Raw genomic sequence first — 72089 nt, 5'->3', positions numbered from 1 at the left:
ATATGTTTGTACATATTTATTACTCTATTTATTTATGTATTTATTTTACTTGTACATAGCTATTCTATTTATTTTATTTTGTTAGTATGTTTGGTTTTGTTCTCTGTCTCCCCCTTTTAGACTGTGAGCCCACTGTTGGGTAGGGACTGTCTCTATATGTTGCCAATTTGTACTTCCCAAGCGCTTAGTACAGTGCTCTGCACATAGTAAGCGCTCAATAAATACGATTGATGATGATGATGATGATGATGATTCTCTCCCTCTTAGGGTCACACGTGGAGAGTTTGCAGTACTCTACCAGTCTCGACTATGGTGGGGAGAGTCGAACAGAGGCATATCCATTCTATTCCTACCTTGGGCAGAGGCTAGCGAGTGGAAGGCAATCTGCTAGAAGTCAAAACTCACCTGTGCTGGGCAGCAGCAACACGAGAAAGAGTCGAGGGTGGAGACTCAGGTTTACTGCGTAGAACGATGCAATGGTAAGCCACTTGCATATTTTTTACCAAGAAAAGTCTATGGATACACCACCAGAAAGATTGAAGATGGAGGCAGGGCGATATGGGAGAGAAGTGTCCATGTTGTTGCTATGGGTAAGAGACGACTCGACAGCATAAGACAAGTTGATTCTCTCTCTCGGTCACTGGGCTGTAATAAATGTGGCTACCATAAGTTGTTGGAGCTGCTTTCTTTAGGAATGGATTCCCCAGAGATTAGGAGTAAAGATCGTCGGGGGCTATGCTTATGTCAAAATATCAATGAAAAATTCATCGAGAATTAACTCTCTCCTTGACCCCCTCCAATCTGGCTTCTGTCCCCTACACTCCACTGAAGCTGACCTCTCAAAGGTCACCAATGACCTCCTTCTTGCCAAATCCAAAGGCTACTACTCTATCCTCATTCTCCTCTACATTTCTTTGAGCTGCCTTCGACACTGTGGACCATCCCCTTCTCCTCAACACACTATCCAACCTTGGCTTCACAGATTCTGTCCTCTCCTGGTTCTCCTCTTATCGCTCTGGCCGTTCACTCTCAGTCTCCTTTGTGGGATCCTCTTCCCCATCAGTCTTGGGTCAGTTCTTGGTCAGTCTATCTACACTCACTCCCTTGGTGAACTCATTTGCTCCCACAGCTTCAACTATCATCTCTACGCTGATGACACCCAAATCTATATCTCTGCCCCTGCTCTCTCTCCATTCCTTCAGGCTCGTGTCTCCTCCTGCTTCCAGGACATCTCCATCTGGATGTCTGCCCGCCATCTAAAACTTAGTATGTCCAAGACTGAACTCCTTATTGTCCCTCCCAAACCCTGCCCTCTCCCTGACTTTTCTGTCACTGTAGATGGCACTACCAACCTTCCCGTCTCACAAGCCCGCAACTTTGATGTCATCCTCGACTCCACTCTCTCGTTCACCCCTCACATCCAATCAGTCACCAAAACCTTCCGGTCTCACCTCCAGCATCGTCAAGATCCGCCCTTTCCTCTCCATCCAAACCGCTACCTTTCTGGTTCAGTCTCTCATCTTATCTCGACTGGATTACTGTATCAGCCTCCTCTCTGATCTCCCATCCTCCTGTCTCTCCCCACTTCAGTCTATACTTCACGCTGCTGCCCGGATCATCTTTGTGCAGAAACGTTCTGGGCATGTTACTCCCCTCCTCAAAAATCTCCAGTAGCTGCCTGTCAACCTATGCATCGAGCAAAAACTCCTCACTCTCGGCTTCAAGGCTCTCCATCACCTCGCCCCCTCCTACCTCACCTCCCTTCTCTCCTTCCAGCCCGGCCCACACCCTCCGCTCCTCTTCTGCTAACCTCCTCACTGTACCTCATTCTCGCCTGTCCCGCCGTTGACCCCTGCCCCACGTCCTCCCCCTGGCCTGGAGTACCCTCCCTCCACACATCCACCAAGATAGCTCTGTTCCTCCCTTCAAAGCCCTACTGACAGCTTACCTCCTCCAAGAGGCCTTCCCAGACTGAGCACCTTTTTCCTCTCTATATATGTTGCCAACTTGTACTTCCCAAACAGTACAGTGCTCTGCACACAGTAAGCAATCTACAAGTACGATTGAATGAATGAACAGAGCGTGATAAGGGAGAATAGAGTTAAATTGTACTATCTATGCTTATTAGTATTACCCAGTGCTCTTGAGTCATTTCTGATTCATAGCGACTTTATGGATAGATTTTCTCCAGAACGTCCTGTCTTCTGCCATAATCTGCAACCTTTCTAATTGTTCTATCCTTATCTTTGTAATGGTCTCTATCCCTCTAGCTGCTGGTCTGCCGCTTCCATGTTTTCCGTGGACTTTTTCTAACATTAATGCCCTCTTCAGAGAATTAGTTTTCCTGAATATGTGTCAAAAATATGATAATATAATTACCTATTTTATATGGATTCTATTGCTAATATTGACTTTTTTCCATATAGATACCAAGGAAAACCCAAGATGGATGAGGCATATTATGGTGCCATTGCTGAGTTCATTTTTCTGGGGTTGAGCGGTGAACCAGATTTGCAGATCGTAATTTTTATGGTCTTTCTGATGATCTACACGATCACTCTACTGGGGAATCTGAGGATTATACTATTAATCAAGATTGATGTTCAGATTCGTACCTCTATGTACTTTTTCCTCAGCAACGTAGCTTTATTAGATGCCTGCTTTTCCTTTGTCATTGCTCCCAGGACACCGATCAACTTCTTGGTGGAGAGGCAAACCATTTCCTATGCTGGCTGTGTCACTCAGATGTGCATACTTGCTGCTCTCGGGACTACAGAGTGCTTTTTCGCTGGCTGCCATGGCCTATGATCACTTTATCGCCATCTGTCACCCGCTGCATTATTCTGTCATGATGTCCCACAGGATAACGGTCCCCCTTGTAGTTTGGTCTTATATGTATGGATTCCCGAATTCCATGATCCACACAGTTTTCATGGTTTTTTTTATCCTTTTGTGGGTACCATACAATTAATCACTATTTCTGTGATGGCCCACCCCTCTCATCTATCTCCTGTTCCAACACAACTGTCAATCAGAAGTTGCTTTTTGTGCTCATTAGCTTGAACGGACTCAGCACTGCAGGGATCATTGTGGTTTCCTATGCTTACATCCTGTTCACCATCCTGAAGATACACTCTTCTGAAGGCAAACACAAAGCCTTCTCTACTTGTGCTTCACACATCATGGTGGTCGCCATATTCTATGACACCACCTACTTAATGTACTTACGGCCAATGTCCAGCTACTCCCTCGAGAGAGGTAAAAAATATCGGTGTTTTACACTTTTGTGATCGCATGCTGAATCCCCTTATCTATAGTGTGAGGAACAAGGAAATGAAAGACACCAGGAGGAAGGTAATAGAGAGAAAATCATGCTCTCAGTGCCAATGACTTTTATCAATACTCAGGAAGCATCAGAGAAAAATAGCAGCTGAATGAATCTTGTTCTTCCCTATGGCCCCTGGTATCATTTCAGTTTTATGAAATCTTTGTCACCTATCCAGTTTTAATTTGCAGAACTCTCATTGTGGAAATGTTTTTTTTTTTCTTTTTTGACGTCTTCTTGGTTACTGTACATTCTCTATAGGTCCTCATATGCTATAATGCAGATATACATTTCTATTTGCTTTATATACAAAGAGCCATTTCCCTGGAACATCCTAAACACTGTTTCTCACACTTTTCCTACTAGTATTTGCAGGTTTTGCAATGTGGCCTACGGGAAAGAGGCTGTGCCTCAGAGTTAGAGTGGGGAGGGCCTCCTCCTAGTTTCTGAGGGAATAGTGGACCTCACATCCTTGCTGACATCTTTGCCCCTGACACCTCATGAAATAAATTTCAGAATGAGGAAAAAAAACCCTCAACCCCTTACTCACTTTCTGGTCTGTCTTTTGCCTCATGTCTCCATAAATCACCTTATTGGCCATTCCTCTCTATTCATTTACTGTTTTAAAAAAAATGAAATCCTCTTTTGGAACTAATTGACATGATTTGGATGTAAAGGCATGTGGATCCTCAGCTGAGGTTCTTACCTGAAACACAAGTGGACAAGGAGACACAAATACTGTGAAAGCCTACCCAAAATTGGTATTAGCTTTTTCATCATTTTTCCATCATAAGTTATCCCACGCCTTCTAGAACCAAGGAAACGGGAGAAAGAATAGGAAAATCATACTTAGTTGGCTATTTTAAAATGTGCTTTTGTTTTAGTGCTCCTAAACTATATCTTGACCTTGGAGAAAGAGAGCAATCATTCTCTTGAAACACTCTGAGTATAAGAATAAACTGGAATTCAGGAAAGGAGTAACCTGCAAACTTTTAAAAAAAATCACAAACGAGCCCATCAGGCAAAGACAAGGCTGTGGAACTCTCTCCCCGGGAGATTCTTCTTCATTTTAACATCAGATTTCTGAGGACGAGGGCAGATCTCTGTGTTGAACTGTGAACCCCCCCAAAATCATGGTATCTTTATTTTTCGATGCTGTTTGGCTAGCATTGTTCTTAGGTTCTGCAGTAATTTGTTTTACTTCACAGGCTGGCATATTTTATACTTAAGGTGTCTTCACTAGACTCCCTAACTTACAACTGAACATAGCTCACCCACTCATTGTACAAAGACAAATCATTGAATTAATCAGTGGTACTTATTTAGTTCTTACTATATGCAGAGCACTGAACTAAACACTGGGGAAGTACCTGTCCCAAGGTGACCCTGGGGTAATGGCCATCTCAAGGTCACATTCTATCTCATGACCACCTGAGCCAGCAAGCAGAACTCGAAAGTGAGAGTGGGATACCTCCCACCCGCCCCCACAACCCAAACTGCTAGATTTGACAGCCCAAACTGGGAATACAGAAGGTGTCCCTCGCCCTCGTGCCAATCAAATTAGGTGTGGAGGAGGGGGGAGGGCAGAGATTGGATAAACTGAGGCCAAAAGCTGGAATGGCCTAGGAGCACAGGTGATAAATACCTGCAGCCTCTAACCTTCTTTGCACAGGATCAAGACTTGCCGCAGACGGCTGCAGGGTGCCTCTGTCCAGAGTGTGAGAAGCGCGCTCTGCCTGCACTGTGAGGAGCTGTGGGATGGGTGATTGTCCCGTCCCTCTGGACGCTCTTGGGGCTGGAAGCCAGGCATGTCACCATAGGTATGTAACGCACGAATGGATTCCTCCCAAGTGGAAAATCCTCTTAGATGGGAGCTAGGGTCTTCCCCATGGCTGCGTAACTCATAAATGGATTCCTCCCGAGTGGTAAGTGCACTTGGGTGAGAGCTAGTCGCCCCACCACGTGCAAACAAACTGTAAGGGAATTCCACCTGGGTGGGACCTGGGTGTTCTTCCCATTAGGGAAGCTCTAATATTACTAATTAATCACATTCCTTCCAAAAGGGAAGTTCAATTAATTGAGCCAAAACAATGAAATAATTCAATTTGCCTTGCAGAATCAATTTTGTATAAAATTCAGTCTTTCCATCCCGGGCCTCTCTTTCTTTCTCGCCCCACTGATTCCCAAATGAACCCGTTCCCGGTCGACAGTACCCACAATAGAAATGGTAGATAAGGTCCTTGCCCCCAAGGAGCTTACATTTCTAGAGGGAGCAGATTAATTACTTCAATGGCTCAGCTATGTGCCCATTATTCCCCTCTGGAATTTAGGAAGCCACATGGCTCACCTAGACAAAGGTATGGAGGAGTAGGACTAGAGAAACACTAGAGGTGAGTTATGGACAATTACATTTATACACTATGCAGCCGACTGCCCACAGTTTCCATTAGTTTTCCCAGGATTCAGTGTGCTCTTTTGTATTGACTTTGGTATTTCCAGCTTTGTAGCTTCTCGAATTGAAAAATGTAACACCTTTTTGAGGCAACTGCTCTCCCCATTACTGGGTCTGTCAAATCAATTTTAGACAGCTAGTTTGAATTCTGAAGGACAAAATATAAAATCATTATTCTACCTTAGCTGAGTATTTTTTTTTTTTGGCCTGAATTGCCCCGTGTCTTAACTTTTCTCTCTGCTTCTTCATCTAGTCACCGTGTGTAGCTCAAGGGGGTGGAGCTCCCTTAGTTCTTTTTTTTTCCATACTTTTTAAAGACACAATTCTTCAGTTAAATTTCACACCTACACATTTAAAAATAATAATAATGTCAAGTTAAGTTCTTACTATGTGCTCAGTTCTGTACTAAGAGCTGAGGCAGAAACAATAATAATAGTAATTGTGATATCCGTTAAGGGTGTAATACGTGCCAAGCATTGTTCCAAGTTCTGGGGTAGATACAAGGTAATCAGGTTGAACCCAGGCCCTGTCCCTAGTGGGACTCACATTATTAATCCCCATTTTACAGATGAGGGAACTGAAGCACAGAGAAGTGAAGTGACTTTCCCAAGGTCACATAACAGGCATGTAGCAGAGCCAGGATAAGAACCCATGTCCTTTGACGTCCAGGTCGGGGCTCATTCCACGAGGCCATGCAGCAGTATTTTAGTATTTAGAATAATAGTGCCCTGGAACAAAAGCTTTGTCTTTATTTACCCATTATCTCTCAAGGGAGCACAGTAGCCACCAAAGTTCTCACTGACAGAACTCTTTTAGATGTTAATTAATAATAAGGAACTATCATATATGAACAATGAGGGTTGGAATGGAGAATAATAATAATAATGATAATAGTATTTGTTAAGCACTTACTATGTGCCAAACACTGTTCTAAGCGCTGGGGTGAATACAAGGTAATCAGGTTGTCCCACGCGGGACTCACAGTCTAAATCCCCATTTTACAGATAAGGTAACCAAGGCACAGAGAAGTTAAGTGATTTGCCCAAGGTCTCACAGCAGACAAGTGGCAGAGGCAGAATTTCCTAAAGGAACTACTGTCATCTTTTTCTCTTCAATGCTCAAATATACTTTCAGTTAGTCAGTGAATCAGTCAATCATATCTATTGAGCACTCATTGTGAGCAAAGCACTGTACTAAGCACTTGGGAAACAATAAATGTAATAGACACATTTCCTGCCCCCAATTCAATTGTATTTATTGAGCTCTTACTGTGTGCAGAGCACTGTACTAAGCGCTGGGGAAGTACAAGTTGGCAACATATAGAGACTGTCCCTACCCAACAGTGGGCTCACAGCCCACAGTGAACCTAGAGTCTAGAGTTAGATTCATGAGCGTACACACCTAGATATCCAAAGGAGACTAGAGGCCGCTGCTCAAATTTATATGACACAGCTGCATGGTATAGTACTCTGCACACAGTAAGTGCTCAATAAATACCATTTGTTGATTGAAAATTAATAACACATTCCTCCTTTAGAATATAATTCAAGTATAACTCAAAGCAGTGGAAACAAGTCAGGCAAGTGAACTATCTGGATGCATATATCCGACATGTACACCGCACCATAATACATTCTTGAACCATTTACACTGCTTAAAGAAAACAGTATTACACTGTGCCATGAACCGAACACCAAAAAAGGGATGCGCTGTTGAAATATTGTTTTTCCTAAAATGTCCTGAGTTTTAAAAACAGTAAAAAAATCTCCAGTGGTTAAAGGTGAGGTAAAACAAGAATACTAAAACTGTCACCATGAGATGTCAATGAACTCTAGTCCTGCAACATTTGTGCATTTAAATGTTCTAGTCAATGTGCCTCGGCTAGAGCTTGATCAAATCCAAAGAAAGGATTTAGCCATGGAGAAAATCTGGCTAACTGCACATTATAGCCTGGAACATTTCCTTGGTTTGCTACCTGCATGAGGTAGCGAAGATAGAACTGATTATTTTAAGAACTGAAATTTACAGATGTGTTTCTCTGTCAGAAATGCTTCTCTATCCATTTTTCCCCTCAAGCTACTCCCAAAAACAGTGTCACTCCCATTAACAGTGTTACATTTAGCATTACATTTCTCGACTGGGTTAATACAGCACTGATAATAGTTATTAAAATTTCCTATGGTCTCCTCATAAGCTTTCCACAATAACAACCTTTCTGCAATGGCCTGAGAATGGAGAATCTAATCCTACCTCCCCCACTTACCTGCTGTATGACTTTGGGCAAGTCACTTAACTTCTTTGTGCCTCAGTTCCCGCATCTGCATAGTGGGGATTCAATACCTGTTCTCCATTCTACTTTGACAGTGGAACTTAATTATTTTGTATCTACTCCAGCGCTTGTCACATAGTATTGAGACTGTGAGCCCCATATGGGACAAGGACTGTGTCCAGTTCAATTTGCTTGTATCCACCCCAGCATTTACTACATTGCCTGACACCTAGTAAGCGCTTAACAAATACCATCATTATTATTATTAAGCAATTAACAAATACCACAATTATGATTAGGAAGGCCCTCGCCAAGAAAAGACTGAGGGAGGAGCAGTAGAGATTATAGGAGAGGCTGAGAATGACAGACTGGGGGGCCATTTGTCTAACTGATATAAATTTAAAACAAATATTTAACATCTTCAAAATTTGAAATCAAAATAAAAAGACCATTCTTAACTGATAATGATATTAATGAGAAACCTGAGCTTATTGGTCTTTGAGGAAGATTAGGAAGGCGGAAAGGCAAAGAGATTGAGGCAGTAAATGCTGGCAATCTTAAAGATCTCTCAGTAAATGCTAATGTCGCATCAGAGTGACATGGCACGCGGTTGAAAGTCACTAATTTAGAGGCAAAGAACATATTTAAAATAATTAGAAATTCATTTTTTTCTGTTTCACACAACTCTGGTTGTGATGGAGTCTTAGTCTAAGTCTAGCGCTTAGTATAGTGCTCTGCACACAGTGAGCTCTCAATAAATGCAATTGAATGAATGAATGGAGTCTACCGCAGGGGATGGTGGATGAGCCGCAGTCTTTGGACTTCAGGACTGAGAACCCATGCAGAGGAGTTGATGCTAGTGCTAGAAGCTTGCCTGGGACCATTGACACTCTACCACGTTCCCTTTGCAGCACAGATACAACAAGTAAATAGGCAGGTAGGGGTGCAGCTGACCATCCAAATCCCCTGGATTGGGACACACCCCCCCCGCCATTATCAATGGACTCACCGCTCGAAGTGACCTCTAGCTTTATCCAGGTAGCCAAACAGGGCTGTGGGACATTGTGTCCTCCTGCTTCCCACCTCCCCCGCCCCCCCCAGAAAAGCGACCTTCTTTGAGGAAATTCCACTCCCTCCTTCCCTGTGTTAGGATCAGATGTGACTGATTCTCCCAGGCCCGCTCCCCGGGTAAAAAGGTCCTTGTTCTCACTGTGTTACTTTAAGCAATGGCCTGCATTTGTACCTACTCAGCCCATTCGTGTTATTTGGGTATTTACTCCTCTCACCAGGCATTTCCTCTCCCATGTCCCCCATAGCATTTTCACGCTTCTCCAGAGCTGCCATCTGCAGGACTCCCTCCTCCACCCCTTCAGAGACAATTTATCCAAGAGTCCCTGTACTTTCCTTGTCATTAGCCTACTTGATTTGATTGATCCTTGGACAATTCAGCCTTTTACTCTGGGCATCACTGGTTTATTTTATTGTTGCCATTGCATGTTAATTGTTAACTGTTCTCTGTACTGTCATTTAGCTCACTGACCTTACCATGACCTTTCAGTTCCCCTGCTCCCATCTTTCTTTCCCAGTACTCACTTTCCCCTTCCCCTCTCCCACCCATCTCTTTCCCTCCCTTCGCTCCCCCCACCCCTCATCCCCGACCCCTCCCTAGAATCCCTCTGTACCAGCGCCATGCCTCATCCGCCTTCCCTTGTGCACTTCCACGCCAAACCCCTCCCTTCCAACTCCTTCCATCCCCTCTTCCCTGACCCCGTCCCATCCCAGATCTCTTTTCTCATTGCCACCCCTCATGCCCGTCTCCCCATGTAGGCCCCCGCCAGCTCATTCCCAACTAAACCCTCCCCACTCCCTGAACCCTTCCTTCTCCCTCCACTCCCTCCACAGCTGCTGCCAACTGTGGCCTATGGAACACCCGCTCCATTATAGGTTAGCTCCCTTTCATCCTTGACCTGTTCCTTTACCGCTCTCTCCTCCCTCTAGCCATCACTGAGACCTGGCTCACCCCATACGACAGGTCTCTTCTGCTGCTCTCTCCAGCGGAGACCTCTTCTCCCACTCCCCTAGACTCACCGGGAAAGGAGGAGGTGTCGGCTTCCTTCCCGCACTCCAGTGTGACTTTAGCACTATCCTTCCTCTCCCTTCCCTTTCCTTCCCCTCTCTCGAAACCTATATTATTCTCCTCTACCACCCCCTCCAGATTCTTTTAGCCATTGTCTACCACCCTCCTGGCCCCACTTCCAACATCTTTAACCATTCTGACCACTTTCTCACCTTCCTTCTCTCGGTTTCCATGCCTACTCTGATCCTCGGAGACTTCAACATCCACATGGATGTCCCCGCTAATTCCTCTGCCACCCGCCTTCTATTTCCCCTTGACTCTGCCAACCACCGACTCCACCCCACTCGCCCTCTCATCAACTTGGTCACAGCCTCTACATCATCATCTCTTACCGCTGCACTATCTCCACCATCACCAACTCTGAAATTCCTCTCTCTGACCATAACGTTCTCTCTTGCCTCCTCTCTCACAATCTTCCCCCCTGTAAATCTATATTACAGGCCACAGAGACCTCGGCCTTCTTGACCCCATCCATCTCTCTCAGTGCATCACACCCACCTCACCTCCCTATCCTCTCTACCCACTCTTGATTACCAGATTACTGGTCTCAACTCCACCCTCTCTACTCACCTCAACTTGCTCTCTCCCCTTTCCCTTCATCGCTCTCTCATCACTAACCCACAGTATTGTATCACTACCACTGTCTGCCTCCTCCGCTCTTATGCTCGAGCTGCTGAATGCTGCTGGCGAAAGTCTGAACACCAAGCTAACCTTGTTCACTTTAAATTTACCCTTTCATGCCTTAACTTTGCCCTCTCATCTGCCAGGCAAAACTATTTTCTTCCCTTATTGACACCCATACCCATCACCCTTATCAGCTGTTCCAGACATTTAACTCCCTCCTCGGGCCCCCTGTTCCTCCTCCTCCTCCATCCTTCACCCCCAACAATGTGGCCACTTATCTTATAGGAAAATTAACACCATCAGGTCTGAGCTCCACAAAGTCACCCCTCCCCCTTCTCCAACCCCCCCCGCTCTCAACCCTCACCTCTACATTCCTATTCTACCCAGCAGTATTTTCAGATGTGATCTCCTCCCTCTCTCAAGTGCCATCTCATCCACCTGTGCTTCAGACCTCATTCGCTTTCACCTTATATAAACTCTCACGCCTTTACTCCTCCCCTCCTTAATTTCCATCTTCAACTGCCCACTTTGCACTGGTTCCTTCCCCTCTGCCTTCAAACATGCCCACGTCTCCCCATCCTAAAAAAAACCCTCGCTTGACCCCACTGCCCCTTCCAGTTATCGCCCTATCTCCCTCCTACACTTCCTTTCCAAGCTCCTAGAGCAAGTCATCCACACTCGCTGTCTCAAATTCTTCAACTCCAACTCTTTCCTAGACCCCTTCCAATCTGGCTTCCGTCATTAATTCATTCAGTCGTATTAATTTAGCACTTACTGTGTGCAGAACACTGTACTAAGCGCTTGGAAAGAACAAGTCGGCAACATATGGAGACGGTCCCAACCCAACAACAGGCTCACAGTCTAGAAGTGGGAGACAGACAACAAAACATATAGACAGGTGTCAAAACCGTCAGAATAAATAGAATTACAGCTATACACACATCATTAACAAAATAGAGTAGTAAATATGTACAAGTAAAAACAATAGAGTAATAAACCTGTACAAATGTATACTAGTGCTGTGGGGAGGAGAAGGGGGCAGGGAAGGGGGGGGCAGGGAGGAGAAGAGATAATAGGGTGATCGGTCTGGGAAGGCCTCCTGGAGGAGGTAAGCTTTCTGTAGGGCTTTGAAGGGAGGAAGAGAGCTATTTTGGCGGATGTGTAGAGGGAAGGCATTCCAGGACAGGGGAAGGACGTGGACCAGGGGTCGACGGAGGGAGAGGCAAGAATGAGGCATAGTGAAGAGGTTAGTGACAGAGGAGCGGAGGGTGCAGGCTGGGCTTTAGAGGGAGAGAAGGGAGGTGAGGAGGAGGGGGCGAGGTGATGAAGAGCCTTGAAGCCAAGTGAAGGGTTTTTGATTGATCCTTAGTTTGACAGGCAACCACTGGAGATTTCTGAGGAGGGGAGTGACATGCACAGAGTATTTCTGTACAGAGATAATCCTGGCAGCAGAGTGAAGTATAGACTGAAGCAGGGAGAGATAGGAGGATGGGAGATCAGAGAGGGGGCTGATGCATTGGTCCAGTCGGGATAGAATGAGAGATAGAACTAGGAAGGTAGCAGTTTGGGTGGAAAGGAAAGGGCAGATCTTGGCGATGTTGTGGAGGTGAGACCGGCAGGTTTTGGTGATAGAATGGATGTGTGGGGTGAATAAGAGAGCGGGGTCGAGGATGACACCAAGGTTGCGGGCTTGTGAGACGGGAAGGATGGTAGTGCCATTTAGAGGGACGGGAAACAGAGAGAGGACAGGGTTTGGGGGGGACGAAAAGGAGTTCAGTCTTGGACATATTGAGTTTTAGATGATGGGCAGACATCCATATGGATATGTCCTGAATCAGGAGGTGATACTAGGCTGGAGGGAGGGAGAGAGAGCCAGGGCAGAGATGTAGATTTGAGTGTCATCAGCGTAGAGATGACAATTGAAGCCGCGGGAACAAACGATTTCACTAAGGGAATGAGTGTAGATAGAAAACAGAAGGGGACCAAGAACTGACCCTTGAGGAACCCCTACAGTAAGGGGCTGGGTGGGAGAGGAGGAGCCTCCAAAGGAGACTGAGAATGAATGGCTGGAGGGATGAGAGGAGAACCAGGAGAGGATGGAGTCTGTGAAAATAAGGTTGGATAGCGTGTTGAGGAGAAGGGGATGGTACACAGTGTCGAAGGCAGCAGAGAGGTCAAGGAGGATTAGGAAAGAATTGGAGCCATTAGATTTGGCAAGAAGGAGGTCATTGGTGACCTTTGAGAGGGCAGTTTCAGTGGAGTGTGGGGGACGGAAGCCAGATTGGAGGGGGTGAAGACAGAATAGGCGTTGAGAAATTCGAGGCACCGGGTGTAGAGAGGTTTTTTTAGGATGGGGAAGACGTGAGCATGTTTGAAGGCAGGGGGGAAGGAACCAGTGGAGAGCGAGCTGTTGACGATGGAAGTTAAGGAGAGGAGGAGGGAAGGGGCGAGAGTTTTCATTAGGTGAGAAGGAATGGGGGGTCTGACGCACATGTGATGGAGTAGCACTTGAGCGGAGGGAGGAGATCTCACCTGAAGATACTGCTGGGAAGAATGGGAAATTAGCAGAGAGGTTTGAGAGCTGAGGGGATGGAGGAGGCGGAGGGCTGATTTTGGGGAGCTCAGACATGATTGAGGTAATTTTACTAATGAAGTAGGAGGCCAGATCGTTGGAGGTGAGTGATGGAGGAGGGGGAGGAACAGGGAGCCTGAGGAGGGAGTTAAAAGTATGGGACAGCTGACTGACATGATGGGCATGGGTGTCAATAAGGGAGGAAAATAATTTTGCCTGACATAGGAGAGGGCAGAGGTAAGGCAGGAAAGGATAAAGTTGAAGTGAACAAGGTTGGCTTGGTGTTTAGACTTTCGCCAGCAACGTTCAGCAGCTCGAGCATAAGAACGAAGGAGGCAGACAGTGACATTCATTCATTCATTCATTCAATAGTATTTATTGAGCGCTTACTGTGTGCAGAACACTGTACTAAGCGTTTGGGAAGTACAAGTTGGCAACATATAGAGACGGTGCCTAACCAACAGAGGGCTCACAGTCTAGAAGGGGGAGACAGAGAACAAAACAAAACATATTAACAAAATAAAATAAATAGAATAAACGTACAAATAAAATAAATGAATTAGTATAGTAATAAATACATACAAATGTATATACATATATACAGGTGCTGTGGGGAGGGGAAGGAGGTAAGGCGGGAGGGATGGGGCGGGGAAGGAGGGGGAGAGGAAGGAGGGGGCTCAGTCTGGGATGTCCTCCTGGAGGAGGTGAGCTCTCAGTAGGGCATTGAAGGGAGGAGGAGAGCTAGCTTGGCGGATGTGCAGAGGGAGGGCATTCCAGGCCAGGGGGATGGCGTGGGCCGGGGATCGACGGCGGGACAGGTGGGAACGAGGCACGGTGAGTAGATTAGCGGCAGAGGAGCGGAGGGTGTGGGCTGGGCTATAGACGGAGAGAAGGGAGGTGAGGTGGGAGGGGGAGAGGTGATGGAGAGCCGTGTAGCTGAGGGTGAGGAATTTTTGCCTGATGCGTAGGTTGATTGGTAGCCACTGCAGATTTTTGAGGAGGGGAGTAACATGCCCAGAGCATTTGTGGACAAAGACAATCCGGGCAGCGGCGTGAAGTATGGACTGAACTGGGGAGAGACAGGAGGATGGGAGATCGGAGAGGAGGCTGATACAGTAATCCACACGGGATAGGATGAGAGCTTGAACGAACAGGGTAGCGGTTTGGATGGAGAGGAAAGGGCGGATCTTGGCAATGTTGTGGAGGTGAGACCAGCAGGTTTTGGTGACGGCTTGGATGTGAGGGGTGAACGAGAGAACGGAGTCGAGGATGACACCAAGTTTGCGGGCTTGTGAGACGGGAAGGATGGTAGTGCCGTCAACAGTGATGGGAAAGTCAGGGAGAGGGCAGGGTTTGGGAGGGAAGACAAGGTGTTCAGTCTTGGACATGTTGAGTTTTAGGTGGCGGGCAGACATCCAGATGGAGATGTCCTGAAGGCAGGATGAGATGCGAGCCTGGAGGGAGGGAGAGAGAGCAGGGACAGAGATATAGATTTGGGTGTCATCAGTGTAGAGATGATAGTTGAAGCTGTGGGAGCGAATGAGGTCACCAAGGGAGTGAGTGTAGATCGGGAACAGAAGGAGACCAAGAACTGAACCTTGAGGAACGCCTACAGTAAGGGGATGGGAGGGGGGAGGGGGAGCCCGCAAAAGAGACTGAGAATGAACGACCAGAGAGATAAGAGGAGAATCAGGAGAGGACGGAGTCTGTGAAGCCAAGGTTGGATAGCGTGTTGAGGAGAAGGGGGTGGTGCACAGTGTCGAAGGCAGCTGAGAGGTCGAGGAGAATTAGGATAGAGTATGAGCCGCCGGAGTTGGCAAGCAGGAGGTCATTGGTGACCTTTGAGAGGACAGTTTCCGTGGAATGTAGGGGATGGAAGCCAGATTGGAGGGGGTCGAGGACAGAGTTGGCATTGCGGAATTCGAGGCAGCGTGTGTAGACGACTCGTTAAAGGAGCTTGGAAAGGAATGGTAGGAGGGTGATAGAGCGATAACTAGAAGGTGAGGTGGGGTCAAGAGAGGGTTTTTTAAGGATGGGAGGGACGTGGGCATGTTTGAAGGCAGAGGGGAAGGTACCAGTGGAGAGTGAGCGGTTGAAGATGGAAGTTAAGGAGGGGAGAAGTGACGGAGCGAGAGATTTCATGAGATGAGAGGGAATGGGGTCAGAAGCACAGGTGGCCGGAGTAGCACTTGAGAGTAGGGAGGAGATTTCCACTGAGGAAACTGCTGGGAAGGAGAGCGTTGAGAGCCAGGGGGTTGAAGAAGGGGGGGAGTGACTTTGGGGAGCTCAGACCTGATAGATTCATTTTATTAATGAAGTAGGAGGCCAGATCGTTGGGGCGTTGAGGGAAGGAGGAGGGGAGGAACCGGGGGCATGAGAAGGGAGTTGAATGTGCGGAAGAGCTGACAGGGATTATGGGCAATGGTTGTCAATAAGGGAGGAGAAATAGTTTTGTCTGGCAGAGGAGAGGGCTGAGTTAAGGCAGGAAAGGATAAAACTGAAGTGAACGAGGTTGACATGGTGTTTAGACTTTCGCCAGCAGCGTTCAGCAGCTCGATCATAAGAGCGAAGAAGGCAGACAATGGCAATGATCCAGGGCTGTGGCTTAGTGGTACGAGAGCGGCGAAGGGAAAGGGGAGAGCGAGCGAGTCAAGCTGAGTAGAAAGGGTAGAGTTGAGAGCAGTAATCTGATCATCAAGATTGGGTAGAGAGGAAAGGGAGGCGAGGTGGGGTGTGAGACGCTGAGAAAGATGGATGGGGTCAAGATAGCAGAGATCTCTGTGAGGGAGTAATATGGATTTACAGGGGAAAGGAGTGTGAGGGAGGAGGCAGGTGAGAAGATTATGATCAGAGAGAGGGATTTCAGAGTTTGGTGAGGGTGGGGATTGTGCAGCGGTAGAGATGATGAGGTCGAGGGTGTGACCAAATTGGTGAGTGGGAGAGGCCGGGGGGTGGTTGCAGGAGCTTGGCAGCATCAAGGAGAGATAGAAACGAGCGCGGCAGAGGAGTCACCAGGGACATCCATGTGGATGTTGAAGTCTCCGAGGATCAGAGTCGGCATGGAAAAAGAGAGATGGAAGGTGATAAAGGAGTCAAAATCGTTACAATAATGTTGGAGGTGGGGTCGGGGGGCGGTAGATGACGGCTGCAAGAATCTGGAGTGAGTGGTTGAGGAGAATACTGTTGGTTTCAAAGGGGAAGGAAAGGGAAGGGTGAGGAGGGATAGTACAGAAGCGACAATAGGGTGCTAGAAGAAAGCTGACACCTCCTCCTTTCCGGTGAGTCTTGGGGAGTGAGAGAAGAAGAGGCCTCCACTAGAGAGAGCAGCAGAAGAGACCGTGTCATCTGAGGTGAGCCATGTTTCAGTAAGGGCAAGGAGGAGAGAGCGGGAAAGGAACAGATCAAGGATGAAAGGGAGCTTACCCATAATGGAGCAGGTGTTGTATAGGCCACACTTGGCATCAGCTGTGGAGGAAAGGAAGGGACAGGGAAGGGTTTGAAGGGAGTGGAGGGTTTGGCTTGGAATGAGTTGGCGGGGTCCCGGCCGGGGAGAGGGGGAAGATGGGTGGCGATGAGAAAGGAGACCTGGGATGGGGTGGGGGTGAGGAGGAGGCGAGGGAGGGGGTTGGAAGGGAGGGGTTGAGGGTTGGCGCTGGTACAGAGGGATTCTGGAAAGGGGGTGGGAGGAGGAGGCTCCTACTCTATCCTAATCCTTCTCGACTTCTCAGCTACCTTTTACACTGTGGACCACCCCCATCTCCTCAAAACGCTATCCAACCTTGGCTTCACAGACTCTGTCCTTTCCTGGTTTTCCTCATCTCTCTGGTGTTCATTCTCAGTCTCTTTTGCGGGCTCCCCCTCCCCCTCCCATCCCCTTACTGTAGGGGTTCCTCAAGGTTCAGTTCTAGGTCCCCTTTTGTTCTCTATCTACAGTCACTCCCTTGGTGAACTCATTTGCTCTCATGGCTTCAACTATCATCTCTAGGCTGATGACACCTAAATCTATATCTCTGCCCCTGCTCTCTCTCGCTCCCTCAGGGCTCGCATCTCCTCCTGCCTTTAGGACATCACCATCTGGATGTCTGTCTGCATCTAAAACACAATATGTCCAAGACTGAACACCTTATCTTCCCTCCCAACCCCTTCCCCTCTCCCTGAATTTCCCATCACTGTTGACGGCACTACCATCCTTCCCGTCTCACAAGCCTGCAACCTTGGTGTCATCCTCGACTCTGCTCTTTCCTTCACCCCTCACATCCAATCCGTCCACCAAAAACCTGCTGGTCTCACCTCCACAAACATCGCGAAGATCCGCCCTTTCCTCTCCATCCAAACTGCTACCTTGCTGTTTCAATCTCTCATCATATCCCGACTGGATTACTGCATCAGCCCTCCTCTCTGATCTCCCATCCTCCTGTCCACTCCCCTACTGCAGTCTATACTTCACGCTGCTGCCGGATCATCTTTGTGCAGAAACGCTCTGGGCATGTTACTCCCCTCCTCAAAATCTCCAGTGGTTGCCAGTCAACCTACGCCATCAAGCAAAACTCCTCTCACTCTCAGCTTCAAGGCTCTCCATCAACTTGCCCCCTCCTACCTCACCTCCCTTCTTTCCTTCTACGGCCCAGCCCACACCTTCCGCTCCTCTGACGCTAACCTCCTCATTGTGCCTCGTTCTCTTCTGTCCCTCCGTCGACCCCTGGCCCGCGTCCTCCCCCTGGCCTGGAATGCCCTCCCTCCGCACACCATCCAAGCTAGCACTCTTCTTCCCTTCAAAGCCCTACTGAGAGCTCACCTCCGCCAGGAGGCCTTCCCAGACTGAGCCCCCCAGTCCTCTCCCCCTCCACATCCCCCCAGCCCTTCCTTTTCCCCTCTCCACAGCACCTGTATATTTGTTTGTACAGATTTATTACTCTATTGATTTTATTTGTACATATTTACTATTCTCTTTATTTTATTTCGTTAATATGTTTTGTCTGGTTGTCTATCTCCCCCTTCTAGACTTTGAGCCCGCTGTTGGGTAGGGACCGTCTCTATATGTTGCCAACCTGTACTTAACAAGCGCTTAGTACAGTGCTCTGAACACAGTAAGCGCTCAATAAATACAATTGACTGAATGAGGGTTGGGGAGGGGAAAGGGCGGGAAAGAGCTGGGTGGGAGAGGGGAAGGGGAATGTGAGGACTGGGAAGTGCAGATGGGATCGGGGGATTAATAGTTAATGGTTAGGTCAGCAAGTTAAATGACAGCACAGCGAGCAACTAACAATCAACAAGCAGTAACAATAATAAATAAGCAGATAATGACATCACAGAGAGCAGTTAACAATCAACATGCGATGGCAATAATTCCACTCCACCTAAACTGCCCTCTCAAAGGTCACCAATGACCTCCTTCTTACCCAATCCAATGGCTCCTACTTTATCCTAATCCTCCTAGACCTCTCAGCAGCCTTGACACTGTGGCCCATCCCCTTCTCAATATGTTATCCAACCTTGGCTTCCACGGACTCCGTCCTCTCCTGGTTCTCCTCATATCTGTTGGCTGTATATTCACAGTCTCCTTCGTGGGCTCCTCCTCCCCCTCCCATCCCCTAACTGCAGAGGTTCCTCAATGGTCAGTCTTGGTCCTCTTCTGTTCTCCATTTATATTCACACCTTTGGTGAACTCATTCGCTCCCATGGCTTCAGCTATCATCTCTACGCATATGACATCCAAAATCTACAACTCCTCCCCTGTTCTCTCTCCCTCCCTCCAGTCCTTGTATCTCCTCCTGCCTTCAGGACATCTCCACCTGGATGTCTGCCCGCCCACCTAAACCTCAACATGTCCAAGACTGAGCTCCTTTTTTTCTCTCCCAAACCCTGTCCATTCCCTGAATTTCCCGTCCCTATGTATGGCACTACCATCCTTCCTGTCTCACAAACCTGCAACCTTGGTTTCATTCTTGACTCGACTCTCTCATTCACCCCACACATCAAATCTGTCACCAAAACATGCCGGTCTCACCTTCACAACATCGCCAAAATCCACCCTTTCCTCTCCATCCAAACCGCTATCTTGCTATCTTGGGTCAATCTCTCATTCTATCCTGACTGGATTACTGCATCAGCTTCTTTTCTGGTATCCCATCCTCCTGTCTCTCCCCACTTCAGTCTATACTTCACTCTGCGGTCCGGATTGTCTTTGTACAGAAACGCTCTGGGCATGTCACTCCCCTCCTCAAAAATCTCCAGTGGTTGCCTATCAACTTTCACGTGAAGTGAAAACTCCTCACTATCAGCTTCAGTGCTCTCCATCACCTCACTCCCTCATACTTCACCTCCTTTCTTTCCTTTTACTGCCCAGCCCACACACTCCACTACTCTGCTGCTAATCTCCTCACTGTGCCTCGTTCTCACCTGTTCCACCATCGACCTCTGGCCCCTGTCATCCCTCCGGCCTGGAATGCCCTCCCTCCACACAACCGCCTAACTAGCTCACTTCCTCCCTTCAAATCCCTACCGAGAGCTCACCTCCTCCAGGAGGCCCCCCTTTTTCCTCTTCTCCTCCTCCCCTCCCCATCACTCCTACAGCTTCCCTCTGCCCTACTCCATCCCCTTCCATACAGCACTTGTGTAAATTTGTGCATATTTATTACTGTATTTATTTTAATAATGATGTATATTTATCTATACTTTTATTTATCTATTTTGATGACTATCCTGACTGACTACTTCTTCTATTATGTTGTCTGTCTCTCCCTTCTTGACTGTGAGCCTGTTGTTGGGTAGGGATTGTCTCTATCTGTTGCCGAATTGTAATTTGCAAGCACTTAGTACATTGCTCTGCATGAATGCAGCTCTAAGTTTTCTCTCTGTACAACCTGCCTTCTGTGAAAGCATTTTCAGATTGCATCCATATATAAGGGGACAGCCTGCTTGACAACCTTGATAGTAAGTGAGGGTTTCTGTTGAGTTCTGACTAGGACTGACAATTTTTTTCTTTGTGAAAGAGTTCTGGGTCTAAATCTGACTGAGTGATCTGATGGTCGGTAGGTTTAGGATTTCACAATATTGCTCATCTCAGAGAACAGAGAAGGGAGTTGTGAACAGTTATTGGGAGGAAGCAGATATGCAAATATTTAAATAACTTTCTCTCTCTCCCTATCTTTCCCTAGTCAAGATGGTTCCTCTCTTGAAGTTGACTATTGATATCTATTCCTGATGTTTGGAACACCTAGAATGTGTTTCAAATATCTAGCCTGTCTATTCATATTAATGTCTGTCTCTCCCTCAAGACTGTAAACTCAATGTGGGCAGGGAAAGTGCCTGCTAATTCTGTTTTATTGTGCTCTCCCAAGTACTTAGTACAGTGCTCTGCACACAGTAAGTGCTCAAAAAATATGATTGATTGATTAATAGTGTGTGTCCCACCTTTGCTATCAACAGAGAAATGGAAACTCCACTAGATACAACCTATCAGGTCCCCTTATAGCTGAATATATTCTATCTCCAAGGTGTGATCTGTGAATCAACCTGAAAGAGCACATGATAATGTTATATTGTAAATTGTATATCTGTATTAATGTCTGTTTCCCCCTCTAGGTTATAAGCTCATTGTGGGCAGGGAACATATTTACCAATTCTATTGTATTCTACTCTCCCAAGTGCTTAGTACAGTGCTCAGCACACAGTTAGGGTTCAATAAGTACCACTGATTGACTAATTGATTTGAACTTCCCAATCGTTATGCTTTCGTATTTTGTCAGTTTTGAAATAATTTGGGGAAAGAAATCTCAAAAGTCATGAGACCCAGTAAGAACATTCCCGAATTGGATTCCAGAACAGACCTGGAAATTCAATGAAAAGCAAATTATTTTACCTCCCCCTGTCCTACCCAATCCCACTAGGAAGGTGGATAACCCAGGGAATTAACTGTCTTCATTCATTCATTCAGTCAGTCATATTTAGTGAGTGCTTACCATGTGCACAGCACTGTACTAAGCACTTGGGAAGTACAAGTTGGCAACATATAGGAGACCGGCCCCTACTCAACAATGGATCACAGTCTAGAAGGGGGAAACAGACCAACAAAACAAAACATGCAGGACAGGTCGTCAGAACAAAATTGAATTAAACTAAATGCACATCATTAATAAAATACATAGAATAGTAAACGTACAAGAAATATAAATAGAGTAATTAATCTGTACAAACATATATATAGGGGCTGTGGGGAGGGGGAAGGGAGGCAGGGCAGGCGGAGGGATGGGGTGAGAGGAGAGGAAAAAAGGGGGCCTCGGTCTGAGAAGGCATCTTCAATGCCTATTTAAGTGCCCTAGAATCCATTTCATAGTCAACTCATGGAGAATGAGTGTATTATCTTCATTTACTATTCATTGTTTGGGCCTCCAGCTGAAGACCCTTATGTAGTTACAAAGATAGCAGACTCGGAAGGTAACCTACTGCAGTTTACCCCGATTACTATTTATTATTAGGCCAGTCTATCATAGTCAACCCTATGCAGCTCTACTGTGAAACCATAGTTTGCATGGTTTGCCTGCCCTAGTTGCTGTCTCTGGAGTGTCATTCATTCATTCATATTTACTGAGCGCTTTCTGTGTGCATAGCACTGTACTAAGTGCTTGGAAAGTACAATTTGACAACAGAGACAATCCCTACCCAACAACGGGCTCACAGTCTAGAAGGGGGGAGACAGACAACAAAGCCAAACAAAGCAAGTAGACAGGCATCTATAGCATCAATATAAATAATTAGAATTATAGATATATACAAGCCATTAATAAAATATGTAGAATAATAAATATGTATATAGATACACAAGTGCTGTGGGGCAGTGAGGGGGGTAGAGCAGAGAGAGAGAGTCAGGGCGATGGGAAGGGGAGGAGGAACAGAGGAAAAGGGGAAAAGGGGAAAGAGGAAAAGTGTCATACCTTGGCATATTCCAGGGCAGTGGGATATTAGATAGCACTACCAGTCAATCAGTCTGGGGCTTATATTACCCAGAAGCAATTTTAACTGGGGGGAATTGTTAACTGAGAAGAATAATGAGGATCTGTCAAGATGGTGCTAGCTGAGCCAGTCAATACCACACCAATCTGACAGAAATAGACTTTACTAGGGATTCCTAAAACCCTCCCAGGATCGCACCTGGAGAGTTTCCAGTTCTACCAGTTTCTGCTACGGGAGCGAGAGTCAAGCAAAGGCATGTCGATTCCATTCCTAGCTTGGCCAATGGCTAGTGAGTGGAAGACAATCTGCTACAAATCAAACTCACCTGTGCTGGGCAGCAGCGACATGGGGGAGAGTCGAGGGTTGAGACAGGTTTACTGAACAGTAGAAAGCAATGGTAAAGCACCTTTGTATTTTTACCAAGAAAACTCTAAGGATACACTACCAGAACAAATGTAGATGGAGACGGCATGTTCTGGGAGAGGCATGTTCATAGTGTCACTATGGGTCAGAGACTACTAGTCAGCATAAAACAAGGCAAGAGATCCCTCAATGGTCTGTTCCTAGAATGATGTGTTTCCCCTTGCTACCTTCTATAGCCCTCCAATCTCCACAAACCTTTGTAGCTAATTGAGTATTTAGATAATAATAATAATAATAATAGTATTTGTTAGTGCTTGCTATGTGCCAAGGCACTATATTAAGCACGGCGGTGCGGTACAAGGAAATCGGGTTGAACATTAGTCTCAGTCCCCACGGGGGCCTCATATTCTCAATCCTCATTTAACAGATGATGTCACCTGAGGCCCAAGAGACAGTAGAGATGGACTTGATCCAAGAGTCATAGAGCAGACAGGTGGTGGAACTGGGATTATCAACCCAATGATCTTTCTACTCTTGACTCCCAGGCCCGTGACCCTATCCACTATGCCATGTTGCATTTTAGTGATAATTAAAACTGTGTGTTTTTTTTTTAAGTCACGTAACATGACATAGTGGATAGAGCACAGGCCCTGGGAATCAGGAGGATCAGAACTCTAATTCTGGCTTTGCTGCTTGTCTGCTATGTGGCCTTATGGCAAGTCACCTAACTTCTCTTATGCCTTAGTTTTCTCATTAGTAAAATGGATATTGTAAAGCCTCAAATAGGACATGGACTGTGTTCCAACCTGATTAGCTTGTATCTACCCCTGACTGTATCTACCCTGTACCATAGAAAAGTGACTTACTGTGTGCCCAAGTACTATAAGAGAAACAGCGTGGCTCAGTGGAAAGAGCACAAGCCTTGGGAGTCAGAGGTCATGGGCTCACATCCCGCCTCCGTCGCTTGTCAACTTTATGACTTTGGGCAAGTCACTTAACTTCTCTATGCTTCAGTTCACCTCATCTGTAAAAAATGGAGATTAAGTTTGTGAACCCCCCACCTTGTATCATCCCCAGCGCTTAGAACAGTGTTTTGCACATAGTAAGCACTTAACAAATACCACAATTATTATTATTATATTATTATTATAGTATTATTATAGGTCCTGGGGTAGATACAAGATAATCAGGTCAGATAGAGTCCCTGTTCCACATTGGGCTCACAGTCTAAGTAAGAGAGAGAATGGTTATTGAATCCCCATTTTACAGATGAGAAAACTGAGGCACAGAGAAGTTAAGTGACTTGCCCAAGGTCACATACTTGGCAAGTGATGAGGTCTTAGCACTTCTTCTTGTCTTAAGCTGTTGAGTAATGTCTGACCCGTAGCGATGCCATATACACATATGTCCCAGAACATCCCACTTCTACCTGTAATCATTCTGGTAGTGTATACATAGAATTTTCTCGGTAAAAATAAAGAAGTGATTTACCCTTGCCTCCTTCCATGTAGTAAACGAGTCTTCACACTCAACTCTTTCCCATGCTGCTGATACACAGCACGGGTGAGTTTTGACTTGTAGTAGATTTCCTTCCACTCACTAGCCACTGCCCAAGCTAGGAATGGAATGGGTATGCCTCTGCCTCACTTTCCCTCCTGTAGTAATGACTGGTAGGTACTGGAAACTCTCCAGGTGTGACCCTGAGATGGGTAGCCACTGCTTAGAAACACGCTAAAGGGAGTTCATATATCAGAATATGGCAGACTCAGCAGGTTCCCCCTGGAGTGAAGGTGCTACAACCTCCTACAACCTTGTATCAGATTGGAAATTACAGGAAATAACACATTTTATTGCCAAAAAAGTGAGAGGGGGGTGGGACAGACAGCTCTGGAGTGCTCTGTACCTAACCCCCTATCCATACTCTCTTGGCTAAAGATGCTGACATTGAGAGGCATGTTGGGTATTTGAATAGTGGAGGTAGAATGGTGGGAAATGAAATTAGCACAATATCCAGGATTCAGGGCAGTAGAACTTTCAGCCAGGCATGGGTACATAGAAATGTACTCTGTACAGTAATCACACGCTCAAAGTCACATTTCATCTAAAATATACACTTGCAAGCTAAAGTATGACTGAGGAAACTCTGCACAGAGTTACTGTTGTTCATTTTCTCATCATCTCTTGGAGGTAAGAAGGAATTAAGTACTCTTCAACTATCAGTAAACCTTCATCCAATGGAGGGGAGGCAATAATGTAAACAATAAAGAATTGCAGATAAAGCTGAAAATGAAGACCTCATCTGGAACTGTGGGGAAAGAATGCTTCTTTGGCCCATCAGGATGATGTGAGAAAGCAGTGGGAATGACTCACCTTCTTTTCTCCTCTCTAAACGTTTGATGGGGAATCACAAAAAACTGTTCCATGCATACCTGGATGAGAGTACTTAATGGAAAATGTGGGGGGAAACGCAGAACCCTGCACTAAGTAAAACAAATGGTGAAACACTCTGTGTCTGATTCATTCATTCCGTAGTATTTACTGAGAACTTACTGCCTGCAAAGTTACTGTACCAAGTACTTGGGAGAGTACAATATAGCAACAGACACATTCCTGCCCACAACGAACTCATAGGCTGATGTTACACACCTACACACAATCATTTCTTTGTGCAGTTTCCAGGCAAAAGCATGTTGTCAGAAGAATAAACTGTTGTGCTCTCTTCAAAACAGAAGGTATACACTTGTGCAGTGGAAAAACTGATTGTAGAGTAAATTTCCATATTTTTTTTTTCTGAAAATAGACTGTAAACTTGTTGTGGGCAGAGAATGTGTCTGATCATTGTTGTACTGTACTCTCTCAAACGCTTAGTACAGTGCTCTGCAAACAGTAAGTGCTCAATAAGTACCATTGCATTAATTAATGAATTTGCACATCAACAATTTCAATCAATTCTCACAATATCTCTGGGAGTTAGGAAGAGGCAGAGATTACTATCCCCAGTCCAGGAAGATGAAATTGATTTTGAGAAGTTGTAATGCCTTAGGTCAATCAGTAGGCCAATAGTGGAGTTGAGACCAGAATTTGGGCCTCATGACTCCCAGAATCATACCCTTTCCACAATATTCCTCAGAGAAAATTCCTAAGAGAAAATTCTGACAGATAGTAGGGTTACAGCGGATGAGTGCCGAGAAATCTGCACAGATAATGCACAAATTAATACTCTAAATTGACAAATGAGTTGAAAGTACTTGATCTTAGTTGAGTGATGATCCTGCCTGTTTATCAAATTGAAATTGGAAATCATTCTGTCTGCCTCCTTTATCAATGAGCTACTCTAACATCTTCCCTCTAGAACTCTTCATGGTTTTGCCCTGTCACTTACTGAGTTGTTTTTCTCCTAGGTTTCTCTGGTGTGTGGATATACTGCCTCAAATGACTCACCCTTTTTTCTCCTCTCTGAACGTTCGATGGGGAATCCAAAAAAATGTGTCCCACATTGTACCCGGATGTGAACATCATAAGGAATATATAAATGCCAGACCAAAATTGCACCCCCGTGACTGAGTTCATCTTCCTGGGGATTGTGGATTCCAAGGAGCCTAGCTCATTCTTTTCATCCTGTTTTTGGCTGTCTATGTGCTCATCGTGCTAGGGAACTTGGAGATGATGTTGCTGATCTGGGTGGATTCATGACTCCATATCCCTATGTATTTTTTTCTCATCAGCTTGTTCTTTGCTGATATTTTCTATTCATCCATGACCACCCCCAAGATGCTGGTGGATTTATTATCTGAGATGAAAACCATCTCTATGTGGGGTGCTTTCTGCAGATGTATGTTTTCATTGCCTTGGCCACAACCGAATGTATCCTTTTTGGGTTGATGGCCTATGACTGTTACGGTGCAATCCACAACCCTCTGCTCTATGCAGTTATCATGTCCAGGACAATCTGCCTTAAAATGATCATTGTGGGAAATGTTGCAGGCTTCTTGAATTCAGTGATTCATACAAGTTATGTAAATAGCCTGTCTTTCTGTGACTATAATGTCATCCAACATTTTTTCTGCGATAACCCTCCACTCCTCAAACTCTCCTGCTCAGACACCCACGTGAATGAAAAAAAAATCACTTTCACGTGTGCAGGATTAAATATGTTAGGCATGTTATTGATCATTATAACTTATACATATATCATTTCCTCCATCTGCACATGCACCCTCCTGAGGGCAGGCACAAAGCCTTCTCTACCTGTGCTTTCCAACTGACAGCTGTCATTAATAATAATAATTAATAATGGTATTTGTTAGGCACTTACTATGTGCAAAGTACTGTTCTAAGCACTTGGGGGGAGATACAAGGTGATTCAGCTTGTCCCACGTGGGACTCACAATCTTCATCACCATTTTACAGATGGGTAACTGAGGCCCAGAGAAGTGAAGTGACTTGCCTCAAAGTCACACAGTGTGGCTAGAGAAACGGTGTGGCTAGAGAAGCAGCATGGCTCAGTGGAAAGAGCACTGGGCTTGGGAGGTCAGAGGTAATGGATTCAAATCCCGGCTCCACACACTTGTCAGCAGTGGACTTTGGGCAAGTCACGTCGCTTCTCTAGACCTCAGTTACCCTCATCATGTACAAAATGGGATTGACTGTGAGCACCCCCATGGGACACCTGATCACTTTGTAGCCTCTCCAGCGCTTTAAACAGTGCTTTGCACATAGTAAGGGCTTAACAAAAGCTTATTATATTATTACTATAATTGTGGTAGTCGGGATTAGAACCCATGACCTCTGACTCCCAAGCCGGGCTCTGTCCACTGAGCCACGCTGCTTCTCTAGCCACTCTGTTTCTCTATATTATAGTCTATGGGACGTTAATCTTTACATATCTACAATCTAGTTCTTGTGGTGTCAGTCTTCTACACGGTGGTGATCCCCATGTTAAATCCCCTGAGTTACAGCTTGAGAAACAAGGAGGTGAAGGAAGCTCTAAAGGACCTGAGTTTGAGAAACAGAATTCCTGTAATTATTTAGGTGGTTTGGGTAATTTAGTTAGGAAGGCTAGTGATCTGAGTTTGGGATCATAGGCTTGCCTTCAACCTTATGAAATAAATGTTAACAACCCAGAAAATAGAGAGAACTGGCCTTAGGTGAGTGCTATTAGTGAATTACTGCAGTCTTCAGAATACTTCTTTATTATTATTATTGTTATTATTATTATTATTATTATTATTATTATTATTATTATTATGTTTCACAACTTCTCTGGGCCTCAGTTATTTCATCTGTAAAATGGGGAGTAAGTTTGTGATCTCCATGTGGGACAGGGACTGTGTCCAACCAGATCAGCTTGTATTTACTTCAGTGCTTAGTACAATGCCTGCAACAGAATAAGTGTTTCATAAATACTATTAAGGAAGCAAACAAAAAAACAGCACCACAAAGGGTACCTTACTGTTTACCAAGGAGGGATAGAAACCATCCAGAATCTTCCTAGACTGACTATAGAAGAATATATTAAACCATGTAGCTCCCAAATCACCATGTATTGTCAGAATAAAATGTAGAAAAGCAGATGGCATGTTCAGTTGAACTGACAACACGAGCACACAAGCAACACAAAAACATCTATGTTGTAGTTACAAACTTTACAAACTACTCGATACTAACCTGACAGTTGTAGTATTAATTAAGTTGGATGGACAACAGAAGTTAATCAAAATCCAAGTGCTGTTCCTCAGCAGTGTAGTAGAGCAGGATTTCGAGGTACCCTTTATGATCCTTTCCTAATCATCAGAGGGAGTAAAGCAATCTGTTTCATTCTGCTATGCTTGAGGATGAGATAAGAACTGAATGTTTTTCAGATAGTCTTCTGTTTCACTGGGAAACGTCCAATTCAGCAGATTTTAAACATGGTCAAAATTATCTGAGATAATCCTCCAGGAACTTTTAAAACTTGAGGAAAGTGTGGAAGAACATATGCAGGTGATTGTGAACTGTTTCACAGAGATAGTATGGAACTGTGGACTGACATTAACTCTGAGGGACCATGAAACAGTGCTAAAAGTGGTAAACACCCCCACACTGCAGAGGACAACATTACATCTGCATCATTTGGAATAGACTATTTTCACTCACCTTTTTAGCCCACATCCATATATATGCTTGGACAGTTGTATAAAGGTAATCCATATCCCTACATTCCATTAACATGGGACTATTTCCAGACAATAATAATTTCATGAGGACCAAATGTATGCAGCAATGAGACAAGGAAAATTTTAACTGTCCAGGGCAAATTTCTTTTCTGTAAGGATCTTTAGTTGTACATCATGTCATGAATAAAATCAGTATATCTATTACTACAATACTAAATATTAGAAAAGGTTCGGGTTAGAGTGTCAAGAGACCTAGATACTAGTCCCAATAATTCAACTGGTAACAATAATAATGATAAAAATAATAATTGTTTCATTTGTTAAACACTTTATGCCAAACACTGTATTAAGCACTGGGGTAGACACAATATAATCAGATCATACATGGGGCTCACAGTCTGAGTGGGAGGGAGAAATGGCATTGAATTTCTGTTTTGCAGATGAGGGAACTGAGAGACAGAAAAGTGAAGTGACTTCCCCAAGATCACACAGCAGGTACATGGCAGAACTGGGATTAGAAACCAGATCCTCTCACTCTAGACTGTAAGCCCATTGCAGACAGGGATTGTCTCTCTATTACTGAATTGTAATTTCCAAGTGCTCAGTAAAGTGTTCTGCACACAATAAGTGCTCAATAAATAAAATTGAATTAATTAATTAATTAATGAAAAACATTTTCATTCTCTGGATGAGCGACACAATTTCTTTGTGCGCAGTTTTATGCCTGCAGAAGTCGTCCTGCTGGTCAAAATGGGGTTTGAGTGCTCCCAACCATCTGTAAGCCCATGGTCTGCAACATAGTGAGGTGCTCAGACTTTCAGCCAGCACCCTTGCTGTGAGCAAAGTGTGACCACTTCCCGAGTGAGAAGCTATTCATTTTGCTACTTCATTAGATAACACCATGGTGCAGTGGATAGAGCATGGGCCTGGGAGTAAGAAGGTCGTGTATTCTAATCTTGGCACTGCTACTTGTCTGCTGTGTGACCTTGGGAAAGCCACTTTACTTCTCTGTGCCTCAGTGACCTCATCTGTAAAATAGGGATTGAGATTGTGAGCCCCATGTGGGACAGGGACAATGTCCAACCTGATTTGTTTGTATCTGCTCCAGTGCTTCGTCCAGTGTCTTGCATACAGTAAGCACTTAACAAATACCACAGTTATTATTTAGTTCATGACCAGACTTAGGCCCAGAAGTCAACGGTTTGGGAGCTTTCTTTTAAGGAAGAAAATGTTTCATCCATTGTTCATGCTTTTCAGAGACACCACTTTCCTTTTATTCCTCCTCTTCCCCTAGTTCATACCTTGTTCCTATTCTACCTTGTCTATCATGTTGTTACTGCTTTTTTAATGGTATTTTTAAGCACTTATAATGTGCCAGACACTGTATTAAGTTCTGGGATAGATACAACCTAATCAGGTTGGTCACTGTCCCTGTCACACATAGGGCTTAATCCCCATTTTACAGATAAAGTAACTGAGGGCCAAAGAAGTTAAATGACTTGTCCAAGGTCACCCAGGAAACATGTGGCAGAGTCAGAATTAGAACCCAGGTCCTTCTGACTCCCAGGCCCATGTTCTGTCTGATATAATTTCTTACCCTGCCCCTCAAGCAATTGCCTTTGTCTCTTCTACTCTGCATATGTGGCTAAGTCTTCAAAACTTATCTTTTTAAAAGATATGTTATTGTTGTTGTTGATGATGATGAATGCCTTTGCAGCTACAATGTATTATTTTTGTTTTCTGTGATAGACAATATGCTCTTGAGAGGCAGGATTTGTATTATTTTTGATTAAATTTGTTTAATACATAGATGAGTTGTTCCAAAAATGACAATTCTGAGCCATGTACAGTAATAAGTGAAGTAAAGTAATTATCCAGATACTACAAGAAAGAAAATACATTTTCTTCAGTTCGAGAATTTCTTGTGAAATATGTTTTTGTTTGTCCTGAATTACCAGAATCATCACTTCCTGTAATGTTTAATTTATCTAGTTATCTAGTATAGACTGGGAATTAGATTCAGGTACTATACTTGGTGTTTTCATTTAGACAGTGTTTACTTATTTTGTTATGTCAGTAAACTTCTTGAATGCTTTGAACATTCCCAAGTGATTCCCTTGTGAACTCAGTAGTATGAAGTAGATTGTGAAATTAACTGGGGCCCTAATCCATAAACCCCACTTACAAAGACCAGTACCTTGTTTTCCTGCTTCTTTCAGCGTCCAGCTGAGTTCTGCTGCAGTGACCAGGTAGCTGAAAGAACAGTCTCGCGCTGCTTCTTTACCTCAGCGTGACAAAGCTGAGTAGCGGTCAGGCATGCATGTCTCAGTGAGCAACACTAGTGTTCTCATTCATTTCTAAATAAGACTGTACTTTTGAAGCTCACTGTAGATCAGACCTGACAGTCAATCAATCAAGCAATCATATTTATTGAGCGCTTACTGTGTGCAGAGCACTGTACTAAGCGCTTGGGAAGTACAAGTTGGCAACATATAGAGACAGTCCCTACCCAACAGTGGGCTCACAGTCATGAAGACAGTATTTTTTCCTTTTTACTTGATCAAGTCCAGTACTTCCCCAACTTGTTCCTGCCTCATTCCATCTTGATCCTGTCTCTTAAAATTGTTTTAGCCAAGTTTTCCAAACCCAGAAAAGGACTGTCAGTGAGACCAGGGAAACCCTCCAAACAAATTGTTCCTCAGTACAAAGCCTAAGCTACACTGATTCACCACCATCCCCACTCAGCCTACCTGGCAAGTGGGGAGGGAAATTGCTAGGTGCCAGAGCCCAACTGTGGTGGGGGGTGTCAAGGGAAACTCAGAAAAACAGCAGTGTTACCTAGTGAAAAGAGCATAGGCCTGGTAGTCTGAGGATCTGGGTTCTAATTCCAGATCTGGCATTTGTCCACTTTGTGGCCTTGGGCAAGTTGCTTAAATTCTCTGTGGCTCAGTTTCTTCAATGGTAAACTGGGGATTAAATCCTATGCCCTCTTATTTAGACTGTGAGCTCTTTGTGGGGCACAGACTGTGCCCAACCTGATAAAACCTGAATTTACCCCAGCACCTAGATCTGTGCTTGACACATAGTAAGCACTAAAGAATACCATAAAAACAAAAACAAAAAACCTAGGATGAATTTTATGGTGGTTGTGATGGGTATTTACTTGAGGGTCCCAATAAAGTCTCTCCACCAAATTACTTCACCTTATATATTTGCTGTCTTCATTTGCTACTCCCCAGCTGTCTCTCTTCATTCCTCCATTGCTAATCTTCTAACTGTACAATGCTTTCAATTCTCCTACCTCTTCCCTTATGCTCATACCATTTTCTTGTCCTTCCTATTTCCCCAAATCTGACAGACTAATAATTTCCCCCTATTCCAAACCTTCCACCTCTTCCAACATTCTTTCCCCAATTAATTTCCAGCATCCTAAACCATGTAAACCTGCCAGCCATCTCTAGCACTTCAGTACCAATTTATGTTATCCTCAGGACTTCTGTACATGCATTTATTCAATTATACATTCAATTGTTTATTTTGATCTGCTGTTTCTAAGCACTCATGCCAATCTACTCCACTAGAAAGTGTAAGCTTCTTATTAGTTCATTCAGTTGTATTTATTGAGCACTTACCGTTTGCAGAGCACTGTGGCAAATACTTGGGAGAGGTAAACATAATAACAAATAGATACATTCCCTATCCACGAGGAGCTTACGATCCTTATGGGGAGGCAATGTGTCTGTTGTTCTTTACTTCCTAAGTGCTTAATATAATGCAGGACATGCAGTGATGTGCTATTACTAATATCAATCAATGGTGTTTATCAAGCACTTACCATGTGCAGAGCACTGTACTTGGGACCTGGGAGAGTACAGTATAATAGAATTGGTAGACACATTCCCCATCCACAACAAGCTGGGTAGGGACCGTCTCTATATGTTGATGACTTGTACTTTCCCAGCGCTTAGTACAGTGCTCTGCACAAAGTAAGTGCTCAATAAATATGATTGAATGAATGATTGAATAGAGGGAAACATTGGAGGCTGGGGAAGAGGACACTTTTCTCCAGCTCTTTCAGATAAAACAACTACCACCGCCCACTACCTCCAGCCAATATCCTTTTATCTTGATTACAGTGAACTATTTAGGAGGAGGTGGTTGCTTTTTAAATAAACGTAGCATTACTATACTTACTACACTTACCACAACGTTTTATTACCACTACTCGTGGCTTAGTGGAAACACCCCGGGATTGGGAGTCAGAGGCAATTGGGTTCTAATCCTCGCTCTACCACTTGTCTGCTGTGTGACCTTGGACAAGTCACTTAACTTCTCTGTGCCTCAGTTACCTCATCGGGAAAATGGGAATTAAGACTATGAGCCTCCCATGGGACAACCTGATCACCTTGTATTTATCCCAGCGCTTATAACAGTGCTCAGCACATAGTAAGCACTTAACAAATACTATCATTATTATTATGACTATTATTACTACTAGTGCTTGTAGAAGGAAAAGAATCCAAGATGATAGGCAACGATATTACCTGAATGCTAAAATGAAAAATGGTATTTATCATCAGACTCTATTCCCCAAATTCCTGCTCCAGTGCTTCCTGTCAGCCACTTTAATCACTGTCCAAAGGGAAACCTCAGTGGGAAAAAGCTCATTCAACCCCCTGTACAGCCCTGCACTGACTGAGTTGCTTTCTAATAATAATAATAATAATAATAACAATATCAATAATAACAATGGTATTTGTTAAGCACATACTATGTGCCAAGCACTGTTCTAAGCACTGGGGTAGATACAAGGTATTCAGGTTGTCCCACGTGGGATTCACAGTCTTAATCCCCATTTTACAGATGAGGTAACTGTGGCACAGATAAATTAAGTGATTTGCCCAAAGTCACACAGCTGACAAGCAGCAGAGCTGGGATTAGAACCCATGACCTCTGGTTCCCAAGCCTGTGCTCTTTCCACTAAGCCATGCCACTCCAACTATATAAATTTCAAAACACAAATAAGAAATCAGCCATCATTCAGTAGTATTAATTACAACTCCTCTCCTCTCCTGAGGATGAAATGCTTCAGAAATCAGGTCTCATATGTCCTCAAACACAAGATGAAAACCTCCTCACCCTTCACAATAGCAGTTTTGGAAACTAAGGACAAAATGCCGCCCCTCCATCTCTATGTAAGTACTAGGATTTAAGATGTCGAGAGAACATTGAACACAGTCAAAATGCACTTGGGAAGATTGTGGGTGATAGTTTTCCTTTTTTTTTCTTCAATAACCTAGCAGAGTCAAGAACTAAGAACAAATAAATTGAATCCCCAAGTCTATGACTACATACACTATGCTTGTCTTCTGTCGTTTTTCATTGTATACATGATTGTAATTTTAATGATGATGCCTTCCTTGTTTAGAAAGAACTGGTGATACTAGACTGGAAAACTCTCAAATCAAACTGGTTTGATTGATTCAATAGTAGTTTGTTGGTCTTAATTATCTGGGTAACAACCATAACACTTCCCTTCACTTGGTTGAGGAACACACTGCCTGAGAGAAAGAATGTGTTCCTAAAAATGTACTGAATTTCATTGAATGTTGATGCTTCAGGATGGAACAAGTATTTTCTAGCCAAACATACAAACTAATTCCGACCTTTATACCATTATTATTACTGTTTTAAATAGTATTTGTTAAGCACTTAGTATGGGCTAAGTATGGGCTAAGTTCTATGGGCTTAGTACCACTGGTACTTAGCACCAGGGTGGGTACAATAATCAGGCTGGACACAGTCCCTGTTCCACATAGAACTCGCAGTCTTCATACCCATTTTACAGGATGAGATAGACTGAGGCACAAAAAAGTGAAATGGACTTGCCCAAGGTCACACAGCAGACAACTGGCAGGGTAGAGATTAGAATACAGATCCTTCTGACTCTAAGGTCAGGCTCTATAGTATAAATGATTCCTTATTACATTTTTGCTTTACCAGCAAACTGAGTAGGATTATTTATTTATTCCTTCCACGTAAAGCTACAGCAGTTCTATTAATGCCATCTTCTCCATCAACATCTTTCTCTTCTCCCCAGTGTCACCCACCCACTCATACAGAGAACCCATTCATATATCTAGAAATCACCTGCACCTCTGGGATGCACACACATATACACAAAGTGAAGAAGTGTGGCTCAGTAGAAAGAACCCAGCTTGGAAAGTTAGAGGATGTGAATTCCAATCAGGCTCCACCACTTCTCTGCTGTGTGACCTTGGGCAAGTCACTTCACTTCTCTGGGTCTCAGTTGCCTCATCTGTAAAATGGGTATTAAGAATGTGGAGCCCCACGTGGGACAACCCCGAATACCTTGTAACTACCACAACACTTAGAACATGCTTGGCATGTAGGTAAGCACTTAACAAATACCATAATAATAATTATCACACAAATGCAACCATGTACACACGTTAAAAACATGAAAAGTAAGTGAACTGATACTCAGCTATGACCTTAGGAGACCAGAACACTCTAAATTACACACCTTGGATGGGAAGATAGGGCCAAGTCTGTTTCCCAGTGTTGAATCCTGATTCATTCATGCACCTCCTAAATTAGAATGGATTATATGATCTGTTAAGCTGAATTATTCTCAGGAGTTTCCAGTAGATGATTTGATTCAATTTGACCACTGGAGAATCTGTGATGCTCTTTTCCTCCTAAACTCAAAAGAGAATTTTTTTTTTCTCCCAAAACAGAGTCTTAATGGTTCTGGATTTTTCAACAGTTTGCATTACAGCATCATGCATTAGTGTTGATAACAGGAGTTTACTGTAAATGTGAAACATTTGTTTATATTAATTGTCTCTCTCTCCTCTTAGGATTGTAAGCTCACTGTAGGCAGGAGGCCTACATGTCTAGCCAACTCTGTTACATTGTACTCTCTGTGTAGTACAGTGCTCTGCACATAGTAAGCACTCAATAAATTCAGTGATGATGACGATCAGCTGAACTACATAATTTCACCCCTCTCCATTCTGTAGGTCATTCTGTTGTCCAAAAGATAATTTTCAAAATGCCATTCTGCTTTTATCTTCACTGTTAAAACCTCTAGTAGTTACCCACTCTTCTCTGCTGCACCCAGAGAGTCCTAAATCATTGGTTTTAAGCCACTAAATTGATTCTCTCTTCCTACTTATCCACTCTCTTCTCCACTACACCCTAGCTCACACTCTTAACCTCCTCTCAAGCTAACCAACTCACATCCAGCCAAGCTGCGAGTATTCCATGGAGCAAAAGAAAGTATACACAGTGGATTATATCCAAAATATAACTGGGTTGACCCGCTTGATTTCAGCCTGAGGAACAAGGATGGTCTTGTCTTTCATATTGCCAATCCTTTCCCCATGCATTTCCCTCTGCTGAAACTCCTCTCACTTCAAATCAGAATGATCATCTTCCTCATTATTCTCAGGTTCAAAACCCTCTTATAATCAAGTCTTCGCCAAAGAGAGCTTCTCTGTTAATTGCTATTCTCCTTGGGTTAAATCACTCCATCTGCCATCTCAGCAGTTCTGCACTACCTAAGCATTTCTAATTTCATAATGACCTAGAGCAATTATGTATCAATCTTCGAGTGTATCAATCTATTTTTTAAACCTCAACTCATGTACAAACCCAATTGATCACATTAGAAAAAGTATGATATTTGTTAAGTGCTTACTATATGTCAAGTACTGTACTAAGCCCTGGGTTGAATCAAGATAATGTGTTGGACATAGGATAGGTAACTGAAGCACAGAGAAGTGAATGAGTGGACCCAAGGACACACAGCAGCTGTGGTTTTAGAACCCATGACTTCTGACTCCCAGGCCCAGGCTCTATCCACTAGGCCATGCTGCTCCTGGGCCTCTTATAATAATAAATAATAATAATAAATAGTATTGTTAAGCATTTATTATGTGCCAGGCACTGTTCTGTGGGGGACGCAGCATGGTCTTAGTGGGCAAGAGCACAGGGCCTGGGGAGTTTGGAGGTCATGGGTTGAATTCCGATTACACTGCTTACTTCTCCAGGAGGCCTTCCAGACTGAGCCCCCTTTGTCCTCTCCTCCTCCCCATCCCCCCAGACTCTACTTCCTTCCCACCTCACAGCACCTGTATCTATGTTTGTACAGATTTATACTCTATTTTACTTGTTCATATTTACTATTCTATTTAATTTTTAGCTGATGTGCATCTAGCTTTGTTTCTATTAATTCTAATGACTGATACCTGTCCACATGTTGTGTTTGTTGTCTGTCTCCCTTTCTAGGAGTGTGAGCCCATTGTTGGGGTAGGGACCGTCCTCCTATATGTTGCCAACTTGTACTTCCCAAGCACTTAGTACGGTGCTCTGCACACAGTAAGCGCTAAATAAATACGATTGAACGAATGAATGAATGTGCCACGTAGGGCTCACAGACTCAATCCCCATTTTACATATGAGGTAAGTGAGGAACAGGGAAGTTAAGTGACTTGCCGAACACCACACAACAGATGAGTGGCGGAGCCAGGATTAGAATCCAGATCTTCCAACTAGATCACACTGCTTCTCTACAGGTCGCATTGCTTCTATCCTCCTTCTCTGAAAAAAGCATTTCAGTCTTTATGCAGAGCACTGTCTACTATCATATATTATTCATTCAATTGTAGTTACTGTGCACTTACTATGTGGCACGGCACTGTACTAAGCGCTTGGGAAGTACAAATCGGCAACATATAGAGACAGTCCCTACCAAATGACGGGCTCACAGTCTAGAAAGTATATATTATCATCAATCAATCATCAATACGTATTTATTGGAGTGCTAACTGTGTGCAGAAACACTGTACTAAGAGCTTGGAAGTACAAGTTGGCTACATATAGAGACGGCCCCAACCCAACAGCGGGCTCAGGGCAGTCTAGACGGGGGTGACAGAGAACAAAACCAAACATATTAACAAAATTAAATAAATGGAATAGATATGTACAAGTAAAATAGAATAAATTGTGTAATAAATATGTACAAACATATAACATATATACAGGTGCTGTGGAGGAAGAGAAGGAGGTAAGGCGGGGGGATGGAGAGGGGGAGGAAGCGGAGAGGAAGGAGGGTGGCTCAGTATGGGAAGGGCCTCCTGGAGGAGATGAACTCTCAGTAGGTCTTTGGAAGGGAGGAAGAGGGCTAGGCTTAGCAGATGTGTGGAGGGAGGGCATTCCCGGCCAGGGGCAGGATGTGGTCGAGGGTCGACGGCGCGACAAGTGAGAACGGAGGGGACACAGTGAGGAGGTTAGCGGCAGAGGAGTGGAGGGTGTGGCTGAATGGTAGAAGGCAAGAAGGTAGGTGAAGTAGGAGGGGGCGAGTTGGAATGAGAGCCTTGAAGCCGAGAGTGAGGAGTTTTTTGCCTGATGCGTAGATTTTTTGGTAGCCACTGGAGATTTTGAGAGAGGGGAGTAACATGCCCAGAGCGTTTCTGGACAAAGACAATCGGGCAGCGGCGTGAAGTATGGATTGAAGTGGGGAGAGACAAGAGGATGGGAGATCGGAGACGAGGCTGATACAGTATATTAGTGATTATAGTGGTTCATTTTAATACACACGAGGGACATACAGACGTTTACATTGCCAATGCTCTTCCCTAAAGGTTAGGGGCTGGGACAGCCCCAAAGTTAAAAAAAGAAGAAGAGGAATCTGGCACCATTGCAACATAGAAGTCTGAGCCCAGGGGACCCGAAAGGCAAGTTAATGATCAATCTGTTGGTCACCTGAGTTTTGAGACTGTGCTAGGACCCAAAGGATTGTCCCCAAGTGATCTTCAATCCAATATAAAAACATCTTTATTATCCATATAAACTCCTTTAATGCTGAATCCTCCCCACAACAGGGAGTTTAATCATTCTGGACTTTGCAAGATTAAAGGCAGCGACTATTTCTTTGCCCATTCTAACACAATCATATGATACATGTAGTCTATCAGGTTGAAAGATTTGAGAGAAGAATATTCTGCTCTCTCTTACTGGCTAGGTCTCCTGCAGGCAAGTGAAGGAGTAGAGTTGAACTGCTATCTAGTGAATCTGATTAGAAATGATGGCAAAATTCCTCTATTATGAAAGTGACCATATTAATTGATTTTTACTTGTAGAGTAGAATTGGAAGACCAAAAGTAAAAGCTACTAAACACATGAGGACTTTTGAGTGAAATTAGTATGTGGTTATTTTAGCATTCATCTGGCTATTTGGACTTTCAAATGCAAGGTTATACCATCTAAAAAGTAAGAGCAATGTACATCTTAAGGTGGTTTCTCAGTGAATATGGGAAAGCAATGTCATATCCTTCCTGCTTGGAGCACAGTGGAAAAGAGACGTTTCTAATTTTGTCCCCTTTCCTTACAACCCAGTTTCTGGCTGAATCTCAGCAGTGGAAGCCCGGTGAGTGAGCAGGTATCCCCAGGACACAGTTCCTTACCTGGATTTTGCAGCTCCTTGGAGCCATTTTGAACATCACCAATTCCACAGTGCACAATGGAGAAGCATGATCTAAAGTATCTGATGTTTTTTAAATGGAGGCAGATGGAAGAGTCTGATTTACACGTAAAATAGTTGAGATCACAGCCAGTTATTCAATAATAAAGTTAGTCATCTTACCAGCCAGTTACTAGGAGGATATTATTATTATTATTATTATTATTATTATTAATTATTATTATTATAGTAATGGTATTAGGTGCTTACTATGTACCTGGCATTCTACTAAGCACTGGAAAGTATAGCAATCCCTGTCCCCACAGTGGGGGCTCACAGTCTTAATTCTCATTTTACAGATGTGAAAACTGAGGAGAAGATGAAGTGACTTATCCAGGTTACATAGTATACAAGTGGCAAAGCCAGGATTAGAAGCCGGGTCTCTTTGAGACTCCCAGGCCCATGCTCAAGTCTACTAGGTCTTTGCTGCTTCCCTACATACTGAGGCACTTCCTCAATGGAAAGAGCTGCGTTTCTCTGCCTGCAGGGGGAAGAACTCCAAATTCTTCAACTATAATTTATTCATTTTAGTCTACTCAAATTGCCAGAAGTTTCTCCTCGAGGCTTTACAAGCCTAGAGCTTCTTGTGGGTCCCTTACAACTAAGATATTTTTAGGGTGGTAAAACTTTGTTTCCTTTTGCTTTCTTCCATCAATACATAGCTATCTATATTAATGAGCCCCTGAAGCTTATCTAACAAAATTAAGAATACTAATAATAATAACAATGATAATAATGATGACTAATAATTTCTGCCCTCTGTACATGAGATGAACTGGGCTGACTAAAAGGAATGTCATAAGGACTTAGAGAAAGGAGTAATTCATATCCATCCCTCTTATGTTCAGCATAAGAAATCAAGGGGTGGCTGGGAGTCAGGAGACCTGGGTTTCTAATCATAGCTCTCACCCCTTACCTGCTGTGTGATCTTGGGAAAGGTCACTTAACTTCTCTGTGGCCTTAGTTCCCTTACCTGCAAAGGTGTGGATTCATATCTATTCTCTCTCTTTGTGAGCCCACTGTGGACCTGATTATCTTGCATCCACTGCAGTGCTCAGTACAATGTTTGTCACATAGTAAGTGCTTAACAAATACTATTATTATTACTATCCTTGTGTACACAGTTAACGCACACCATTTAACACCATGGCTGGCATGTATTTGGGGCAAGTGGGGCAGACACACACTCCTGGAGATTCTCCCAAATAACTGATTCCTATTGCTCTTTCCCCCAGTTGATCTTTCTTCCATCTACCCGAGCGATCAACCAATCTATCACCAAAACCTGCCGGTCTCACCTCCCGCAACATCGACAAGATCCGCCCTTTCCACTTCCATCCAAATTGTTACCATGCTGGTTCAAACTCTCTATTCCTATTCCTACTGGATTACTGCATCATCCTCGTCTCCAATCTCCCATCCTCTTGTCTCTCCCCACTTCAATCCATACTTCATGCCGCCGCCCGGATTGTCTTTGTCCAGAAACGCTCTGAGCATGTTACTCCCCTCCTCAAAAATCTCCAGTGGCTACCATTCAGTCTATGCATCAGGCAAAAACTCCTTACTCTCAGCTTCAAGGCTCTCCATCAACTCGCCCCCTCCTACTTCACCTACCTTCTTGCCTTCTACCACCCAGCCCACACCCTCCACTCCTCTGCCGCTAACCTCCTCACTGTGTCTCGTTCTCACCTGTCGCGCCGTCGACCCCCGACCCACATCCTCCCTCTGGCCTGGACTGCCCTCCCTCCGCACATCTGTCAAGCTAGCTCTCTTCCTCCCTTCAAAGCCCTACTGAGAGTTCATCCCCTCCAGGAAGCCTTCCCAGACTGAGCCCCCTCCTTCCTTTCCCCCCTCCTCCCCATCCCCATCTCCCACCCTACCTCCTTCCCCCTCCCCACAGCACCTGTATATATGTTTGTACAGATTTATTACTCTATTTATTTTATTTTGTTAATATGTGCTGTTTTATTCGTCTGTCTCCCCCTTTCTAGACTGTGAGCCTGTTATTGGGTAAGGGGGGCCGTCCTCTATATGTTACCAAACTTGTACTTCCCAAGCGCTTAGTACAGTGCTCTACACACAGTAAGCACTCATTAAATACGATTGAATTAATGAATGAATGGATGAAATGAATCAACACTAGCAAAGATCAGAGTAGGCAGCAGGATATGTGGCTTCTCTCCTTGAAATGCTGCCTCTTTCTGATCGAGAATTAATTGGGAGGAGATTGGGCATAAGAGTAGTTGTTTTGTCCTCCATAGTTCCTAAACTACTCCACAATTCATTTATTCATTCATTCAATCAATTGTATTTATTGAGCGCTTACTGTGTGTAGAGCACTGTACTAAGTGCTTGGGAAGTACAAGTTGGCAACATATAGAGATGGGTCTCTACCCAACAGGGGGCTCACAGTCTAGAAGGGGGATACAGAGAAGAAAACAAAACATATTAACAGAATAAAACAAATAGAATAAATATGTACAAGTAAAATGAATAAATAAATAAATAAATAAATAAATAAATAAATAAATAAATAGCGTAATAATGGAGAGTAGAACTCAGTTATTATAGAAAAATAGAATTTGCTTTCATGGCCACAAAACTAACTTTTTTTCTGATTCTGGTTTCTTTCAAACTCCACATCCTGAGGTTGCATAGCTGCATGGTTATGAGTCATCTCAATGATTTTACCCTTTGGTTTCCAAACTAGGAAAGAGGTGTTTTGAGTAAGCTTGTGATCCATAGCAACAATAGTAGCAGCTGGAAAACAAAACAAGAAAATACATTTTGGAAGGAAATTAGGTAAGTTCTCTGGGCTGGAGTATATCAGGTGGAGGCTTGGGGCTAAGTACTCTCTTAGTGAATATCTGTCCCTCTACTTCACTGGGATGTAACTGAATAAAGGCATTGTCACAAAGAGGAAGATTGATATCTTTTATTAATCCAGCCTTTCAAATAGCAAATGTAGGATTAATTTGGATATGGAAGTTAATGCACTTATGTACCTTAGCATTTTCCTAATCCAAAATTTACTCTCATATCCTGTTCTCCCCCTCTAGTTTGTAAAGCCTTTGTGGGCACGAGTAATAATATAAATATAAATAATAATGGTATTTGTTAAGCACTTACTATATGCCAGGCACTGTACTAAGCGCTGGGGTGGATATACACAAGTTGGCTTGGACATAGTTCCTTTGTCGGGCTCACAATCTTCATCCCCATTTTACAGATGAGGTAATTGAAGCCAGAGAAATGAAGTAATTTTCCCAAAGGCCACATAGCAGACAAGTGGCAGAGCCAGGATTAGCACTGATGTCCTTCCACACACCCAGGCTCATGCTCTATCCACTACCCCACATTTCTCCTCTATCATGTTTACCAACTATTCTACCAAACTATTGCATTGTATTGTACTTCTTCCAAGTACAACTGTACAGTGTTTACCATTGATTTATTCATTGATGGGCCAGCAAAGTGTCTTTTGCTCCTATTGTACTCTCCAAAGTGCTTAGTTCAGTACATGGCAGTCAGGAGGCACACAAAAAATACCATAACTACTACAATCCCTATCACTGGAGCACAAGAAACCTGCGTTCAAATCTCAGCTTGTTACCTTTTCTATGACCCAGTCACTTACCATCTTTGGGCCTCAGTTTCCTCATATGTAAAATGGGGATTAGGCTGAAGCCCAGGTGGGCAGCATCTATGTTCCATTTAATTATTTTCTATCTACCTCAGTACTTACACAGTGCTTAACACATAATAAGTGTTTCACAAATACCCTACGTATGCTCTCTTTCATAGGTTATCTTTCATGGTTGATTATTGTTGACATACATTTTGTTCTCTATTTTAAGGAGAATCCATTTGAAAACCTGAATACATGGCTGGAAGCAAACCACACATTAGTGATTGAGTTCTTGCTTTTGGGTCTGACAGATCGTCCAGAATTGCAGATGCCTCTCTTTGTCCTGTTCTCGGTCATTTATCTAGTCACTATGGTAGGAAATGTGTGCATTATCCTATTAATCCAGATCGATGCCACCCCTTCACATCCCTATGTACTACTTTCTATGTAACCTCGCTCTCTGTGATATCTGCTACTCGGACTGACCTGGCCCCTAAAATGCTGGTAAATTTCCTTTGGAAATGTATGTCCAGCTCATTCATTGGCTGTGTCTTTCAGAGTTTCTTTTTTTGCCATTTTTATTACTACTAAGGGCTTCCTCCTGGCTGTCACGGCGTATGACTGCTACACAGCGATTTTCAACCCTCTACTGTATATATCTATCATGACCCCAAAGATCTGCCCTTCAGCTAGTGCTTGTGTTTTATCTGAGAGTTTTACCAATTCGCTGACACAGACAATTGGATTATTGAGGTTGAACTTTTGGGGACCAAATGTCATAAATCATTTCTTCTGTGATATACCCCCTCTCCTGAAACTCGCATGTTCTGAAATCCCACACCAATGAGACTGCTGCTTTTGACCTTCTCTTGAGTGATATAACGATCACCTTAAATTATCATCGTGATCTCTTACCATCCAAATTGTCACCTCCATCCTCAGGATTGGCTTAGTCAAAGGGGAGATACAAAACTCCTTCTCCACTTGCCCCCTCCCACCTGAACCAGCTGTGATCTTGTTCTATGGCTCCTGTCGTTCAGCCTAACATTCAGCCCAGTTCCCCAGAATTCCCTGGAGCAAGTATAAAGTATCTGCAGTGGTTTTACCACGCTGGTCATCCCCATGCTAAAAACCCCCCTGATTTACAGCCATGAGGAACAAGGATGTGAAGGGAAGCTTTGAAAAGGTTCAATAAAGTGGAAAAATATTTCCACCACTATTTTCATCAAAAACCTCCTTTAAGCAACGCCATTAGTCCCTGTCCCACCCAGACACTCACAGTCTAAATAGGAGGGAGAACAGGTATTGGATCACCAATTATATAGATGAGGAAAACTGAGGGCCACAGATTAGTTGGAGTGTCTTACCCAGTTTAACCAGCAGGCTAAGTGGCTAGAAACTGGGATGAAAGCTTTGTCCTCTTACTCCCTGGCCTGTGTTCTTTTTTACTAGACCACACTGATTTGCTAGTGAACAATAAATGGACCCAACAGTAAATCAATAAATGAATAAGAATAAAAACACAGATGTTTATAGTAGGAAGGCAAAAAGAAGAGCTCTAGGGTAAAATAATTTTCTGTGAAAACAAGGCTATTAAGTGTAAATTAATGGTGAAACATCTCCAACATATTAAATCCAACATTTTTCAGATAATTTCCTGCAAAAACTCAAATTGTAAGGTCCTCCTCCAGATTGTAAGCTCCTTGTTGGCAGGGGAATATGCATACTCCCCTCTGTTGCATTGTACATTTCCAAGAACTTCATAGAATGCTGTGCACACACTAAGTGTTCAATACATAACAATGATAGATTGGTCTGCATAACAAAATACTATCAGAACGTTTCTTCTTATTGATGGGCTCTGCTCTCTATTACATTATTTGGGGATTTTAGGAATAGGGTTAGTGCTCTAGAACCAAGATCCTGCTATTTCCTGTTAGCTTATGCTCTTGCTGTCACTTCATCTCAAATTATTCTGAGAACACTTGTCCAGCTTTGTGCCAAAAAGCAATTGAGTGGCCACCCTCTACATGGTGTAACCCTAACTTCCCGGAGTACCTAAAGTACACAGAGTGTACTAAAAGCAGATTTACGTCAGGGCTGATGGCCCTTCTCAGAGCAGGCCAGAGGAATTTGCACTTTATAAGGCCACTGATGGAGCTAGGGGTTGGAGGGCTTTATGATGGATGATCTGTTGGGAAGGAGCTCCTTATTGCCCAGGGAACACATTTAAAACCTTGCACCAAATCAAATGTTTGGTATAACTATCATAACTTCCCTATCCACTACTTTGTCCTTCCCTCCCCTTGTTTTTCCTCATTCCCTACCCTTCACTTCTTTGCCTCTCCATTTCTCTCTCCCTACCATCCATCCCTTCAGCTCTGTTCCTCCTTCTTGCACCAGGTCTGGTGTAGCCGGCTATGGGAGAAGCTTCAGGTTTTTTTGAAATTAGTCAAGAAGCAATACAGAAAGCAGCAGGCAAGGAATAGAATCATACAGAAGTAAGTTAGTTTGTTCCTTCGATTGGAAGTTGACAGAGAGCAGAGATAATGTGTTTTATTTCCTTTGTGTAGTTGTATGCTCAATAAATACCTTTTGATACTTTTCAGTCTGATACCAGACTTCATTTGCACTTCTGTTTTAGGGCATACAATGGTTTAGGCTGTTCGAATTCATTTTTAAAGCAGCATGAATACAAGGAGTAGGGGAGATCCCTATTGGGATCCAACAGCTTTGGAGCTGAAGGAGCAGGCCTGGGAGTCAGGGAACTGAGTTCTAATCGCGGCTCCCCACTTACCTGTTGTGCAATGTTAGGCAAGTCACTTAACTTCTCTGAACCTCAGTTTCCTCATCTATAAAAAGGAGATTAAATACCTGTTCCTCTCCTACTTGAGCTGTATACCCTAGGAGACCCAGGAACTATGATCTGATTGTATCACATCCACTTCAGAGCTTAGTACAGTGTTTGACACAGAGTAAAACTTAACAAGTACCCCAATTATAATCATTAGTATTATTACTATTATTATTTTTCCTACATAAAAGTGTCTTGGGTGGTTGTGCAAGTCGGGGGTCGGATGGAGAGGATGAGTTTGGGATGCTGAGGGGGGATCCAGATAACCCCAAAACCCAGAACTCTGAGTGTAATTACACACGTCCAAGGGGGCTGGCTAGCATGCTATAGCCTGGCAGGAAAGAGGCCACATAGGTAAATTTTAAGGGTCCTAGAACAGCTGAATCTGCTCTTTTGGGAGATAACACTCAAACTCTGATTCACCCTAGGACTTAAACCTGTGGTGAGCCCTTTGTTAGACTCTGTATCCCAGCAGAGGCCCTGTGGCCCAAGGCTCCATGTGGCTGTGTTGACTTAGTCTCCTTTGCAGCACACAAACACACAGGAGAAACCAAAGTGATTTTTAAAAAGGAATTCTATTCAGACTGATAGAATAATAATAATAATAATGGCATTTATAAGCACTTACTATGTGCACAGCACTGTTTCTAAGCACTGGGGAGGTTACAAGGTGATCAGGTTGTCCCACGGGGGGGCTCACATGTCTTAATCCCCAATTTGACAGATGAAGGTAACTGAGGCCCAGGAGAAGTGAAGTGACTTGCCCAAAGTCACACAGCTGACAGTTGGCGGAGCTGGGATATGAACCCATGACCTCTAGACTACCCAAAGCCAAGGATCTTTCCCCGCTAGGCCACGCTGGCTTCTCTAATCACCCACGCTGTATGGGTGATTCTGGAAGTGGGAGGGGTCTCAACGTCTTTTGGCACCTTAAAAAATGGAACCAAAACTTACTTTAAAAATTCTATCAAGATATGGTTGAAGAGGAGTAGAAAAGGCCCACAGTCAGGAGGTAAGGGCAGCAATAGTCAATCGAAGGCAATATTCATTCATTTATTCAACTGTATTTATTGAGCGCTTACTGTGTGCAAGCACTGTACTAAGCGTTTAGGAAGTTCAAGTTGGCAACATATAGAGACGATCCCTACTCAACGACGGCTCACAATCTAGAAGGGGGAGACAGGACAACAAAACAAAACATGTGGACATGTGTCAAGTCATCAGAATAAATAGAAATAAAGCTAGATGCACATCATTAACAAATAAATGGAATATGAAATCTGTAACAAGTACATAAATCTGTACAAACAAATATATATATAGGTGCTGTGGGGAGGGGAAGAGAGGTAGGGGTGGGGAGATGGGGAGGAAGAGAGGGAAAAAGGGGGGCTCAGATTGAGAATGTCTCCTGGAGGAGGTGAGCTCTCCGTAGGGCTTTAAAGGAAGGAAAGAGAGCTAGCTTGGCGGATCCATTAATCAATCGATAATTTATTGAGCGCTTACTGTGTGCAGAGCACTGTACTAAGCGCTTGGGAAGTAGAAGTTGGCAACATATAGAGACAGTCCCTACACAACAATGGGCTCACAGTCTAAAAGGGGGTAGACAGAGAAGAAAATCAAACATACTAAACAAAATAAAATAAATAGAATAGATATATACAAGTAAAATAAATGAATAAATAGGAGTAATAAATATGCACAAACATATATTCATATATACAGCTGCTGTGGGGAAGGGAAGGGAGGTAAGATGGGGGTGTAGAAGCTGACGAGGGGGAGAGGAAGGGAAGGGGCTCAGTCTGGGAAGGCCTCCTGAATGTAGGTGTAGCTCTCAGTAGGGCCTTGAAGGGAGGAAGAGAGCTAGCTTGGCGGATGGGCAGAGGGAGGGCATTCAGGAACCGGGGGATGATTGTGGGCCGGGGATCGAATGTTGGAAAGGCGAGAACGAGGTGCGGTGAGGAGATTAGCGGCAAAGAGGAGCGAGGGGTGCGGGGTGGGCTGTAAAAGGAGAGAAGGGAGATGAGGTAGGGAGGGGTGCGAGTGATGGACAGCCTTGAAGCCCAGGAGTGAGGAGTTTTCTGCCTGATGCGCAGATTGATTGGTAGCCACTGGAGATTTTTGAGGAGGGGAGTAAGCATGCCCAGAGCGTTTTCTGGACAAAGACAATCCACGCAGCAGCATGAAGTATGGATTGAAGTGGGTGAGAGACACAGAGGATGGGAGATCAGAGAGAAGTTGATGCAGTAGTTCAGACGGATAAGATGAGAGCTTGAAACGAGCAGGGGTAGCGGTATGGATGGAGTGGAAAGGGCGGATCTTGGCAATGTTGCAGAGCCTGAGACCGGGCAAGGTTTTGGTGACGGCTTGGATGTGAGGGGTAGAATGAGAGAGCGGAGTCGAGGATGGACACCAAGGTTGCGGGCTTTGTGAGACGGGAAGGATGGTAGTGTAATCAACAGAGATGGGAAAGTCAGGGAGAGGGCAGGGTTGGGGAGGGAAGACAAGGAGTTCAGTTCTGGACATGTTGAGTTTAGGTGGCCGGGCAGACATCCAGATTGAGATGTCTTGAAGCAGGAGGAACATGCGAGCCTGGAGAGAGGGGGAGAGAGCAGGGGCAGAGATGTAGATCTGGGTGTCATCAGCGTAGAGATGATAGTTGAAGCCGTGGGAGCGAATGAAGTCAACCAAGGGAGTCAGTGTAAATCGAGAACGAAGGGGGACCAAGCACTGAACCTTGGGGAACCCCCACAGCAAGGGGATAGAAGGGGTGAGGAGGGGGCCCTGCAAAAGAAGGAGAAGGGGGTGGTCCACAGTGTCCTGTGTGGGCGATACTCCAGCTAACATCTCCTGTTAACAGGGTGCCAAAGTTCACATTGTGCGGGAATACTTTCCGTAGCGCTCCGATGGGGAACCAAATGAAAGGGAAGAAGAGGCTGGAATTGGGGCTGTTAATCAATCGTAACCTCTCGGGAGTGAAACGGGAGAGCAGTCAGCTTTCCTACCTCTACTGCTGTATCTGAACTCATGTTTCTGAATCATTTTTCCCTATCGTGTTCACCACTTGGGTTCTCGAACCCTGCAGGCCGATTTACACCGTTTAATTAGGAGGCCCCCCTCTCCCCCATGCTCCCCTGCCCCCACCCCATCCCAGGTCTCCTTTCCCATCGCCACCCCTCTTCGCACTCTCGCCCCGCCTAGGTCCCCGCCAACTCATCCCAATCCAAACCCTCCCCCACCCCTCGCACCCTTCCCCCACCCTCCCCTCCCTCCACAGCTAATGTCAAGTGTGGCCTCTGGAACCCCCGCTCCATTATAAGTAAGCTCCTTTTCATCCTGGACCTATTCCTTTCCAGGTCTCTACTCCTCCTCGCCCTAACTGAAATATGGCTGTCTCCGGAGACACGGTCTCTTCTGCTGCTCTCTCCAGTGGAGGCCGTCTTCTTCTCCCACTCCCTCAGACTCACCGGAAAAGGCGGAGGTGACGGTTTCCTTCTCGCCCCCCAATGTCTCTTTCGCACTATCCCTCCCTCCCCCCTTTCCCTTTCCTTCCCTTCCTTTGAAGGCAACATTATTTTCCTCTACCACCCACTACAGACTCTTGTAGCCATCAACTACCGCCCCCCCCCCCCCCCGCCCCACGGCCCACCTCCAATTTCTTTAACGATTTTGACCCCTTCCTCACCTTCTGTCTGTCCTTTTCCATACCTACTCTGATCCTCGGAGATTTGAACATTCACATGGCTATCCCTGGTGACTACACTGCCACCCGCCTTCTATCTCTCCTTGATGCTGCCCACCTCTTGCTCCACCCCACCTCTCCCACTCACCAACTTGGTCACACCCTCGACCTCATCATCTCCTACTGCTGCACTGTGTCCACCCTCACCAACTCTGAAATCCCTCTCTCTGATCACAACCTTATCACCTGCCTCCTCACTCACACTCCTCTCCCTTGTAAATCTATATTACTTCCTCACAGAAACCTCCACTCTCTCGACCCCATCCATCTTTCTTAGCGCCTCACACCCCACCTCGCCTCCCTTTCCTCTCTAACCAATCTTGATGACCAGATTACTGCTCTCAACTCTACCCTTTCTACTCAGCTCGACTCCCTAGCTTCCCCTTCCCTTCGCCATTCTCGTAATACTAACCCACAGACCTGGATCACTGCCACTGTCCACCTCCTTCGCTCTTATGCTTGAGCTGCTGAACGCTGCTGGTGAAAGTCTAAACACCATGCCAAACTCGTTCACTTCAAATTTATCCTTTCCTGTCTTAATTCTGCCCTCTACTGTGCCAGACAAAACTATTTCTCCTCCCTTATTGACACCCATGCCCATCATCCCCGTCAGCTCTTCGGTACATTTAACTCCCTTCTCAGGCCCCCCTGTTACTCCCCCCTCCTCCTTCCCTCTCCCCACAACGATCTGGCCTCCTACTTCATTAATAAAAATTAAATCCATCAGGTCTGAGGTCCCCAAGGTCACTCGCCCCCCTTCTCCAACCCCCCGGCTCTCAACCCTCTCTGCTACTCTCCCATCCTTCCCAGCAGTATTCTCAGATGAGATCTCCTCCCTCCTCTCAAGTGCTACTCCGGCCACCTGTGCTTCTGACCCCATTTCCCTCTCATCTTATGAAATCTCTCGCTCCGTCCCTTCTCCCCTCTTTAACTTCCATCTTCAACTGCTCACTCTACACTGGTTCATTCCCCTCTGCCATCAAACATGCTCACGTCTCTCCCATCCTAAAAAAAACCCCTCTTTTGACCCCACCTCACCTTCTAGTTGTCACCCTTTCTCCCTCCTACCATTCCTTTCCAAACTCCTAGAACGAGTCGTGTACACCCGCTGCATTGAATTCCTCAACACCAACTCTCTCCTCGACCCCCACCAATCCTGGCTTCTGTCCCCTACATTCCCCCGAAAACTGCCCTCTCAAAGGTCAGCAATGACCTCCTGCTTGCCAAATCCAACGTCTCCTACTCTATCCTAATCCTCCTCGACCTCTCAGCTGCCTTCAACATGGCCCTTCTCCTCAACATGCTATCCAACCTTGGCTTCACAGACTCTGCCCTCTCCTGGTGTCCTCTTATCATCATCATCATCAATCGTATTTATTGAGCGCTTACTGTGTGCAGAGCACTGTACTAAGCGCTTGGGAAGTACAAATTGGCAACATATAGAGACAGTCCCTACCCAACAGTGGGCTCACAGTCTAAAAGGGGGAGACAAAACCAAACATACTACAAAATAAAATAGAATAGATATGTACAAGTAAAATAAATAAATAAATAAATAAATAAATAGAGTAATAAATATGTACAAACATATATACATATATACAGGTGCTCTTGGGAAGGGACGGAGGTTAAGGTGGGGGGGATAGAGAGGGGGACGAGGGGGAGAGGAAGGAAGGGGCTCAGTCTGGGAAGGCCTCCTGGAGGAGGTGAGCTCTCAGTAGGGCCTTGAAGGGAGGAAGAGAGCTAGCTTGGCGGATGGGCAGAGGGAGGGCATTCCAGGCCCGGGGGATGACGTGGGCCGGGTGTCGATGGCGGGACAGGCGAGAACGAGGTACGGTGAGGAGATTAGCAGCAGAGGAGCGGAGGGTGCGGAGTGGGCTGTAGAAGGAGAGAAGGGAGGTGAGGTAGGAGGGGGCGAGGTGATGGACAGCCTTGAAGCCCAGGGTGAGGAGTTTCTGCCTGATGCGCAGATTGATTGGTAGCCACTGGAGATTTTTGAGGAGGGGAGTAATATGCCCAGAGCGTTTCTGGACAAAGATAATCCGGGCAGCAGCATGAAGTATGGATTGAAGTGGGGAGAGACACGAGGATGGGAGATCAGATAGAAGGCTGATGCAGTAGTCCAGACGGGATAGGATGAGAGCTTGAACGAGAAGGGTAGCGGTGTGGATGGAGAGGAAAGGGCGGATCTTGGCAATGTTGTGGAGCTGAGACCGGCAGGTTTTGGTGACGGCTTGGATGTGAGGGGTGAATGAGAGAGTGGAGTCGAGGATGACACCAAGGTTGTGGGCTTGTGAGACGGGAAGGATGGTACTGCCGTCAACAGAGATGGGAAAGTCAGGGAGAGGGCAAGGTTTGGGAGGGAAGACAAGGAGTTGAGTCTTCGACATGTTGAGCTTTAGGTGGCGGGCAGACATCCAGATGGAGATGTCCTGAAGGCAGGAGGAGATGCGAGCCTGGGGGGAGGGGGAGAGAGCAGGGGCAGAGATGTAGATCTGGGTGTCATCAGCATAGAGATGATAGTTGAAGCCGTGGGAGCGAATGACGTCACCAAGGAAGTGCGTGTAGATCTTATCTCTCCCGCCGTTCATTCTCAGTCTCTTTTGCGGGCTCCTCCTCCCCCTCCCATCCCCTTACTATAGGGGTTCCTCAAGGGTCAGTTCTTGGTCCCCCTCTGTTCTCTATCTACATTCACTCCTTTGGTGACTTCATTCACTCTCACGGCTTCAACTATCATCTCTACGCTGATGACAAGCAAATCTACATCTCTGCCCCAGCTCTCTCTACCTCACTTCAGGCTTGTGTCTCCTCGTGCCTTCAGGACATCTCCATGTGGATGTCTACCCTCCATCTAAAACTAAACATGTCCAAGACTGAACTCCTTATCTTCCCTCCCAAACCCTGCCCTCTCCCTGACTTTTCCACCATTGCTGATGGCACTACCATCCTTCCCGTCTCACAAGACCGCAACCTTGGTGTCATCCTCGACTCCGCTCTCTCGTTCACCCCTCACATCCAAGCAGTCACCAAAACCTGCCGGTCTCACCTCCGGTCTCAACATTGCCAAGATCCGCCCTTTCCTCTCCATCCAAACTGCTACCCTGCTCGTTCAATCTCTCATCCTATCCCACCTTGGTTACTGCATCAGTATCCTCTCCGATCTCCCATCCTCCTTTCTCTCCTCACTTCAATCCTTACTTCAATCCGCTGCCCGGATCGTCTTTGTGCAGAAACGCTCTGGGTATGTTACTCCCCTCCTCAAAAATCTCCAACGGCTACCAGTGAAACTACGCATCAGGCCAACACTCCTCACCCTCGGCTTCAAGGCTCTCCATCACCTCGCCCCCTCCTACCTCACCTCCCTTCTCTCCTTCTACAGCCCAGACCGCACCCTCCGCTCCTCTGCCGCTAATTTCCTCACTGTGCCTTGTTCTCGACTGTTCCGCCGTCGACCCCCGGCCCACGTCCTCCCCGTGGCCTGGAATACCCTGTCTCCGCACATCCACCAAGCTAGCTCTCTTCCTCCCTTCAAAGCCCTACTGAGAACTCACCTCCTTCAGGAGGCCTTCCCAGAGACTGAGCACCTTTTTCCTCTCCTCCTCCCCATTCCCCCCCCACCCTGCCTCCTTCCCCTCTCCATAGCACCTGTATATGTTTGCACCTATTTATTACTCCATTTATTTTACTTGTACATATTTACTATTCTATTTATTTTCTAAATGATGTGCCTCTAGCTTTGTTTCTATTCATTCTGATGACTTGACACCTGTCCACATCAATCAATCAATCAATCGCATTTATTGAGCTCTTACTGTGTGCAGAGCACTGTACTAAGCGCTTGGGAAGTACAGGTTGGCAACACATAGAGACAGTCCGCACCCGACAGTGGGTTCACAGTCTGGAAGGGGGAGACAGAGAACAAAACCAAACATATTAACAAAATAAAATAAATAGAATAGATATGTACAAGTAAAATAAATAAATAAATAGAGTAATAAATATGAACAAACATATATACATATATACAGGTGCTGTGGGGAAGGGAAGGAAGTAAGACGGGGGGATGGAGAGGGGGATGAGGGGGAGAGGAAGGAAGGGGCTCAGTCTGGGAAGGCCTCGTGGAGGAGGTGAGCTCTCAGTAGGGCCTTGAAGGGAGGAAGAGAGCTAGCTTGGCAGATGGGCAGAGGGAGGGCATTCCCGGCCCGGGGGATGACGTGGGCCGGGGGTCAATGGCGGGACAGGTGATAATGTGGCACGGTGAGGAGATTAGTGGCAGAGGAGCAGAGGGTGCGGGCTGAACTGGCGCTGGTACAGAGGGATCCTTGGTAGGGGGTGAGGGGGAGTGGTCTTGGTGGGGGAGAGGAAGGGGAAAAGCTGGCTGGGAGAGGGGAAGGGGAAGGTGAAGAATGGAAATGGTAGTTGGGAGCAAGAGAATTGAAAGATCATGGTGAGGTCAGCAGGGCGAGTGACAGTACAGCGGGAGGTTAACAATTGAGATGCAAAAGCGATAAAACGGTAGCAATTATATAAGTAGGCGATGGCATCACATGGCAATAATAAAATTGGCAGATAATGATGTCACAGAGAGCAGATACAAACTATTATGTGCTGGAGTAGGGTGGACCTATTAAGGGGGTCAGGGAGCAGAGATACCCGGGGAGAGGAGTGAACGGCCAACTAGCATGGGAGGGCTGAGTAGGTGCGAATGAGGTTGTCTTTAATGTAACTTGGTGATAACAAGGGCCTTTTTCCCAGGGGAGGGTGGGTGTGTCAGTCAGTCAGGGCAGGTCCGGACCGGGAAGGGGGGGATGGGGGGCACTTTAAGGAAGGTCACTTAAATGGGGGGGGGGGTGGAAGCAGGGGGCGTCTCTGGCGGCGCTCTGAGGAGAGGATCCTTCCGGGAGCAGCAAGGCCGCGCGGTGTGATGGCGGGCGGGTCTCTCGAGAACGGAGTCCCGGGCGTCAATGGCGGCGCTCTGAGGAGAGGATCCCTCCGGGATCAGCGGGGGCCACGAGGTGTGATGGCGGGCGGGCCTCTCGGGAACGGAGTGCCGGGCGTCTATGGCGGCGCTCCGTCCACATGTTTTGTTCTGTTGTCTGTCTCCCCCTTCTAGACTGTTAGCCCGCTGTTGGGTAGGAACCATCTCTATATGTTGCCAACTTGTACTTTCCAAGCGCTTAGTACAGTGCTCTGCACACAAATAAGCTCTGAATAAATACGATTGAATGAATGAATGAATGTCAACATCTACTTATTTTATTATTACCACTGCATTATTGCTACTGCATGTTAATTATTAACTACTTGCTTTGCTGTCATTTACCTTGCTTACCTCACCATGAATTATCAATTCCTCTGCTCCCATCTGCCCTTCTCATTCCTCACTTTCTTCTTCCTCTCTCCCATCCAGCTCTTTCCCTCCTTTTCCCCCGCCACCACCCCTCCCACTCACCCCCTCCTCAGAATCCCTCTGCAGGAGCGCCAACCCTCAACTCCTCCCTTCCAACCCCCTCCCTCCCCTCCTCCCCGCCCCTGCCCCATCCCATTCCTCCTTTCTTCTTTCCACCCCTCTTCCCCCTCTCCCTGCCCAGGCCCCCGCCAACTCATTCCAATACAAACCTTCCCCACCCCTCGCACCCTTCCCTCTCCCTTCCCTCCCTCCACAGCAGCTGCCAAGTGTGGCCTTTGGAACCCCCGCTCCATTATAGGTAAGCTCCCTTTCATCCTTAACCTGTTCCTTTCCAGCTCTCTCCAGTAAGGTGGAGAGCCTTTCAGTAAGTGCTCAATAAATACGATTAAATGAATGAATGAATGACATGTCCTGAACGTTTCTGTAGAAATATAATCTGGCAAGAGGAGTGAAGTATGGATTAAAGTGGGGAGAGGCAGGAAGTTGGGAGGTCAGAAAGAAGGCTGATACAGTAATCCCGTCGGGTTAGGATGAGAAATTTACTAACATGGTGGCGGTTTGGATGAATAGGAAATGGTGGATCTTGGCGATGTTGTGAAAGTGCGACTGACAGGATTTGATGCCAGATTGGATATGTAGGGTGAATGAGAGAGCAGAGCCAAGGGTGACACCAAATTTATGGGCTTGTGAGACGGGAAGGGTGGTTGTGCCATCTACAGTGTTGAGAAAGTTCGGGAGAGGACTGGGTTTTGGAGGGAAAATATGGAGCTCTGTCTTGGTCATGTTGAGCTTGAGGTGGCGGGAGGACAACCAAGTAGAGAGGTCCTGAAGGCAGGAGATGTGAACTTGGATGGTGGGAGAGAGAACAGGGGAGGAGATATAGATTTGGGTGTCATTCAAATAGAGATGATAGTTGAAGCCACGGGAGCAAATGAGTTCCTCAAAAGAGTGAGTATAGATAGGGAATATAAGGGGACCACGAATTAAAACTTGAGGGACCCCTACAGTTAGGAGTTGGGAGGGGGAGGCGGAGCCCATAAAGAAGACTGAGAATGAACTGCCAGAGAGATAAGAAGAGAACCAGGAGAGGACCGACTCAGTGAAGAAAAGGTTGGATAACATATTGAGAAGGGGTTGGAAGTCAAATTGGAGGGCGTCCAGGGGAGAATTGGAGGAAAGGAATTAAAAGCAGCAAGCGTAGTCGGCTCACTCAAGGAGTTTTGAGAGGAAGGGTAGGAGGGAGATGGGTTCAGAAGGGTTCACTAAAGTCAGGTCTATGTTGAGCTCTCCAGGAAAACCAGTGTGAAAAGACTGCTAAAATGAAAGCAAAAGAGAGAGCAAGAAGAGTGGTCCCAAACCATCACAGTCTCTCAATAAAGTGGGAAACATCAGAGCTAACTAGGGGAGGGCTTGAGAAGGAACTGGGGTCACAAGGTTCTCAGGGCCATGTCCATAAGTATCGATTTGTCTCTGTTGACGGCACTACCATCCTTCCCGTCTCACAAGCCCGCAACCTTGGTGTCATCCTCGACTCCGCTCTCTCATTCACCCCTCACATCCAAGCCGTCACCAAAACCTGCCGGCCTCAGCTCCACAACATTGCCAAGATCCGCCCTTTCCTCTCCATCCCAACCGCTACCCTGCTCATTCAAGCTCTCATCCTATCCCGTATGGCTACTGCATCAGCCTTCTCTCAGATCTCCCATCCTCGTGTCTCGCTCCACTTCAATCCATACTTCATGCTGCTGCCCGGATTATCTTTGTCCAGAAACGCTTTGGGCATATCACTCCCCTCCTCAAAAATCTCCAGTGGCTACCAATCAATCTGCGCATCAGGCAGAAACTCCTCACCCTGGGCTTCGAGGCTGTCCATCACCTCGCCCCCTCCTACCTCACCTCCCTTCTCTGCTTCTACAGCCCAGTCTGCACCCTCCGCTCCTCCACCGCTGATCTCCTCACCGTACCTTGCTCTCGCCTGTCCCGCCATCGACCCCCAGCCCACGTCATCCCCCGGGCCTGGAATGCCCTCCCTCTGCCCATCCGCCAAGCTAGCTCTCTTCCTCCCTTCAAGGCCCTACTGAGAGCTCACCTCCTCCAGGAGGCCTTCCCAGACTGAGCCCCTTCCTTCCTCTCCCCCTCGTCCCCCTCTCCAACCCCCCATCTTACCTCCTTCCCTTCCCCACAGCACCTGTATATATGTATATATGTTTGTACATATTTATTACTCTATTTATTTATTTATTTATTTATTTGTACATATCTATTCTATTTATTTTATTTTGTTAGTATGTTTGGTTTTGTTCTCTGTCTCCCCCTTTTAGACTGTGAGCCCACTGTTGGGTAGGGACTGTCTCTATATGTTGCCAATTTCTACTTCCCAAGCGCTTAGTACAGTGCTCTGCACATAGTAAGCGCTCAATAAATACGATTGATGATGATGATGATGATGGTGGTTGAGGACTTACTTTTGGTGCCGTGACTCGGATGACAGTGCTCGACCACGGTCCGGAGCGGTCCATCTCTCAGTGACCCTCAAGTGCAACTGCAGAGCCTCAGCATGTCCCAAAATCCAGGGCCATGGGAGAGCATGGATCCTACCCAACCTCAAAAGTTGCTCTCGATTAACCAGCAGTGGAAGCCCATAGAGATGCTGCAGAAGGTGAGGAAACTGACTGCCTGACCGAGGGGACCGATCCGCCGCCCCCCACATCCCCGGGAATCCAGCGTAATCGCCTCTGCACAACCTCGTCTTCTGAACCGGTGCGCAGAGCTACTTCTGCTGCATTCTCAGAGCGTTCCCGCATCCTGGGGTCTCCCACCCCCCGGGAGGGACCGCCTAGCGGGACGGCGACCGGACAGGTGGTATCCAGGCCTAAACCCAGCACTCCCTGTTTGGCATCCCGGTCTTCTCCAGAAAGGTAGAATCGGAGATGGTGGAGCTGAGCCTCAGCCACGTGGCGGACACGCTGATCGGGAGCCGTTTGACCGGAGGCGTTTCTAATGGCGAAAGGCGTCCCGTGTCCATCACGGTCCAACTCCTCCGGAATCCAACCCAGCCCACACCCTCCGCTCGTCTGCCGCTAATCTCCTCACCGTGCCTCGTTCTCACCTGTCCCGCCGTCGACCCCCGTCCTACGTAATCCCCCTGGCCTGGAATGCCCTCCCTCCTCAAATCCGCCAAGCTAGCTCTCTTCCTCCATTCAAGGCCCTACTGAGAGCTCACCTCCTCCAGGAGACCTTCCCAGACTGAGCCCCCTTCTTCCTCTCCCCCTCATCCCCCTCTCCACCCCCCGTCTCACCTCCTTCCCTTCCCCACAGCACCTGTATATATGAATATATGTTTGTACATATTTATTACTCTAGTTATTTATTTATTTATTTTACTTGTACATATCTATTCCATTTATTTTATTTTGTTAATATGTTTGGTTTTGTTCTCTGTCTCCCCCTTCTAGACTGTGAGCCCACTGTTGGATAGGGACTGTCTCTGTTGCCAACTTGTACTTCCCAAGCGCTTAGTACAGTTCTCTGCACAAAGTAAGAGCTCAATAAATACGATTGATTGATTGATTGACTTACATCTGCTGAGGATAAGTGGTTAAAGGGAAAAATAAAATTTCCCAACATGATGACCATATAGGTCACTAGAAATAAATCGAAGTGAACGATATGGACCATTCGATCATTTGTTAATCCAAGAAGAATGAGTTCCATGACCGTAGTTTGATTTCCACCAGCCATTTATCAGCCACCTCTTTTTTGGGAGATGAAACTGGAGGCTAAATTAGAACACAGCATTAAAGAAGCATATCCACAACTCATGGGAAAGCTTCCAGAAGGAATAATTTTTTTAAAAATGGAGACATAGTAGGAAAAAAAGCCTCATTAAAGATCAGATAGGAAAAAATTACTTTAGAAAGCAAGATAAAATTACAATCGTTCAATTAATCAATGATATTTATTGAGTGCAATCCCTCTACTAAGTGCTTGGGAGAGTAATGATGATGATGATGACGATAATAATAATAATAATCATGACATTTGTTAAGCTCTTACTACGTGCCAAGCACTGTTCTTATGACTCACAGGCCTGTATTCTTTCCATTAGACCACACTGCTTCCCAACATGGTCTAAAGGAACTGTTAACCCAAGAAAAATGAATTTTCTCTCATCATAATCTTAGTACAGAACACATCTCTGGGATATAGATGTGAATTATAACGAATGTTTTCTTAACTAAAATGATACTTTTCCTCGAGTTATGCCTAATTTTTTTATTTCTTTCAAACTCACAATTAGAATATGTCAACAAAACAACAAACAAGCATGTATTTTTTTCTGACCGCCCTTGAATTATCAATGGATTATCCCAAATTTCATTTTAAAAGAATTATTCATACTTGGCCATTATCCTTATCACTGCCCCTTTCACATCTTTGTTCCTCAGAGTATAGGTTAGAGGGTTCAGCATGGGGATCATCACTGTGTAGAACAGAGACACAACTTTATTCTGCTCCAAGGAGTGGTTGGAGCTGGGCTGCACCTAAGTGAATGCAATGGTTCCATAATATAGAATATAGAATAGCAGTCAGGTGAGAGGTGCAGGTAGAGAAAGCTTTCTGTCTCCTACCTGGATCCTATCGATGGCATACAGGATGTGTACCTAAGAGATGACTATTGTTATGAAGGCGCTCAAAATAGTGATGTCAGCAGAGATGGAAGAAATTATTTCAACCAGGTAAACATCAGAACAAGAAAGTTTCAATGATGGAGGGAAATCACAGAAAAAGTGATTAAATTCATTGGATCTACAGAAGGCTAAACCAAAGGAACAAATGGTGAATAGCACGCTATTTAAACAACCCCCGACATAGGAGGTAGCTATGAGCTGGACACCGACTTTATTGGACATGGAGATGATATAGAACAGGGGATTGCAGATGGCCACAAAACGGTCATAAGCCATCATAGCCAGTAAGATGCCCCTGAGGTCCCAAAGACAAAGGCAGAACAGAGCTGGGCAACACAGTCAGCAAAGGATATTATGTCTCTCTACTAATTCCTTAAGCATTTCTGGCGTGACAGTTGATGAATACCAAAAATCGATGAAAACCAAATGGTTCAGAAAATGCTACATTGGCATGTGAAGTTAGGAACTGGCCCTAACATAATAATAGTGAGATTACCCATGACTGTGGCAACATAAACCACGAGAAACAACGTGAAGAGGAAGATCTGAAGGACAGTATCGTCTGTTAATCCCAAAATAACGAACTCTCTCATAGAAGTGTCATTTCCATCAGCCATTTTGTTCAAGACTAAGACTGCGGTTGAAAAAGATAGATTTTAGAAGCATTCCAGTTCTTCCAGCTCTCGCCTTCACACTTACCTTCCCCTTTCACCCAATAATTGTCAGCTTTAGTCCTACCTGCCAAATACTGTAACCATCCCTAACTGTCAATCATTGAGTGGTATTTATTGAGCACTTACTGTGTGCAGAGCATTGTACTAAACACTTTTGAGAGCACCATAAAATTGATAACAATAATAATAATAATAGTAACAATAGTTGGTAGACATGATTCCTGCTTTCAAGGAGTTTACAGTCTATTGGGTAAGTCAGGCACTAAAAAAAATATAACCAGAAGGCAACAAAGAATTAGGATATGTACATAGGTGCTGAGTGGATGGTGTGCCTAACAAAATGCTTTGAAGGAAAGGACCAAGGAGTAAAGATGAGGCAGAGGGGAAGGAGAATGTTCAGAGAGGTGGCGTAGTGTGATTTAGTGAATACAACACAGGCCTGGGAGTCAGATGGCCCTGGATTCTATTCCTGGACCTGCCACATATCTGATGTATGACCTTTGGCAAGTTGCTTAACTTCTTTGGGCCTCAGGTATCTCATCTGTAAAATGGGGATTAAGAGAGTGAGCCCCAAAGGGCACAGGGACTGTGTCCAACCTGGTTAACTTGTATCTACCCCAGTGCTTAGAATAAGGTTTGGCACACAGTAAGTGCTTAACAAGTACCACTATTATCATTATTATTGTTATCATTTTTATTAGTAGTAGGTCATGGAAGACCTCCTGGAACAGAAATGATTTTAATGGCATAGTGGATAGAGCACAGGCCTGGGAGGCAGAAGGTCATATGTTCTAATCCCAGCTCCGTCACATGTCTGCTGTGTGGTCTTGGGAAAGTCACTTCACTTCTCTGTGCCTCAGTTCCCTCATCTGTAAAGTGGGGATTCAAACTGTGAGCCCCATGTGGGACAGGCTTTGTGTCCCACCAGATTTGCTTTTATCCATACCAGCACTTAGTACATTGCCTGGCACATAGTAAACACTTGACAAGTACCACAGTTAATAGGGCTTTACGACAGTGAATATGACGTGGGGAGGGAGTTCCAGGCAGGAAGGAGCATGGGAGCAAAGGGCTGATGGCGAGAAACACCACATTGAGTCACAGTAAGTACGTTGGTGTTAGAAGAGCAGGTTGTGTGGGTTGAGCTGTAGTGGGAGAGGAGCAAGAATAGGTGGAGGGAGAGAACTGTAGTAGACATTTTCTCCAACCTCCCACCTTCTGCTCATGCCCTCCCCTCCGCCCGAAGCTTCATTCCCTTTTAAATCTATCAGGCCACAGCTCTCCTCAGCCTCAAAATCCTCCAGATGACCCTTCTCCTCCAGGAGGAATTCCTCCATTAATTTTCTTCTCCCCAGGTTTTCTCTTCCCAAAAAATAATCAATCAATCAAACAATCGAATTTATTGAGTGCTTAATGTGTGCAGAGCACTGTACTAAACATTTGGGAGCGGACAACGTAACATAGGTGGTAGACATGCTCCCTGCCCACAAGGAGTGTACAGTCTAGAGGGGGAGACAGACATTAGAATACATTACAGATATGTACATAAGTGCTGTGGGGCTAGGGTTGGGGTGAATAAAGCTTAAAAATCAGAGTGCAAGGACAATGCAGAAGGGAGAGGAAGTAGCGGAAATAAGGGTTTAGTCAAGGAAGAGGTCTCAGCTCTCGGGAACTCAGCTACTCATAGCATTTTGTATATAACAATTTGCATCATTTAAGGACTTATGCATTCCAATATCATTATCAGTTTTCATTCTTTTTCTCTTCCTCCCTTTAAACAATTTTTCACTAATCTCCCCTTCTTTAATGTGAGTTACTTGAGGGTGGGGATTGCATCTTTAACTTCAAACGTTCTCATTCACATGCTTAGTACAGTATTTTACACTCTGTAGGTGTTCAGTAAACATCATTGATAGACTGATATAAATACATTCTTCTCCCATTTTTAAGATAAACTTTCTAAGAAAAATGGAGTTTAGAATTACTAATAACTGAAAAAATGTATTAGCAGGCAACAAACTAAATGTATTATTTAGAAATAACTGTTTTGGATTCCTCTCTAGTAAAACTGACTGCATAATTTGGGTAAATATGGAGAGTGCTCTCATGAGAAGCTAATTCTTTGTATAGTATATAAAGATCAATAATACTATCTCCTGAAATCATACCCAAACTCAGTTGCCAGGCTAGCGGACAGAAAGACAGAGAACATAAGACGCCATTCAAGAAAAGCAGAGACCTTCAGAGCTTTGTCAAATTCTACTGCAATATTAACTACAGAATGTCATTTACTAGAGATTCCACACATGCTCTTTCAAACCAGGGTTGACTTCTGATGATAACAAAGAGAGGCAGCTCACAGAATGCACTGTCACCAGGATACAGCAAATAGTGTGGGCGTGGCAGGACAACCTTCCGAAGTGCAAGGAGTTTCACTTCACAACTTTGAAGAATTGCATTTTTGACATTCGATGATTGTGCGATTAAAATTACTAGTAGATCACACATCATTTTTTACTGCTATCATATATATTCTTGAGATGTGCTCAATTGCAATGTTGCAAAATTTTTCACATGACATCACTGCGCAGCACTGTTTGCCCTGCACCAAACACAGAGTTCTGTATGCTTTGGTAATGGAGCTCCAAAGAGGACATAGCCAATTCTTTCCCACGTGAGGACAGGAAATGGTCACCCTCCGTAGAATGGCATCCCTAATGGTGGCATTTTTAGGGTGACATCACATGCATTCAGTTACCTACTCAATCATCGCAACTCAGCAAAGGTCTCCTGATGGCTGGAAGTCTTTCTTCTCAGAAAAGTATCTTCCTCATTGACTTCTCTCTGTGCAATCTTCTACCTGATCAAAACTAAAAGCAACAAGACTGGTGTTATAAAGATTGCCCATCTCTCTCCTATTCTCTGACTCTCTTTGCTAGACACTATCCCAGTAGGGCTGTTCAGAAGTCAGGGGGTGGCAGCAGATGGAAACTGGAGTTGGAAGTTGGACCAGAAAGGTATGCTTCTTTCTCAGCTACAGAGAGCAGTAATCCTGCCCTGAATGCCCTGTGAAGGAGTGAGGTGTGGACAATGTGTTGCCATAGTGTGGCTCAGTGGAAAGAGCATGGGTTTGGGAGTCAGAGAACATGGGTTAAAATCCCAGCTCTTCCACTTGTCTGCTGTGTGATCTTGGGCAAGCCACTTCACCTATCTATGCCTCAGTTACCTCATCTGTAAAAATGGGGATTGAAACTGTGAGCCCCACGTGGGACAACCTGATTACGTTGTAACTACCCCAGTGCTTAGAATAGTGCTCAGCACATAGTAAGTGCTTAACAAATTTCATAATTATTGTTATTATTATTAACATTACTTTAGACAATTGAATATGTACTTTGACATAGTTGAATATGTACTTTAGACTTAGTTGTAATTCACCCACAAATAAATTCTTTTACAAAAGATGAAAAATGTTGGTGTATTTGCAGAATGTTATTTAGGACAAATACATTGGGTCTAATGACAATTCTGCCCATTGTGCTTCTTGAGTGGGAGGAAGGAGACGGCAAAGAGTCTCCTAATATTAAGTAGGTGACAATAGTTTTCTGGCTGCCTTCCACTACCGTTTCAGGTCTGAGCCCTCTGGTTTATTTCAGGGTCTACCCGAGTCAATTTTGTTAAACCAAATGTTTCATTACACAGTTTGACAACAAAGAGCTTGACAGAAGCGGTAAATGCCATAGATCACCTCACCTTCTAGTTATCGCCCCATATCCCTCCTACCATTCCTTTCCAAACTCCTTGAACGAGTTGTCTACATGCGCTGCCTCGAATTCCTCAAGAACAACACTCTCCTCGACCCCCTCCAGTCTGGCTTCCGTCCCCTACATTCCACGGAAACTGCCCTCTCAAAGGTCACCAATGACCTCCTGCTTGCAAAATCCAACGGCTCATACTCTATACTAATCCTCCTCGACCTCTCAGCTGCCTTCGACACTGTGGATCACCCCCTTCTCTTCAACACGCTATCTGACCTTGGCTTCACAGACTCCATCCTCTCGTGGTTCTCCTCTTATCTCTCCGGTCGTTCATTCTCAGTCTCTTTTGCAGGCTCCTCCTCCACCTCTCATCCCCTTACTGTGGGGGTTCCCCAAGGTTCAGTGCTTGGTCCCCTTCTTTTCTCGATCTACACACACTCCCTTGGTGACCTCATTCGCTCCCACGGCTTCAACTATCATCTCTACGCTGATGACACCCAGATCTACATCTCTGCACCTGCTCTCTCCCCCTCTCTCCAGGATCACATCTCCTTCTGCCTTCAGGACATCTCCATCTGGATGTCTGCCTGCCACCTAAAACTCAACATGTCCAAGACTGAGCTCCTTGTCTTCCCTCCTAAACCCCGCCCTCTCCCTGACTTTCCCATCTCTGTTGATGGCACTACCATCGTTCCCATCTCACAAGCCCGCAACCTTGGTGTCATCCTCGACTCCGCTCTCTCATTCACCCCTCACATCCAATCAGTCACCAAAACCTGCCGGTCTCAGGTCCGCAACATTGCCAAGATCCACCTTTTCCTCTCCATCCACACCGCTACCCTGCTCATTCAAGTTCTCATCCTATCCCGTCTGGACTACTGCATCAACCTTCTCTCTGATCTCCCATCCTCGTGTCTCTCCCCACTTCAATCCATACTTCATGTTGCTGCCAGGATTGTCTTTGTCCACAAATGCTCTGGGCATGTTACTCCCCTCCTCAAAAATCTCCAGTGGCTACCAATCAATCTGCGCATCAGGCAGAAACTCCTCACCCTGGGCTTCAAGGCTGTCCATCACCTCGCCCCCTCCTACCTCACCTCCCTTCTCTCCTTCTACAGCCCACTCCGCACCCTCCGCTCCTCTGCTGCTAATCTCCTCACCGTACCTCGTTCTCGCCTGTCCCGCCATCGACACCCGGCCCACGTCATCCCCCGGGCCTGGAATGCCCTCCCTCTGCCCATCTGCCAAGCTAATTCTCTTCCTCCCTTCAAGGCCCTACTGAGAGCCTACCTCCTCCAGGAGGCCTTCCCAGACTGAGCTCCTTCCTTCCTCTTCCCCTCAACCCACTCTCCATCCCCCCCATCTTACCTCCTTCCCTTCCCCACAGCACCTGTATATATGTATATATGTTTGTACATATTTGTTAGTCTATTTATTTATTTATTTATTTTACTTGTACATATCTATTCTATTTATTTTATTTTGTTAGTATGTTTGGTTTTGTTCTCTGTCTCCCCCTTTTAGACTGTGAGCCCGCTGTTGGGTAGGGACTGTCTCTATATGTTGCCATCTTGTACTTTCCAAGCGCTTAGTTCAGTGCTCTGCACACAGTAAGCGCTCAATAAATACGATTGATGATAGATCCCCCTTCTACGGAATGAAGTCTAACGAGGCAGATAGTAGGACAAAAACTGTGTCTGATCTCCTTCTTGCATAGTTCCCAGAGCTTAACGCAATGCTTGCCATATCATAAGTGCTTAACAAATACCACAATTATATTTTATGGTTATCATTATTGCTACTTACTACACCAGAGAATATGGACAGGAATACTGTAATAGTCTCAGCAACTAGTCTCATTCACTTAATATTATAATACTACCACATGCTGAGAGAAATGGGCATTTATTGGAGCCAGCAATTGCAATGGTAGCCTGAAATCCAAGAACCTTCTATAGTAGTTGTCATAGTAACAGGTCTTACTGAGTTACTACATTCTAATAGAACATTTACTTCAATAAAAGTCACAAAGACATAAGGAGATGATGATGTTGAGATGATGGTATTTGTTAAGGGCTTACTAGGGTGCCAAGCACTGTTCTAAGCTCTGGGGGACATACAAAATTATTAGGTTTTTTCAGGTAGAGTTCACAGTCTTAATCCCCATTTTACAGATGAGGAGATTGAGGCACAGAAAAGTTAAGTGACTTGCCCAAGGACACATAGCTTACAAGTGGCGGAGCCAGGATTAGAACCCACGATCTCTGATTTCCAAGCCCGAGCTCTTTCCACCAAGCCATGGTGCTACTACACTAAGCCATGTAAACTAAAAGGAAAGATAGGAAGCTAAATATAAAGGAAAAAGTACAACAATATGAACTAGGATATTAAGTGTGAAAAATTGGAACTATTTATTGTATTTGTGGTACTAAAGACCACTGGAGCTCCAGAGAGTATCTTGCATTTAATGATATGAACCACAGAAGTCAAAGAAAACTAGAATGATAGTAATAGTGCCCTGCATACAGTAAGCAGTCAATAAATATGATCGATTCATTGATAGATATTGCTATGTAAGTAGTTCATAAACTCTGTAATTCATCTCAGATGTGCAGAAAATGCTAAATCAGTGTATTTTTCTAAAACATTACTCACTTGGTGAACTTAACTGCCTTTGAGCTATACAAGATCCACTATCTCTAGTATTTTTGCCACTGTATGTGAGAATTCAATTTTGGAAATTAGTTCTCTACTCTGAAATCCAAATAACCCCGTATAACCTGAGACAGTCTTTAGAATTTTCAGATTCTAGTCCTTTTGCATCACTTCATTAAAATCTGGGAAGACTGTGAGGGGCTGTGTCCAATCTGATCATCTTGTATTTACACCCAGTGCTTAGTACAGTGCATGGCACATAGTAAGCACATAATAAAATCTGCTGCATTGTTATGGCTTTAAAATCTAAAATCAGATTTTAAAATCCAAAATCAGATTTTAAAATCCCTTTGAAGTATGAAATTCACCTTTGGAGCAGGAAAGAAAGATCTCTGAATCACAAAGGGATCATTGAGGTATAAATAGCCCTTTATCATGGCTGCCATGGGTTTAGGGCATTTGGGAACTGTCTCCCTTGGAGCTACAAGCCAGGGTTACATCTCTCAGTTGGACATCAAAAATGTCCTTTTTCGTATGTGGTAAATTAAAATTAAATGAAACTTAACACTGTTGATATGAGAGGTGGTTGCTAATCTATATTGCTGATCATTCCTGGATCTTGTGAGGAAGTGAATTCAGGTCTTAGTTTAAGATGGTTTGGAGCCATTTCTGCTGAAGAAGGAAAAGAACAGATGAAAAATATCAGCAAAATTAATTGTGAATGTTAGCTCAACTCTACCTCCAGAAACCTCATTGCTTTTTTAAAGTTTTTTTTAATTCCATTTTCTCAAAAGAAGCAAACATTTCTTCAGTGGAAAGATTTTGGGACTAGAAGTCAAATTCTAGGCCCAGCCCTGCCACTGACCTACTTGGTAACCTTGAGAAAGAAAGCACTTAATCTCTGTGGGCCTTAGTTAACTTAACTCTAAAATGGGAACAAAATATCTGCCTTCCCTCCCTCTAAATTTGTTACCTCTGAAGGGGACAATGACTGTGATCCCAATACTTTGTTCATAGTATCCATCAGTGGTATTGAGCACTTACTGTGTGCAGAACACTGCACTAAGCATTTGGAAGAATACAATATAAGAGAGTTGGTAGCTATGTTCCCTGCCCAGAAGGAGTTCAGAGTCTTGAGAGGACCTAACAGGGCTTTAATAAATAAACTAAGCATTTACTCTTGCAGATATTGAAATAAGAACTACCCATCTAGGCATAGGAGACTAAATTAATATTTTCCCACTATTCAAGTCTATCCACTAACCTGTTCCAATGTCAGGAATTCTCTCCTACCCAATGTAAAGTCATTAATATATCTCTTGCCAGATAAATCCCTTTATATCTAAGTGTGTTCCTCATGGTGTTGGATTACATTGATTCCTAGCCTTTGTTTTACTAAACTTTTGAAAATCTGAAGACTTGTTTTGACAGTATTTGTTACTTACAATGTGTCAAACACTAAGATAGACACAAGGTTGCCAAATTACACACAGTCCCTGTTCTACATGGGGCTCACAGTCTAAGCAGGTACTGAATCCCCATTTTATGGATGAGGAAACTAAGGTATAAAGAGGTTACATGACTTTCCTAAGGTCACATAGCAGGCAAGTGGTAAAACTGGGATTAGAACCCAGGTCTTCTTAACTCCCAGGCCCATGATTTCTCCATTAGGCCCTCCTGCTTTTGAAGGCCATTGTTAATTCATCTTCAACTTTACCTCCTAGCATCAGTTTTTAACAACATTTCTGTATATGTTCCATTTTGTAAGCATTTGCAACAACACTGACCGCTTGCATGTTCTTCGTATTCTGGGTCTCTGTGGGAATGTGAGTGGCAGGGGTCAGAGTGCAAGAGGTTCTGTACAGACTATTAGAGCTATGATCAATTCCTTTCCCACAGATACTCTGTGCTGCCTGACGTCTCTATTTTTATCCTGGAGAGATAAACTTTCCCTTTCCTTTCTGTTCCCCTTGCCTGGGGAAAGGATTGACACGACCAGTTAAGGTCTATGGCTAAATGTGATGGATTCAGCCTGGAAAGGGCAGAAATGGCAAGCTGGGCTGTCTGCCATAATGTGTTGCCTTAAATCCAGGTCTCATGAGCCTCCTTATGAATAGATTTCTGCTGGAGACTCTGTTTACATTTTCAATAATTTCCCAAGATAATTCTTCTGTATGGGATAAGGGATTCAAGAAATGTCTTAAGACGCAGAATCCTTCCCACCTATGGCACCTAATTAAAAGCAGAACATATCCATAGCTATTGACTGCTTGGCGTTCAGAATCTTTGCAGGCATTGTCCTCAAAATTGCTTTGCCGAGGCTTCAAACCTGAACTGGACAACGAAAAGGAGCACCCTCTCTCCTTGCAGTAATTTAAGTTCTTGCACTTAGTACAGTGTTTGATACAAACGAACCACTTAACCAATACCACAGTTTATCATTACCATTTTTGGTATTAATAATAAGATCCACCAAATGGACGTGGCAGAGTTTTTGTCCTATGATTTCAATTCTTTGGTGAGCTACTGCACCGGCTGCTCCCTGAAACAGCCTTGTGAGATCAGTGGCCATTGAGTATTGGGTCTGTGGAATAGTAATTATAATTATGGTACTTGTTAGGGGCATACTATGTGCCAAGAACAGTTCTAAAAACTACAGTGGTGGACAGGATGGACATGGTCCCTGTTCCTCATGGGGCTCACACTCTTTACCCCTATTAACTGATGAGGTCACTGAGGCCCAGAGAAGTGAAGTGACTTGTCCAAATTCACACAGTGGACAAGTGTTGAAGCCAGGATTAGTTTCTGTGCTCCATCCATTAAGCCAAGCTGCTTCTCTCTGAACTCTTTTGTCCTGGAGTCCAAGGACCCATGAACACTCATTCAATCACTCAATCAGTGGTATTTATTGAACACTTATAGAATGCAGAGCACTGTTCTTTATGCTTGGGAAGTATAATTCAATACAACAGAGTTGGTAAATTTGATCCACAGGAAGCTTACAGTATTCGAGGGGAGACAGACATTAAAATTGATTAGGGAAAGGGAAAATAGTAGCATGATAGAGGAAATAGCCCAGCACTGATAGAAGTGGTGTGGCCTAGTGGATAGAGTTTGGGCCTGGCAGTCAGAAGGACCTATGTTCTAATTCTGACTCTGCCACTTGTGACCTTGTGGAAGTCACTTCACTTCTGTCTGCCTCAGACACCTCATCTGTACAATGGGGATTTGAGACTGTGGAAGTCTGAGGAAAACCTCTTCATTCCTGGGATACTGAGCATAAGAAATTAATTATGATAGGAATTTATATAGGCCAACAATATCAGCAGGCTCGAGAGGGGGTTGGATAATGCATGGGAAAGTGTAGCTAAATGAGTTTTAGCAATGGAAGTTATGAATACTGAATGGTATACTCCCAGGCTCTATAGTTAAGGAGGGAAATTTTCACATGAATCCTCCAAGAATCCTGGTGTCCCTATGGGGAAGAGAACACTGATCTGAGTGAACACAGATCAATATATCAGTATTTTTCATGGTATTTGTTAAGTTCTCACCAGGTGCCAGGTGAAAATAAGAGTGAGCCCTCTGCAGTAGGTCCAGCCACTTCAAGCAGAAAGGATTCCATTGTTCTACGTTTAGATGTCCCAGACATTGCACCAATTAGAAAGAGGAGACATTGCATGCAAAACAATGTTGGAACAGAACCTAAGGTGTCTTCTCAAGAACCTCAGCCGTAAGAAAAAAACTGGTTGCCTATATTTTAAACTACCGCGAAAAGGAAAGAAACTTCCATGGTGGAAGCTACCATTAAGGAATGTCTACATGTTTTCCTCTGTTATCTGCCTCACAAGTCTACATGTTTTGTTTTGTTGTCTGTCTCCCCTTTTAGACTGTGAGCCCATTGTTGGGTAGAGACCGTCTCTATATGTTGCCGACTTGTACTTCCCAAGAGCTAGGTACAGTGCTCTGTACACCATAAGTGCTCAATAAATACGATTGAATGATGAATGAATGAATCCATCTCTGCCTCCTTACCAATGGCTTTAAAACACTCATTCGCCTTGCCCCCTTCTACCTCATTTCGCTGCTCTCCTACATAGACCAGCCTGCACACTTTGCTCCTCTAATGCCCAACTATTCAGTGTACTTCGATCTCATCTATCTCACCACCACCCCTTCATCCATGCCCTGTCTCTGGCTCGGAACACCCTCCCTTTTCATATCCTAAGGACAAATACTCTCCCCTCATTTTATCATTTCCGTAGTGTAGTGGTTATCATGTTCTCCTAACATGTAAAAGGACCTCCATTCAAAACCGGGTGGAAACATTGAAATTTTAGAAGCAGCGTGGCTCAGTGGAAAGATCCCGGGCTTGGGAGTCAGAGGCCATGGGTTCTAATCCTGGCTCCACAACTTGTCAGCTGTGTGATTTTGGGCAAGTCACTTAACTTCGCTGGGCCTCAGTTCCCTCATCTGTCAAATGGGGATGAAGACTGTGAGCCCCACGTGGGAAAACCTTATCACCTTGTATCCCCCCCAGCGCTTAGAACAGTGCTTTGCACAAAGTAAGCGCTTAACAAATGCGATGATGATGATGATGATGATGATTATTATTATTATTCAAAGCCTTACTGAAAGCACATCTCGTCCAAGAGATGTTCCCTGACTGAGCCCTTACTTTTTTCCCACTTCTGTCTACATCACCCTTACTTGTTTCATTTATTCACCCCCTGCCCCACAGCACTTCTGTACCTACCCAGAATTTGTTTATTTATATTAATGTCTGTCCCCTCTTTAGACTACAAGCTTTTTATGGGCAGGGAATTTGTCTGTTATAATCATGTATTGTACTCTCCCAAGCCCTTGGTACAATGCCCTGCACGCATGAAGTCCTCAATAAATACTATGGATTGATTGACTGAACATGGTTGGTAGACACGTTCCCTAACCACAACTCATAAAAGTGATATATGGTTGAAAACAGACTCAAAATCCCAAAATGTCACACAATGCATACTAACCCAGTTTCATTATCAAAATGTTATTATCCAGTATTACAAATAACAAACATTTTTACCCATTACCTTAATCACTACCCCCTTCACATCCTTGTTCCTCAGAGTGTAGATTAGAGGGTTCAGCATGGGGAGCACTACTGTGTGGAACAGTGACACAACTTTATTCTGCTCCTGAGAGTGGCTGGAACTGGGCTGCATGTAAGTGAATGCAAGGGTTCCATAATATAGAATAATGCCAGGTGGGGAGTGCAGGTAGAGAAAGCT

General features: G+C 44.8%; 1 non-coding gene and 1 pseudogene across 1 annotated transcript; both read left to right on the top strand.

The window, feature by feature from the left end:
- The first annotated feature begins 22511 nt into the window (after positions 1–22511).
- Positions 22512–22647, top strand: LOC119924276. Its single transcript, XR_005449084.1, has one exon. It is a non-coding gene; the product is annotated as a small nucleolar RNA SNORA7 (small nucleolar RNA).
- A 3579-nt stretch (positions 22648–26226) lies between these two features.
- Positions 26227–28814, top strand: LOC119924241 (annotated as a pseudogene).
- The last annotated feature ends 43275 nt before the right edge of the window (positions 28815–72089 follow it).

The sequence above is a fragment of the Tachyglossus aculeatus genome, unplaced genomic scaffold, assembly GCF_015852505.1.
Source record: "Tachyglossus aculeatus isolate mTacAcu1 unplaced genomic scaffold, mTacAcu1.pri scaffold_89_arrow_ctg1, whole genome shotgun sequence".
In the NCBI taxonomy this organism is placed as follows: Eukaryota; Metazoa; Chordata; class Mammalia; order Monotremata; family Tachyglossidae; genus Tachyglossus; species Tachyglossus aculeatus.
Note: the sequence above shows the minus strand (reverse complement) of the source record. Positions and strands in the feature narration are given on the sequence as shown.